This window comes from Myodes glareolus, chromosome 15 (assembly GCF_982192425.1).
Source record: "Myodes glareolus chromosome 15, mMyoGla1.1, whole genome shotgun sequence".
NCBI classification, from domain to species: domain Eukaryota; kingdom Metazoa; phylum Chordata; class Mammalia; order Rodentia; family Cricetidae; genus Myodes; species Myodes glareolus.
The window spans coordinates 40,482,785-40,554,710 of record NC_142040.1 but is presented as its reverse complement, the minus strand read 5'-3'; the positions used below and the strand labels follow the sequence as shown (position 1 = coordinate 40,554,710).

General features: G+C 43.2%; 1 protein-coding gene, 2 long non-coding RNA genes and 1 pseudogene across 4 annotated transcripts; 2 read left to right on the top strand and 2 right to left on the bottom strand.

The window, feature by feature from the left end:
- Positions 1-38,989: 38,989 nt before the first annotated feature.
- LOC125406087 (small ribosomal subunit protein uS17m pseudogene) lies at positions 38,990-39,460 on the top strand (annotated as a pseudogene).
- Positions 39,461-45,869: 6,409 nt separating this feature from the next.
- Positions 45,870-48,006, bottom strand: LOC148119679 (uncharacterized). Its single transcript, XR_015735000.1, has 2 exons — positions 47,136-48,006; positions 45,870-46,897 (listed from the first exon to the last, which is right to left on the bottom strand). It is a non-coding gene; the product is annotated as an uncharacterized LOC148119679 (long non-coding RNA).
- A 4,120-nt stretch (positions 48,007-52,126) lies between these two features.
- On the bottom strand, positions 52,127-58,066 carry LOC125406066 (uncharacterized). Of its 2 annotated transcripts, none has more exons than XR_015734998.1 (3): positions 57,153-58,066; positions 53,436-53,566; positions 52,127-53,206 (listed from the first exon to the last, which is right to left on the bottom strand). It is a non-coding gene; the product is annotated as an uncharacterized LOC125406066 (long non-coding RNA). The 2 variants fall into 2 exon arrangements; XR_015734999.1 differs by lacking the exon at positions 57,153-58,066 and adding an exon at positions 56,819-56,907.
- A 4,501-nt stretch (positions 58,067-62,567) lies between these two features.
- Positions 62,568-63,565, top strand: Hspb3 (heat shock protein family B (small) member 3). The gene has a single exon (XM_048442851.3). It carries the CDS (start codon positions 62,990-62,992, stop codon positions 63,446-63,448), a length of 459 nt encoding a protein of 152 aa, XP_048298808.3. The 5' UTR covers positions 62,568-62,989; the 3' UTR covers positions 63,449-63,565.
- The last annotated feature ends 8,361 nt before the right edge of the window (positions 63,566-71,926 follow it).

Below are 71,926 nucleotides of genomic sequence, written 5' to 3'. Positions count from 1 at the left end.
TGTGTGTGTGTGTGTGTGTGATGTGTGTGTGTGCTGAGATTCAAGTATGTCAACAGCCATCTTGGAAGCTCCTTATGGTAAGGAGCCAGGTTTCTTTACTGTTTCACAGTGCAGGCCAGAACCCTCTAGGACAATGAATCCTTTGTAGTGTATCAAGTGTGTTTAAACCCCCAACTAAAGAAGCCGGATGCTTATTGTTTGAATGAAAGTTTCACCCCCACTCCTGGCATTGCCTCAGTCCAGACTCCTCCCCCCGAGAAAGCCCACCATCAGTGGCTCCACATCCAAGGGCATTGAAAGCCCCCACCTTATGGTTTCCCCTCCTGGTTCTCTCATCTTTACCTGGGACCACCCAGGAATGCTTTTCCCAGAGTAAACCTGGATTTCTTAATTCGGTTTGATTGGCTTACTACATTAGTGGCAGCAGATTCCCATTAACCAGGAGTGAAACTTCACTCTTACCTCAGACCAGGCTGGGAGGGAGGGGAGTCCAGTGAACGAAGACTGCCTTAGAGGCCGCCACACGTTTCTCAGGACACCTAACCTGCTTCACTGTCAACTGTCCACTGCCACTGGGTCACTTTGATGTTACCACACTAGGCCTCCTACTATCCTCTGCTGTGGCAAAGGAAAAGCCACATAAAATCTGTTTTGTCTTCAGTTTTTCCTCTTGTTAGCAAAGGGTACTAGGAGCAGATCTGATTTCAGGGTATGATTGTTGGGACTGCTGGATCCACACAGAGCACCTATACACATGTCCTTCTCTGTCTTCCCATCAAACTTCCTTGCCAGGGTATACCATCTACTTGGGTGGTAGCCACCCTGATGATTTCAAAGTAGAATAGATGTTCAGGAAGCTTGCTGCTTTAGGAAATCCAGTTACTCTCTTAGTTCTAAAATAAAACTGGCGGATGTTTGTTAGGGACTTGGTACTTAACTCTTCAAAGGAAGGAAGAAAGCTTAAATGTTATTTACATACCTGTAGCTGGCACAGGCAGAAATTTAGGCTTTTGGGATAAGCAGTGGTCTGGGGAATTCTGAGGAAGAGACAATCAAGGAAATTGCAACCCTTTGGGCTCCAACAGAAGCATCAATTAGAGGAGGTTGAGAGGAGGAGAATGCCAGTTGTACATGCGAGGCTGGGGTGCTTCCAAAGTAATCTAGATGAGAGCAAGTTTGCATTGGAGAATGTGCAGAACTCTTCCCAACAATACTTAAGATATGGTAGGTGCTGTCGAATATGTAGTTATTAAGGATATTTCAAGTTTTCATCTATTCAAAACATTATGTTAGAATCTAAAACTGCAGTGAATTATATAGAGAGTCTCTGAAAAAAAAAAGATCACTGAATTTTTTCTCTCAATGATGACCTAAACCAATTTTTGTGTTTAAAATAGAATTGGCTGGAACCTCAAGACTGTGAATTCTGCTTGCATTGAAGTATTTGTGCCTGATAGCAGTAGAGGTGTGTGTGTGTGTGTGTGTGTGTGTGTGTGTGTGTGTGTGTGAAGGTCTCCTTTTCAGCTCCTACTATGAGGTTTAAATCTGTATTTCCAAACCAGAAGGAGGAAATCCAGCCTTGAGGGTCTCATATTTATGCTGCAGGCAGATTGAGAGCGTAAAATAGACTTTTCACAAATGAAGAGACATCGTGCTTTTCAGCCCATGACGGGAAACTTCAGCTGTTGCCAAGGCAACTGTGGATTTCTGGCTCTTAGGCTGTCTGCCTGAGGAGTGTCTCAGAGCCCCAACCTTGTCTGCTGTCACTCACTGTCAGAGCGAGCACAAAGGCACTGGTAGTGAATTCACAGTCAATTAGCTTCCCAGAAACAATGAGACAATCCATGAACTATCTAGCAAAAACAAGCAGGGACTCTCAGGACTGAGGATACACACTGTACCTGCGGTGGTTTGGATGTATTTGTCTCCTCCAAAATCCATGTGCTGGCAACTTAATCCACAGTGCAACCGCTTCTTCAGCAGGTGTGGTGTTTGGGAAGGTGTTTAGGTTCTGAGCGTTCTGCCTGCATGAATGGATTTAAGGGACCACACGGGATCTTTGTTCTTCTCTACTCCCATGTAAAAACAGTTCTCTTCTCTGCTGGAGGAGGCAGCTACAAGGTGCCATGTTGGAACCAGAGATGGATCAGTTCAGCAGTGATTTCATCTCAGATGTCCCAGCCTCTACAAACTGTGAAATAACCCTGTCCTTTATGAACTGCTCATACTTTCATATTCTGTGATAGAAAACACACACCATGCTAAGTCATAATCGGCCACAAGTTTGGATGTATACAATAGTATTTCATCAAAAAAAAAGTAAGTGGTAAATATACCTAGCTTAAATAGATCTAAAAACTATGGGCAAATTGTCCAACAACCAAACTCTTTGTATGTAACACCCAAACATGATGATAATTTAAGCGCACATAAAGCTTTTCACACAAGAGTTTGCAATAGCTGTTACTAACATGCTGTTCAGTAGGTGAGTGAATAAATAAACTGTAATGCATCCAGACAATATGGTGTTACTCAAGGGTCGCAGAAAATGAGATGGCTGGAGGTGTAGCTCAGTTGAAAGAGTGCTTGCCTAGCATGTATGAAGTCCTGGCTTCAATCCCCAGAAGAACATAAAACCTATGGTGCCTGAAATCTTAGTACTTTGAAGGTGGAGGCAAGAGGATACGAAATTCAATGACATCCTTGGCAACATATCAAATTTAAGCAAACCTGGAATCCATGAGACACTGTCTCTGGAAAACAAAAAGAGCTCTGAAGCATAAATTGGAACTTAAATCTTAAATGCGTATTACTATACAATAGAAGTCCATCTGGAAAGTTATGTACTATATGGTATGCACTATATGTACTATATGATCTCAACTTTCTGACATTCTAGAGAAAGCAAGGCTGTGGAGATCTTGAAGTATTCCGTGGCTACTGATTGCCAGAACAAGAGGAAGAGATAAACGGATGGAGCACAAAAAATTTTAGGGCAACAAAATGATTCTGAATAATACTATAATGGTGGAACCATGCCATTAAACATCTGTCCGAAGTCCATAGACTATACACCATGAAGACCGAGCTCTGTTGTAAACTGTGGACTTTGGATTACAATGATTGGTCAGTAAGGGGTCATTGATTGTAACCCATGTATTCTGTTGCAGGATACTGATGATAAGAGAGACTGAGTATATGTGAAGGAAGGGTATGTGTGGTGACTCTCTAGTTTCTGCTCAGTTTTGGTTTGAATATTTGAATCTAAAACTTCTCCGAAAAATAAAGTATATTTTAAAATCATGAGTAGAAAATGCAATACTATTTAAAGATAAATAATTGAATGATGTCATAATGGTAGCTTCCTGTCATTCATTGTACATTTGTCTAATTCCATGGAATGTACAGCACAAGTTGTGCATGTTTTATTGATACTAGTTGGACTACGTTGATACTAGTTTGGTTGATACTAGCTATAGGAAGAGGATGCTTGTTCATTCCAGCCACCCAGAACCAAAATAAACACACAGAAACTATATTAATTAAAACACTGCTTGGCCCATTAGCTTCTTATTGGCTAACTCTTACATCTTAATTTAACCCATTTCTATTCATCTGAATATCATCACGAGGTTGTGGCCTACCAGCAAAGTTTCAGTGCATCTCTCTCCGGCAGTGGCTCCATGGTGTCTCTCTGACTCTGCCTTCTTCCTCCCAGCATTCAGTTCCATCTTACCCCCCACCTAAGCTCTGCCCTGCTAGAGATCCAAAGCAGTTTCTTTATTCATTAATGGTAATCACAGCACACAGAGGGGACTCCCACATCAACTAGTACTTGCAATAAATGGACTGCTCTGTACGAGATATTGACAGGGCAGGAGGTGTGGAGAGAACATGCAGGCATGTATTGAAACTCAATTCTGAGGTGACCTTCAAGCTCCTCTTAAAGGCCGTTTCTTAAAGTTTCTTTTCTTGTTATTATTATTGTCTGTATGAATGTCTATTTGTATGTACGTGTATGTGTGTGGGTACCTGTAGAGGTCAGGAGTCACATCCCCTTGAGCTGGAGTTACAGCAAGTTGTGAGCCACCAAATGTAGATGCTGAGAACTTAGTTCTGGTCCTTGGCATAGGCAGCAAGCACTTTAAGCAGCCGGAGTCACCTTTTCAGCCCTCTCTGAGTCTAACTTTGAAAAAACAAACTCCCTGAAGCTTTGCAGAAGAAGACAGGCAAGTTCAAAGGGCTTTACACAAGACTACTGGGAAGGTTGCATTAGTCTATGAGTGAGCAAAGAAAGGGTGGCTATCAATGACCCAAAGAACATTCTGAAGCCGATAGGAACCTCCAGCTGCTGCCTGGGTGAGAAGATAATGTGGTTTGCTCCAGCTGGGATGCTAGCAACGCTGGAGCTGACTGCATTTCTTGTTTGCATTTGTCAATGAGATGTGGGAACACGCTGAGATTTGTAAAGGCTGCCAAAGAGAGAGTATGGCCCGAAGAAAGGTGATGTTTTATATAACGATCTAATTAATGCAGCGATTTCTCCATCTCAGGCCCCCTGCCTTGGGGCAGGAAACCTTACCTCCCCAGCGTCTTCCCAGAGCCCAGACACTGGGGAATATTGCATAACACTGGAAGGGCACCCACAGCTCCTGCATTTCATTTTAGGTTCTCCCCTTCTTCTCTTCCTTAGTCTTTGGTTTTTGCAACTACTATTGTTGCCAGAGAACGGAAAATATCAGACAGAGTCTGGTTGGCTATGAGGCCACTCGTTTTCTGATAAAGCAATCTTGGAAATCTTGGAATCCCAACTGCCTAAGCTCACCCCCACACCTTGTTACCAGGTAGAGATCTTTCCCCTGCCCAGATGGCCAGTCCGTTCCTGTGTCTCTGATCTTGACCTTGAAAAAGCAAGTATGGCCTTTTTATGACATCCATGTTGAAAACAGTATAACACTACATTTAAACGCTTGACTTCCTGGGTTTAAAGTTCAATCTTACCATAGCTGTGTGACTTCAACTAAATCATTTAGAATCTGTAAGAGAATAATATTAGTACTTAGCACATTGGGAGTTCTGGGAAGTACATGATGCAATCTCTGTAAAATGCTTGGGGACACTGTAATCTCCAAGATTGGCTTCTTATGCTATTGGCTAGCTGGCTTCCTCTAGTTTAATCTTAGGCATGTTTAACTCATGACTTGATGTAATACACTTGGGAGCCTCATGACAAGGAATAATGTATTCACAGGGAACAGTAGTATTAAATTTCAATTTCATAACACAACTGAAAACACAAAGCTAGCAATTTTTTTTAAAAGACAGTTGCTCTGACAAAAATACTACCAACTCATCAAAAATCCCACCAGCATCAGCACTTGCTCTTCTGTTGTCCTGGGCATGTTTCCTCTAAGAGGCCAAGGTATTTTAAGGGATAAAAACCTGTTCTATAATTAAAAACCATGATAACGGTCTGATGAATCCTATTATACTAAGAATGAGACAACTTAGTTCTTCTGGGCTCCTCGGCTGTGCCTTGTTTCTGGATCCATAAGAAGGAGGTATTGTCCTCTACTAGCTTCCTGTACGCACTCTTGGGGTCAAGGCTGTGAAGTGACTTTGGGTCTAAGGGCCCACTCCGTGAGAACAATAGCCTTCCATTTCTTCAAATGTGCCTTGCTCACCAGTCAAAGAAACAGGTTGTTCCTTTGGATTATCATCCGTGGGGTTAGGGGTGGAGGTGGGGTGAGTGACATCTATGCTGGCCTAGGAAGCTATTATCTTTATTATGGTATTAGGTGCTTTATTGAGCTCCATGCTACTGGTGAGAGACTCCTGCTTTAAAAATATTTTGTTATGCTAACCATTGTGGAATAATGGCTTGTAATTTAAAGTTGATTAACGCTTACATAGAATCTTTAAGTAGGCGTAAGACCATCCTTTGCCATGCTTTAAAGAAAGATGTTTATGCACACATATAAAATTACCCCTCTAATAGCAATACCTAAGAGAATGTACTGTTTTGACAGCTCTCTTTCTATCTTTTCTGTTTAATACGGTTGCCACTAGGTACCTGTGGAATATCGAGTACTTGTAAAATGTGGGTAAGAAATGCAAACTTAAATTTATCTGCTTTGAATATATTTAATTTAAACAGTTCCATAATGGCTACCGTATAGAATAGGGTAGTTTAAAAGCATAATGAAAAGTTGCTTAAACTATCCAAATCTCATTTTTCTTGATTTGCTAAATGTTTGAATTAGGCCACTGAGTTTCTCTTGTATAGTGAAATCACTCTACAGTGATTTCTGCACTCTGGCTTGCAGCTTTGGCACTGATATTTTTATTGCCTTATTGATTTATTTATTTTGTATGTGTGGAGGCAGGCGCATACATGCTGCAGAATGTGTGGGGGAGATAGGGGACAACTTTTGGGAATTGAGTCACTCCTTGTACCATGTGGCTCCTGAAGACCAAACTCAAGCTTCAGGTCTAATGGCAGGGTCCTTCCTGCTGAGCCTTCTTGCCACTCTGAAGTAGATATAGATATATTTTTAATGCTACAGATAGTAGTACAGTCAAGGTTGGGGTTTCACTGAACTAAGTTCTCTCTATGCTTCTCCTAGTTCTATATGAACTTGTGAATTATGTGAAATGTAAGTTAAATAGGATAGTTGCTAGTTAATCTTGCTGTAATAGAAAATTACATGTGGGTGAAAACATTTTTATAGATAGTCCCTGAGACATACTTGAAACAACTATTGGGAAGCATTAATCCAGGTTGAATTGATGTATTCCTCTTTGGAAGTTTTCCAGGTTGTTATAAACCACGAGTTTAAGCTAGACACAAGGAAAAGGCTGTGTGTGTGAGTGAGTGAGTGTGTGTGTGTGTGTGTGTGTGTGTGTATGTGCTTGTTTTAGAATTTGATTACGGCCTTGTATCAAAGTTTGGCCATCTGCCCACCGACCTGCATGGGGTGACCTCACTGCGTAACCCAAGCTGTAAGTTTATGCAGCTCTCAGTGGGAGGTCCTTGGGCAGCCCATTTGGAGCAACACACTATTGCTGAGTTTGTATCTTCCCTGGGATTAGAAAAATAAAGCTTTCGGCCAAAGCGTTCTGTCTCAGAGCTACCACGGAAATGGTTCCAGGGGGTATTAGAACATTTGTTCCTCGGGCTGGCAGGGTCTCGAGCAAATGTGCATTTGATTTAGGCATGAACAACACCGTGGGGAATGAAAGCATTTTGTAAAAAATATGTTTGATTTTTAGACGTTGGCTTGATGAACACCAGGGTAGATATTTGGTTTTGTTCTGTTGTTGTTTGTGGACGTCTACTAATTGCACTGTTTCCGTGGGAGGACAAAGAACCATGCATCCAAAATGCTGGAGAGCGTGAAGAAGGCTTCGTGGGCTATCACTTCACGTGTTGCTTTAATTGCCATTCCACGGAGAGTCTGCTTCCCGAGTCCCGAGTGCTGAGACAGAAGGTGTGCACCACCACTCCCAGCTTGAGACTAGAGTCTTAAAATTCATGCTCAGAGAGGGATCTTTGAAGACAAGTCCCTGGAGTCAGGGTAACTGAAATGTGTTCCTAGTCAGCCAATGTTTCAGCAGCTATTGTCTCCAGACCATCAGTTCTTGGGAAATTGGTGACATTAGAATTGTTCGGGTCTACCTCAAACCTCCTAAACTAGAAACTCTCGAGGGCAGGCTCTGAGTGCTAGAAGTTAAGAACCTCTACACCAAACAGGGCAGGCAAATAAGTGACATAGAATTGCATAAACACCAGGTCCAAACTCACTGGAGGTCAAGTTGATCAAGTTGAGACGGTTTAGGGCTCAAGGAGAAGGCAGACGAAGCATGGAAACTTCCATCAAATGATGCTCATTGTGGACCAGGCAGACTCTGTGTGGTTAATTGTAGCATGAGGACCGGCTTGTTGGGGTTTCCGTCCCGCCCGGTACCCCACAACCAGCAAGCCAAAAGAAAAATCACACACAGGACTCCATAAGGTTATAAACTGATTGGCCCATTAGGTCAGGCTTCTTATTAGTCCTTGTAACTTATATTAATCCATTATCATTATCTATGTTAGCCATAATGGCTCAGTACCTTTCTCAGTGTGACAGCTTACATTTTGTCCCTTCAGTGGTCTGCGCAGGAGTGCCGAAGGGACCTTCCTCCTCCATAGCCTTATTCTATTCTCATTGCCCCACCTCTACTTCCTGTCTGGTTGACCCACCTATACTTCCTGTCTGGCCAATCAGCGTTTTATTAAAATACATGATTGACAGAATACAGATAATTCTCCCGCACCAGTTAATTGTAAGAAAGCTGACATGGATGCCAGGAACCCAAGTCTGGTCCTCTGGAAGACCAGTACACACTCTTTACCACTGCACTGTCTCTCCAGACCCCACAAGTACCTCTTCAAAGTCCTTTTTGGTCCCTCCTTTTAATATGTCATGATGGGGGTTATATTTCAATCTGAGTTTCAGAGGTGGAAAACCATATTCAAACCTCCTCTCCTTCTTTTCTTGCTCCTCGATCTTCTCTTCCCAGATTTCTCCTCCTATTTATTCTCTCTGTCTACCAGCCCCGGCTACCCTTTCTCCTGCCTTGCTATTGGCTGTTCAGCTCTTTATTAGACCAACCAGGTGTTTTAGACAGGCAAAGTAGCACAGCTTCAGAGAATTAAACAAATGCAACATAAAAGAATGCAACACATCTTTGCACCACTAAACAAATGTTCCCCAGTATTAACAAACGTAACACATCTTAGAATAATATCCTATGTGGGTGCACATAGATGTGGAAAGTTGTGAGAGGTGTGGAGGCTGGAAGCTGATGTCAATCATCTTCCTTAGTCTCCACTTTTTGTCCCTCGCTTATCTGCAAAACCTCACTCTCCGGTACAGGGCGCGCTTCCCATACCAAACCGCGAGTCCGGATCAATATCCTAGGAGTTGAAAACAGACACACGACACACAGAGAGACCGGATCATTTGCCCAAAGGGTAAATGCCAACTTTATTCAGCACACGTAGGCTTATATACTTGGAGGCAAGAGGACGAGAGCCCCCTCCTACCTGGGAGGGAGAAGAGGGGTGTTGGCTGCATGGCGCCAGAGGCCGGAGCCTCCATGTAGGGGGTATCGATCTGGGAACCCTGACAGACAGATAGGAGGAGATTTAGGGTACCTGTGAGGACCTTCCTTAGCAGGTGAAATTATCATAGCAATGACAGAAACAAGGCTTTGAACTAATTCCCTCTGGCTGGCAGAATGAGCAGGGGAAGCTAAGCTGGTTAGCATAAACAATTCTTGCATCCTGTGCTTTGGCCTCGAGGAACAGGGCCCTACAACTTTTCTTTTCTTTCTTTTCCTTCTTTGAGACAGGGCCCTTCACTAAACCGGCATCTCACTGATTGACTAAACTGGCTAGTTCGGGAACTTCAGGGATTCTCCTGACTCTCCCTTCCCAGTGCTAGGATTATAGGTTTGGACTACTGTTCCCAGATTCTTACATGGGTCCTGGATTTCCAAACTCAGGCCCTTATACTTGTATGGCAATCACTTTAGCAAATGAACCATCTTTCCAGGCTCTGAAAAGAAATATTTCTAATGTCTTACTTGCATATACATATATAAGTATGTGTGGGTATACATATATATATTTACTGCTGTGTTGTTGGTTTTTAATATTATATGTAGAAATATTTTCTTTATAGCTTTCACTATGTACAGTGAATGTACTGTGAATGCAATTTCACAGGTTAACTGTGATGGTACGTGCCTGTAATCTCAGCACTTGGAGTGGAGATATGAGTTTAAGGCCAGCCTCTGCTAGAGAGTGAGTTGGAGGCCATCCTAGGCTACATGAGACACTGTTGTAAAAGCCACCACCACCATCACAAGAGACTACAACACCTTGGGACTGACATATAATACAGTTGACTGTCAGGCACTCAAAACTATTATAAAATTGCCTTAAATGCTACAGCCACTCATGCACACCGAGAACAGTGTTTCCACAAATCAGTAAAATTGAAACAAAGCAACAGGGCACATGCTACATTTGCAGTAATTTATGTGGCAATTGAATTTCATGGGGATTTCAGTGAACGTTAGCGTTCTACATACACACAAGCTCACCACTCCCTTGCCTGCCTCCCCTCTGCCTAGATAATTATAAACAGGTTTCTCAGCAACATAAATATTCTTGAAACATTTATGTTCCTGCGGGGCTGTTCTCTGTTGTTTGGACCATCTCTTTCATCGCAGGCTGCCAAGCATCCCATGACCCTGATCTATAGTTCAAGATCCACCTCCCTTCCCACAGTTTCCAAGATGCCTTTCAGAAGACAGAACCATCCTCTCCACACACCTTGAGCACCATTGTTTGTGAATCTAGGTAGATGTCTCTTTTCCTTTTATCAAACCTGGCTTGTAGCTGGCTGCCAAAATAGGAAACAGCTGAAACTCATTCAGCATGAAACACTTGACTGACAATTTTATCTCTGTTTTCCTTTCAGGGATGGTTTACCTGTCGCTAGAATAAATGGCTGGTGTCAGAGAGAAAATTGTGGGGTTCTAAAACACAGCAGGAATTTTGAAGACAGGAATTCTGCCAGCAGAGCCTTCCAAGTTCTCCTGCCATGCGGTGGACCCACAAAATAAACATTTGGGGCCAGAAGGGGGTGTTTTGCACCTTTAAACCAAGAGTGCTAGTGGAGGGCTGGCTGTCTGGACAGCAGCAGGAAGGCCATGTACTTAACCTGGTTCCAGAAAGAAGGCAGGAACCTTAAACTAAGTCACTGGGGTGGCTTGGAGAAAGAGAAACTCTTAACTGTACTCAGAGAGAAGCTCACGGGCCAGAGGTTGGGGAGGTTCTTGAGGGATGTTCACAGGCTAGGAGAAGGGTGGGGGGTGTCTTGAGGAAATAGCAATTCCAATGAGCTATTGGAAGGGAGCAATGAGCAGGAGGGGAGCATTATTCACAGAAGTGTGAGCGAGGAGTGGGAAACCACATGAATCGTGCAGAACTCTGAGGGCAGGTGCTATGTCTGAAGGGACAGAGACAGGAGCTGCAGAGGACTGAAAGGAAATGCTCCTTTAGGGCAGTACCCCTGGAGGACTCCCCTTGTGGAGGAGTGAGGTCAGTCTGAGCTGACTTTCTGGAAGGGAACTGCAGAGTCTTCTGGTCTCTGCTCACTACTGGGGAGGGTATACACAATAGTGTAAGACGGCAAAGCAGGCTGTTGGTGTAGCAAAGAGTGAGAAGCAACACAGAGGGAATAGGCAGATACTTGGTGTGTTGGGCATTTCTAGCTCCTTTTTCAATCAAATGATTAGGGTCCTTCCTCACTTTACATCTTCATCTTTCTCATGAAAGATAAACACATTCATCTACCTCGGACATATACGGGTGTGAGATCCATATATGTATGTGCAGAATATACTGTGTGTGAGGGAGAGAGCATGTGTATGTATATGTATGTGTGCACGTGCGTGTGCTCATACTTGTAGAGGCCAGAGATCATCCTCAGGTATCATTCCTTAGGGTGAAATTTTGAGACAGCATCTCTCTTTGGGGTCTTGGGCTCCCCAGTTCGACTAGGCTGGCTGGCCAGCAAGCTCTAGAGCTGTCTCTGCTTATCTCTGTTTCTGTGGGATTTCAAGCATCTGCCATCGTGATCAGCTTTGTTTGTGGGTACTGGAGATCAAACTTGGGTCTTCAGGCTTACACTGCAGCACCTTCACTAGCTGAACTGCTTCCCTGCTTCCCCAACCCTACAATTTGCTTTGTAAAGTGAAGTGGAACAGGTGGTGCTGGTGACCACAGGGTAAGAAGATCAGAAGTGGAGGAAATACAGTTCTAGGAAATTACTGTTTAGTCTCAGGCTCTTACTAATACTCCCTTCTTAGTGACGGATGACAACCTGCTTCAGAGGAAAGAGCTCAGACTTTGAAGCCAGACCTGGTTGGAAAATTGGTTGTGCGTGGCAAGGAGGGTGGAAACTTGGCCTAATTGCAGCAAAGGGGTCGATGAAGCTGCCCTTGCATTGTTACAAAGACTAATGGGATTGTAAGTAAGTCGTGGCAGACATTTAAGACACCCATGCACTGTAGGTGTCTGGCTAATATCAAACTAGTGTTCTCAGACCAACTACATCAGCATTTCCTCGGAGCCTGTAAAGGAATGCAAACCCCTGAGGGATGGGGCCTAGCAATGACCATATTCAACTTTGAGAACCAAGTTACACCTCCTGTGATCTGCTGGAAAACAGAATTATAGTAGGATTTTTCTCCTGTCTGTGTGGAGGAGGGAGAGAGGCACACCAGCGTCCTTTCTCAGCGCTCACTCTGACTTGCCTCTACTCCTGTAGATTCCTCCTAATCACACCAAAGGTACTTTATGCTTTGCTGTCTGTGTTATAAACTCTGGAGGAGGCAAAAAAATGATTGCCTTGTACTTTCTTATTTAGCTAGCTAATTCTAATTCTGGGGTCCAGTATTGATGTTCTTTGTGTGCATCTAAGCCTCCTCTAATTAGCTTTTCCTATAACAAAAAGTTAAGATTTTTACTTTTTTGCTTCATCTTTTCACAGCTACTTTTCAATGGGCTCTGGGAAAAGAAAGAATTTATGCTGTGATATCCTCCGAAATTACCCCCCCAATAATCTCCACGTTGGGTATTCATACCCTCCCCATTTTTGTGAGTTCATCTGTATGACTGACACAATATTGTCGATGTAACACTATGCAACTTCTGAGATCAGATTGTAAAGATGCTGTTTTCTCTCTCTCTCTCTCTCTCTCTCTCTCTCTCTCTCTCTCTCTCATTGCTGTGCATCATGCACTCCTATAGGGCAATCATTTTGCCAATAGCCCTATGAGTAAGACTGGTAATGGAACCTTCAGACCCACTCAGCCCAGGCTTACCGTTGACTGAAGCTTCATAAGAGACCCTGAGCCCCAAAATCTCAACTAAGCTCTTCCTGGATTCCTGGTTCTTTGGAATTAAGTGAGATAATAAGTATTTATTATTTTACTATACCAGTTTTTGGGGTGATTTATAGTATTGCAATAGACAACCCTAATGAATAGCTAAAATATAGGCATGGATTTGGAACTAGGCAAAGGAGGAGGCAACTGGAAAGAATTTCAGAACCACAGTCGTGTTCTGGTTGAGGTTTAAAATAAAGTGAGAAAAACTGTGTTGAAAACAGGTCTTTGGATCCTATGAGGTAGAGCCAGAAATCTTCACAACAGAGCTGTGTGTAATGATGTGCAAAGTCGAGCATGTAAATAAAGAACTGGAAGATCCAGCTAAGGAAATTTCAAGACAGCTTGTTGAAGGAACCATCTGGCTCCTCTTAGCCCTTTATAAGATGGAAGAGGAGAGATAGAAGCTGAGAGAAGAACTGTTCAGTAGAGAGGAGGTAGGAGTTGAGTATCCACCTCTAGAGCTAGTGAACAATTTTAAAAATTGAGAAATTTCTTAAAAGCAAGGGTCAATTCCAGGGCACTGTCATGGCAATATGGCCCAAAGTTGAAGCTGAGGGAACAACTATAAATTCTTTGCTATGATCTCAAACCCATCAAAAGCCATGCCTAAGGAGTACCATGTTAGTCACACAAAAGACTATTGTACCAATCAGCTTTGTGCCACTACTGAGAAATAGTCAAGGCAGCTAAATTACAAGAAGGAAATTATATATTTAGCTTACAGTTTTGAAGGCTCCAATTCCCAATAGGGCAGGGAGGGCAGGCTCAGCAAAGCTCATTGACTGCCTCGTTTGATGGTAGATGGCTATGGGAGGAGTGTGTGAGGAGCAGACAGTGGATTGGACTCCAGAGAATGAGCTAAAGATCTCTCACTAGTCCCCACCTCATAAAGTTTCTACTCCTTCCTAATAGCGCCACCCCCCCCCGGGGGGGACTAAGCCTTTAATATATGAACCTTTGTGGGAGAATCACCCTTCAAACTAAAGAGTCCTTTGAAGTTTTTGAGGCTATGCTTCATAAATTCTCTCAAAATAGGGTGTCTAAGAAGCTTAAGAACATTGGCCTACACAGAATGAGAAATGAAAATTGGATTAAATATTTTGTAGATACCTTTGTGTGACTTTTGTCTAATGGAAGAAACCTGATAAAACTCACAGGCAATTCATGAGAGATTTTAAAAAATGTTTTAAATTAAAAAACATTTAAAATCAGCAAATATCTTTCTAATAAGAACTCAAAGAGATAGAGAAAGTCAAGGGGCTTTTGATCCCATCCCGTCCCTATTGTACCAAAAGCTGAGAAAAAAATATTCATGTCTGTAGACGGAAACTACTCATTCATTCCCAGCTGCCCAGACCTGAAATAATCACACAGAAACTATATTAATTACAATACTGTTTGGCCAATAGCTTGAGTGTATCTCTAGCTAGCTCTTATATCTTAAATTAACCCATTTCTATTATTTTATATTTTACTATGAGGTTCATGGTTTACCAGTAACGTTCCTGGGCAGCTGTCTCCTTCCATGATTATGTGTTAGCTCCCTGACTCCTCCTTCTCTTCTCCTCTGTCTCAGCTTGAAATTCCCACTTTGCTCTATCTTGCACTGCGAAGGCCCAAAGCAGGTTCTTTATTAACCAAATTGTAATAAAACATATTCACCGTATACAGAAGGGATATATAAAATTTATATACACAAGTCCATATATGAAATTTCAAGAACAAGGAAGGGTAGCTCAGAAGGTATAGTCAAGAGGTATGGGTTAGTCCCAGACCAGGACTTAACCTCAAGGTCATTCAGCATATTTTGGTTGGATCTAAGAGCTGCTTGACAAACCTCTGTGTGTCTCCCATTTATCTCCTTTAGAATACTAATACATGGAATGTTTATCCTGTTCCTGATCTGATATTGTATGGTAGGTGTGTGTTTGTTTCTTTTTCCAGTTTTGTTGTTGCTTTTTTTTTTCAATTGTTGGCAACTATTTCTGTGATGGTTCACTTGGCTTGTCCGTGTAACGGCACCTAGAGTTCCCCAGTGGCAAACCTGTGGGCACATCTGTGAAGGGGTTTCTAGGAGGCTGAAGGAAGAAGGAATACATCGCCTACACCTGGGAGGTACCACCCCAGAGCTAGGGATCTAGACTAAATAGAAAGACTGACTCTTGCAGTGTGACTAGCTGCCTCACGCCCTGCCTGCCACCAACCTCCCACCAAGACGAATCAAAGTAAGTCATTTCTTTCTTAGGTTGATTCTACCAGCGATGAGAAAAATGACAGTTACAGGACTGAAGGAACTGTGTCTGAGGAATCAGGTGTGTAACGGGACATCATTTAAATGGCAAGGCTGCTCTGATTCTTGACCCTAAAGACTCTGTAAGATAATGGTTGTTTTAAGCTGTTAAATTCGGGAGTAAATTTTTATACAACCACAGACAACTGATAGACACTTCAAATACATTTAGAAAACTTATACCGTACACCATGTAAACTCACTTGGATAATAATAGCTGATGCCATGTTTTTGGAACACATTCTCGAGGGAGCCTTCCATTTCCCTTTAGGATTCCCTTTCTGCTAGAAGTAAAACTTCAGAAACTTTCCAAATAGTAAAGTCATAATGACTTCCTCTATTTTAGGTCACTTTATGTAGGCACATAAACTTGAAAACTTTCTTGCTAAGTTAGAAACAATCCCAGCTAAGCATCATATAAAACTTTTAAGTTGGGTTGGCTTTGGGAATGTGAATGTTCTTAAACTTTACCCAAATTTTGAGCCAAAAGTTGTTACTCTGTTTATTATTAATTTATTTAGAACCTAGAAAGTTGATGGTAATTCTTTTAAGGTTTGTTTTGTGTGTGTGTGTGTGTGTGTGTGTGTGTGTGTGTGTGTGAAATTATTTTGAAGACACCCAGGATAGCTTCAGAACTTCAGAATAGCAAGTGTCATGTGTAACTACTATTTATCTGTTCTTTTTCTCAAATCTCTTGTGTTGTTCTTGACATTGTTTTGCCTCTTACTCTTGTTTTGAATGGTGGTGAAAGTCAATGAGTTCTAAACAGTGTCTCCATTCTCTCCTAACAGTACATGCTCACAGTGGTCATAACTGATCATTCTCTCTGTTACTGGATGAAGGAGCGGCCTCTCACCTTCAATTGGTTACATGTTCCACAATCTGATTCTATCAAGAATTAAATTTCAAACCAACATCTGCTTTTTCTCTCTTTCTCTCTCTTTCTTTCTTTCTTTCTTTCTTTCTTTCTTTCTTTTTTTCTTTCTTTCTTCTTCTCTTTTTTTTTGAAAACAGACTGCCCATAAGCTTCCAGAGCTTTCCTTTCTAGAACATGTAAGAGCTTGTTCTCTAGCTTGTGAGCAAGACACTGAGAACTCAGGTCTGGAAGCACGTTGTAGGGAACAATTGGAGATCTGTCTTTTGGTTAGAACATTCCATGGGCATGCTACACTGTCTGGGAAGAAAGTTCTGCAGGCTGTAGGTGTTCTGTTTGCACAGCACGCACACAGCTGCTGCCCCCATCCCTTAGCGGTACATGGCTACCTCTGCCTGAAAAACATATCAACAGACTAAAGCAAGTCGACTAAAATCTAGATAAATCAAAAGACTGGTCAAGTTGATGCTTTTGTGGGAAACAAATTTCCCAGAGGGCCCCAACTTCTCCAAAACAGAATCCTTTCAAGATCTTTTGAAAGAACCTCTACATCTTTGCAAAGTTTGGAAACGTGTGGCAGTCATATCAGCATGTAACGCTGCAGGTGTGGGCCGCAGTTCCTTCCTACTCGAGTGTCTCACTTCCCTTTATTTCTTTCTCTGACTTGCAGAAGCCACTGTTCATTTCTCCTTTTCTTCTCCTCAAATCATGTCACTGCCCTGAGTGAAACCTTCAGTGGAATGTGGTACCCAGTCTGATCTGGGATGCAGTCTGAGGATATCTTGAGTCAGGAGAGAAAGTGTGCACTTGGCTAAATCAGATCCTTAGCCAAGGGGAGATGTGAGACACATGTCCCTGGACATCATGGAGAAATCCCAGGCCTCCTTCCCTGTGAAAATGGAAGATACCAAAGTGCCATAGTCTTGTGTAGGGACTCAGACAAACCTGGAGTCAGTGTTGGATTGGCAATAAAGACCCATTAAGGAAAAAGGACTTCTGGTCAAGAATCTCTGGCCTGAATGGAGACCTAATATTCCAGTCGGGCCATACCAATAAAGGATCATCTCTGGGATTACAGTTTCACCTTAAGCCATGTTAAGGAAATAGGTGAAATAACATTTCCTGTAAAGAAATACTATACTTTTATTTCCCAGAATTCACATCAAATAGCCCAATCTTTACAAGTCAAGCCACCGTGAGTTGGGTTGGTTCTGTCTACCTCTCTGTATCAGGACTGGCTTTATCTTTTTCTTTCCCCCCATCTCTTTCATTTAGTTGAGAACCAGAACTTATGTATGTTTTTCCCTTGGGCTTCCTTACTTTTCTCTAAACCCACTTCCATACTAGGTGGCTACCTGCTGCCATGTTGTATCTATGCTGGTAACACAATAGAATAGCCCTTTCCTCCCCTCTCTTCCTTTCCCCTCTACTTCCCTCCTCTTCTCCCCACTCCTCCTCTCCTCCCTGCCCCTCCTCTCCCTCTCCTTGCCCCTCCCCCTCCTCTCCTCCCCTGCTTTTCTCCTTTTCTCTCCCCCTCCTCTTGTCTCCCCTCCCCTCCTCTCCTTCCATCCCCTCTTCTTCCTCCCCTCCCCTCCTCTCCTGCTCCGCGGAAATCCCACTTTCCGATATGGGGCGCGCTTCCCGAGCCGAACCGCGAGACTGGATCAATATCCTAGGAGTTGAACAGACACACACAGAGAGACCAGGATCATTCGCCCAAAGGGTAAATGTCGCTTTATTTAGCACATGTCGGGCTTAAATACTTGGAGGCAAAAGGACGAGAGTCCCCTCCCACCTGGGAGTGAGAAGAGGGGTGTTGGCCGCCTGGCGCCAATGGCCGAAGCTTCCATGTAGGGGGTATCGATCTGGGAACCCTGACAGACAGATAGGAGGAGATTTAGGGCACCTGTGAGGACCTTCCTTAGCAGGTGAAATTATCATAGCAAAGACAGAAACAAGGCTTTGAACTAATTCCCTCTGGCTGGCAGAATGAGCAGGGGAAGCTAAGCTGGTTAGCATAAACAATTCTTGCATCCTGTGCTTTGGCCTTGAGGAACAGGGAAGACAGGGCCCTACACTCTCCCACTCCCCACTTCTTCCCCTTTCTTCCTCTTCTTTCCTCCCCTCCCCTCCTCTCCTCCTACCCCCAAGTCCTCCCTCTCCTGCCTCTTCCTCTCCCCCTCTCCCCCACCCCCATGAGGGTAGCCATCTCACAACTTTCCTACCCTGGAGTGTTCTTCCTTTAAATTCAAATAAAATTGTCACCAACCTTCTGTTTGAACCTATTTTTAAATTCTTTTATTAGTGAAACTAACAACCTCAAGAAGGAACCCTAATTTCTCCAGGATCATCTGGCAAATACAAAGGGAGTCCCCCAAATTCTAGGAAAATCTGGAAAATTTTCAGGTCTGTCTGAGATAATGACTTTCTTCAGGGCCTTCTCAAGGACCAACAGAAATTTCTCCCTCTATACACACCCTGTGTTTTGAAAGCTTTGGTACACCCAGCTATAGGTAACGTTAATGTTAAAGTGTCTCTTTAAGGTTGCAACAATTCAGAAAGGTGTGCTGCATTGAACATTTGCCCAGCTAGCAATAACACCTTCAGCCATGAGCTGAGGAAAACTCTTGCTGGGGCCTCCATGGTTGGAGAACTTTGTATCTATGCAAATTTCCCCTTTTATGATTTTAAAAATCCTTCTTCTGGCCTCAACCTCCTGAACACAGCCAGCTTATGTACATTCCTATTAAAGAAAACGTGTAGTCTTTTACAGACTGTCTGTCTTTCTCATGAGGCTTGAGCTCTGCTTTCTGCTCGATGCTCTGCTTTCCAACTCCCATCGAGTTCTACTAAAAATGTACATGGCACAGCCATGTCGAACACAGGCCGACTGACTGGTTCTTATGATCTTGCTCAACTTCCTTTTCAGCTGTATTTCCCCAAATAAAGACTCTGCTGTGGATGGAATTCTTTGCAAGACTTCCTTTGACCAAACTTTTGAATCCAGAATTGATGTGGGATTCCCCTCTGTATGCTGTGAATATGTTTTATTACTATTGGTTAATAAAGAAGCAGGGCAGAATAAAGAAAGGCGGGAAATCCAAGCGGAGATAGAGACAGAAAGAAGGCAGAGTCAGGCAGACTCCATGTAGCTGCCCAAGAAGCAAGAGGTAGCAAACCACGAGTCTCTTGGTAAAATATAAAATAATAGAAATGGTTTCATTTAAGATGTAAGAGCTAGCTATAAGTATGCCTTAGCCATTGGTTAAATAATGCTGTAATTAATGTAGTTTCTGTGTGATTATTCAGGTTTGAGCGGCCAGGAACAAAAATGCAGTCTCTGGTTACACAGAATCAATGAGGGGGTACTGGGGTGATGTGGGTGATAAGGGAGGCCTTAAATGAGGCTCTAAAGTTATAAGTTCCTCTGAGAAGAGCTGTCAGGCCACAGTTTCTCACCAATCAGCAGTACGGTGCCTGGAAAAGCCACAGCATGTCTCACAGGACCTGGTTGGGGTTTACTAGACCACAACTGACTTTGTTGCTGTAAGGGAGTCATCTGTAACAATCATGGCTTGGGGTGTAGCTGCTCACTTTGGCTTCAGCCTAGGGAACAAAGAGAGAGCTGTGTCTCTGAGGCTTGGCAGTCCAGAAAGGAGGGTAGGAGCGTCACTGAGTATTAGTGTCAAAATACCTGCAGACTGGTTGGCCTGGTTTCTCTGTGATTGTATGGCTCAACAGCAGCAGGCAGACAACAGAAGCTTGTCTATGTATAATAATAGCTACTGTTTTCAGCCCCTCCCACCTGTTAGATAGCATATTGAGCGTTTTACGTACACAGATTTAGAAATCCTTGAGACAGGTGGTGATCCTGTTTGTCAAAATTTAAAAAGAAGACATTGCAGAGAAATTAATTTATTAATTTATTATTTATTTGTTTATAATGTGTGCTGTGTTTGTGTGTATGTGGTATATGAACTCGTGTGTGTGTGTGTGTGTGTGTGTGTGTGTGTTTGTGTATGTCTGCTTGTGGAGGTCATAGGTGAATATCAAATGTCTTTCCTCAATTGTTCTTCACCTTTATTCTTGAAAGGCAGGGTCTCTCACTGATCTTGAAGCTCATTGGTTCAGCTAGACTGACTGGCCAATGAGTTTCAGGGATCACCAAACTCCATTAGCATCACCCCCACTGCTGGGGTTATAGGTGCAGTTTTTTTAATGTGTGGATTCTGGTGAATCCAAACTCAGATTTTCATGCTAGTATTGCAGACAGTCTACCAACTGAGATATTTCCCCAGCCCAACTGGAATTTTAGTAGTTAGTTCTAAAATCAAGTTTCTAGTAAGTGATAACCAACTTGACTTTCACACACAGGTAATTTTACTATGACATACACATTTCTAAAAACTTAAACTAGGGCTGGAGAGATGGCTCAGAGGTTAAGAGCATTGCCTGCTCTTCCAAAGGTCCTGAGTTCAATTCCCAGCAACCACATGGTGGCTCACAACCATCTGTAATGAGGTCTGGTGCCCTCTTCTGGCATGCAGCATACACACAGACAGAATATTGTATACATAAAAAATAAATAAATAAATATTTTTTTAAAAAAAACTTAAACTAACTAACAGCAACAAATCTTGGAATTGACAATATAGTGAACTTCATAGGATTTATGGAAGAAGTAGAGCTGGTGTTCTAAAACTTGCAATTGCAAAATAGAGCACCCAAAAACAAAAGAAAAGATTAGCACAGCTGAATTTCCCATAGCATGACAGCTGGCGTTTTGCAGCCTTACATGAGGGGAGTGGTGGTGTGGAATACTTTAACTGTGTAAAGATGGGTTACATTTGTTTATGCTGCATTTGTTTAATGATGTAAGGATGTGTGTTGATTATGTAAAGATGTGTTACATCTATTTCACCTTGCCTGCCTAAGACACCTGATTGGTTTAATAAAGAATTAAATGGCCAGTCGGTAGGCAGGAGAAAGGAAAGAATAGGTGGGACTGGTAGGCAGAGAGGATAAATAGGAGGAGAAATATAGACTCAAAAGAAAAAAGAAAAAAGAAGAAACAAGAGAAGGAGGAGAAAATGAGGGACATGCCTGGGGCCAGAAGTTGGGCAATTTAGACTGAGCCTTCAAAATTAATAACAAGTCTCTGTGTCATGATTTGGGAGCTGCATTGCGACCCCAAAGAAAAAGCCTGGTAGAGAGGGGCTCTAGCTTCTTGCAGGTTCTTAGACACTCGCTGTCAATAGAGAATATGTGCATGGATGAGACAGACCTGACCCAGAGACTGAACACACAATCCACACCCCTGAAGCGTTTCCATCTGCACTCGCGGTTTCCCCAGATAGTTTAATACAGTGGAAAATTCGGTGAGTGTCTTCATGGCTTCAGCAATTGCTTCTTCATTGCATAGATGTGATTTTGTGCTGAATTACGAATGTACTTGTAAGCACTTCCATAAGTGCAAGAGAGCCTATCCAGCTATCACCTCAACCGAGGATGATACAATACCACAGGGATGGTAATTCCCGTCAGAACCCATTCTGGCCAGTAAAATTGATGGGCTTGGAGCTTTGGAGTGCTCACACTGTTTTATAAGAAACGTTGGGAATAGAAGAGCTAAAAACATCATATAAAAAGCAAGCAGCCAAACTGAATGTGGAATCCTCTGGGATAGAAAGTATTATTTTGTATTCGAAGAATGGATATTTGTGTATTGACAACACAATTTGCGATTCAGTCTTTATTGTCCAGTTTACCTGTCACTTGTGTGGGTCACCCCATCCAGGGGCACAACAGCTAGTTTAGATTAGGCCAACCTGTTTTGAAACCCACGTGTCTTCTAAAGAGGACCAGGGGAAATTAAGGAGAGCATTTATATCGGGTAAGGACTATTACACACACACACCACCACCACCACCACCACCACCACAATGTCATGACTGTACCCAACAGAATTAACAGAGGATTCCTGGTTTCCTATAATACCTACTATATGTTAAAATTTAGCTTAAATTTTAGACTAAAATTTAATTAAAGATTAGATTAAAATCACCCCAAATGCTTCTTATGCCTACATTTGTCTTTCAAATCAAGACCCACATAAGGACTGAACACAGCATTTGGCTGTTATAGCTGCTGCAGCTTTTAGTTTGTACCCACTCCTGTTTTAAAATACAATTATTTATCCTTACTGTTCCCAGAAAATCCCACATTCAGAGTTTGGCTGCTGTCTTCATGTGTGGCATTTTAAGGAGTTTTCTATTCTCAACATTTCTTATAAACTAGTTGTAAGTGCCCAAAGCTTGTCTAAGTGCACCAATTTTATTTGTAAGAATGCTTTACAACTGGAACTTTACCATCCCTGTAGCATTGTATCATGAAGTACAATGATGAGGTTTATCGGTTTTAGTGATGTTGGGACTGATGTATGTATCAGGAAGTAATTCCTTGTAACAATGGTAGATATTATGATTTAGCAACTATTTGCTGTTTGCTCGGTCTATTACCTCATTGAGAAGGGCAAATGGTGACTTTCCTAAATTTCTAAGATGTCATTTTGCATGTGTTGGATGGGAACTTTTGACGATGTCTAGAGTCTGAGTAAGTTTAAGTTGAAACATAGATTTTTTTTTTATTTTTAGAAAAGTTAAAGCCTTTGTGGTTGTTTGAAAGAAAATGACTCCCAAAGGGAGTAGCACTATTCCTAGATGTGGCCTTGTTAGAGTAGGTGTGGTCTTGTCGGAGGAAGTGTGGGGACAGACTTTGAGATCTCTTTTCTCAAGCTTCACTCAGTGACAGTCAGTTGACTTCCTGTTGCCTGTAAGACATAGCACTCTCAGCTCTAGCACCACATCTGCCTGTATGCCAGCACACTCCCCGCCATGATGATAATGACTTGAACCTCTGAAACTGTAAGCGAGCCCTCCCAATTAAATGTTTCTTTATAAGAGTTGCCATGGTCATGTTGTCTCTTCACAGCATAAAAACCCCTAAATAAGACAGCCTCGATCCTTTTATCTATTTTGGTAGTAAAACAGTGGCATAGTGGGTGGCTCAGGTGGGGACTCTGAATGTCCCAGTATGGTTATGGACTCTTGGTGTCCTGTGTGTCTCTCTGTGTTAAGTACTGATTTCTTTTCCCACAGATATTCTTCACTTTGCCAATAGGAACCTTCTCAATTTAGGGTCAGTGTGCTTTCGACGGGAGCTCTTTAGGTTCTGATAGTGTTCTTGCTTTTGGGCACTAAAACTTTCAGCTCATTTTGTCAAAGTCCTGGTGAAGAAGACAGAGACGCCAAGGAGCATCTCTTAGAGGAGGGTGGGAGTATAGAGGATGCTGATTAGATCATTAGAGAGAGTGTCTTAGTTAATTCTTACTGCTGTACTATGACACCATGGCCAAGGCAACTTCTAGAAGAAAGAGTTTATTTGGGATTTATGGTTTCAGAGGCTTGGTTAGAATCCATAACCATGGTGGCAGGGAGCATGGCATCGGGCAGGCAGGCTGGCACCAACGCAGCGGCTGAGAGTGTTCATCTCCATCCACAAGCACAAGACAGAGAGGGCTACCTGGGCATGCCAGAGGCTTTTGAAACCTCAAAGCCCACCTGCAGTGACACACCTCCTCCATCAAGGACCACACCTTCTACTCCTTCCCGGATAGAAGGACCAACTGGGGACCAAGTATTCAAACACGTGAGCCTCTAGGGGCCATTCGCATTCAAACCACCGCAGAGGGTTTCGTTCTTGACTGAGGGTAAAATATCTATATTGAAGTTTTAAAGCTTAGTTTTATAAACTTCATTTTCCCTTTGTAAAAATTTGTCCTTATTTGTGTCTTCCTGAGGATACAACTGTGCAGTCCGGACAAGCCAGCCGTGAGTCAACTGGTACTACGCACTGGGAACTCTCACATTTATAAGAATGCCCAGTCATGAAGTCTCTAACTCAGAAGTGATGCCTCAAGTGTGTCTTGATTTGGATATTAATAATTAATTTAAAAGTAAACATTTGTTCATTTTTTTGGTTGAGACTTTTAATATACTTTCCATTTTGTAGATAACTAGTTTTACAGATATTAACTATTTTTGCTTCTTCCTGTTTCAGAAATCTGTTCATTTTATTTGTAACACTCATTTGCAATTCTTCAAATTAACATATGAAAAGAAACCCAACTTTATTAGTAACCAAATGATATGCAAATTAAAACAAGAGGCTTTTTTATTATTATAAGTTATACAAAGACTTAAAAACTATATTATGCTTCAGGGACTTTTGAATGCCAATTCTACCTTTTAGGACAGCCCTGTTATCAAGTTTCCCAGCTTGTTTTTGCTCTGTTGGGTGTCTCCTCTCTCTTCCCTGCTTCACCATCAAGTGGCCCCTCCAGCCCTCCCTTCTAATCCTTTCTTCTGACTGAGCTGACACAAACTTGCTCTGCATCAAGTTCAGAGTTTCCCTGTTTTTTCTTGGAGAGAGCCAGGTAGTACATATTTTAGCTTGTGCTACCTAAGCGTCAAAACATGATATAGAAAAGGCACATGTATGTTGTTTAAATGTGGCCATTAGAAAACTTGAAGCCTGGGGCTAAAGAGCTGTCTCAGTAGTTAAGAAATTATATTACATTTTCCCCCCTCTGATGCATAATTTCTCTCTGTAACAGCCCTGGCTGTACTGGAACCAGCTCTATAGGCCAGGCTGGTCTTGGACTCACAGAGCTCCACCAGCCTCTGCCTACCGAGTGCTGGGATTAAAGGTGTGTGCCACCATTGCTGGGCTAAGAGAATATTCCTCTTGCAGGTTCCTGGCAGGCACAGCACGGAGTTCTCAGTCACCTTCTCTCTTACCTCCCGGGGACAGAACATCTCTAGCCTCCAATGGTACTCATACATACGCAGACTCATACTCACATGCAAGTAAGTAATTAAAATAATAAAAATAAATCTTAAAACAGAGAAATGCAAAAACCTTTTAGCCTATATCAGACTGTTCCAAAATCCTGCCACTCTTGGTTCGCAGGCTGCAGTTTTTTATTCTGTGACTTAGATTCTGTCACAATGAAGAGCTCATGCCACAGGGCTGGCAGATTACATGTTTAGTGTGGTTGACATTCTGGGTTCAGTGTCCAGTACAAGAAAAGGAAGGACTGGCCGTCCAACCATGGAGTTACCCTGTGAGCCTAAAGTACTTAGCTTCTCCTACGATGCCTCTCCTCCACTCAAGCTGGGATGTGCTTTCCTTGCAGGAATTGCTCCTGTCAGCTACTGAGTCTCCCACGGATGGCCAGCAAGGGAAGGGACCTGAGTCTTCTAACCATTAGGAAGTCACTTTTGCCATTGATTTGAATGAATTAGGAAGTGGATTCTCACCTGGTACCTTCTGAACAAGATGCCAGCTGAAGCTTGGCATGGGCTTTATGAGGTCCTGGGCAGAGACTCAGCACACTGAACTCTGACTTCTGAACTACAAAACTATGAGATCACAAATGAGGATTATTTTAAGCCACTAAGTCTGTAGTAATTTGCCGTGCCTCAACAGAAAATGAACACACTGGGAACTGTGGTTAGCAGGGGGCAGATCCTGCAAACGTGGAGGAGCAGACACAGGAAAACAAGGAACAGCTCTGAGAACAAATACTCCAATAACCAGACGGACCATAGTGTAATTGTTTATACATCCTATAGCCTAGAGGCTTCTATGAATCATTGTATGTGTTCTCAATGGCTATAAATGTTTCATCACCTGTAGAGGGAGGCTTTATTTGTAATGATGAGGGGATGTTCGGAATTTCAGGTAATTATGGGCGATCCTGTTGGAGAATGATTTAGTTAATTGCTGCATGGCTGTACTCGCTGCCTTTCTTCCCAGTTGCTTCTCTCTGGGGTAGTGTTTGCAATTGAGGAAGAGCTACTGAAAAGTAACTGGAGAGAAGAGCCAGGGCAATACAGATGAGATTTGGCACCTTGACTCGCAGGGCATAGTCTCAACGCGGCTAATGGCAGTAGCTACCTATAGTAGACACCTGTGATGGGAAATATCAAGCGACCAAGACAGCCAAAAGGGCACTTAAGGCTAACAAATGGCTCTCCCCAAAATGATTGCATATAAAAACCCAAACAGAATCCAGAAGTCTAACAACTTAGCTTTTAAAAATCCATTATTTCTTCCAGACAGAAGCACTTAAGGGATCAGAATGGCTTGTTTCAGGATACATATTGAGAAAGCAGCAGAACAGTGGAGCTTAGCACCCAGAATCTCATGATCAAAGATTGGTGAAATTAACAGCTACCACACAGAGGAGACGTAGCCTTCGAATGCATTTGGAGCACTCCTAGGAGATGCACAATCTAATTGTGGTTTAATTACCTGCTGCTGATAATGTTTTTTCCTCCTAGAGTTTGTGCTACCCAGGGTCCATTTCTATTAGCGTTGGAACTCTACAGACGACTGGGATCGTCTAGGACACTGCTGCTGTAATGATTAAAAGTAGAAGAGGCAGGCCGTGCTGAATCCATTGCAGCTCAGAAGGTGTAGCCCTCATTTCCCCGATAGCCAATTAAGCTTAATTGCATAAAATATCAGACCTCATTAATGAAATTCGGCATAGATAGCTTTAGCATTGTAATGATTACCTGATCTCAGAGCAAGAAATTGGATGTGTGGGGGAGAGCTAAGGTTTTATCCTGCTTTTCTAATCAGGACAAACACACAGCTTCTGTCTCTAGAGTAAATCACTTACAGACAAGAGGATGCTACCTAATCTGAGAAGATGCAATAATAGACACAGAAAACAGATGTAGCGAACCCGACAGTGTAGACCAGGGTGGATGACGGATGCTACAACAGCCAGGCAGAGCGCAGAGAACCAGAGATTTGTCTCCCATCAACGCACCACCTCTAGTGATTGCTTGTAAACAGCACAGGGGGGCTTCGTTTCCAGTCACAATTGGAAAACATGGCTATTCTCTTTTGCTAATTTGAAATTACTATCCAGTGATTCCATTATTATTAGCACGATGTGACTCCTGTAATAATACTTTATGAAGGATATGAAATGGCCCATATTCTGGTTATTAGGGTTAAAATGGAAGTTGTATCTAAAGGTTTGACTAGATCTGAGTTAGAGTTGACACAAAGAGAAGAACAAACTAAGTGACACTCTGAAGGAAAGCCTGGTCACATTCAGCACGTGGGATTCTGTTAGACAATTGGATCGGGCATAAAAAGAGGCTATTGGTCAGAGAGAAAGGGAGAGTTTTGTTTAAGACACTAAAGAAGCAGAAACAAATCCAACACAAGGTCCTTGATTGGGTGTTGGTTAAAAAAGGAAGTTAAAAGCCACACATTGGTGATCGTGACTGTTTAGGTATAAACTGTTCACATAAGAGGCAGGGTCTTTGCAAGAAACATATGTCAAACTTCAATGAACGCAGCCCTGCATCATTTCATGAAGAGGCTGTTGAGAGGTATGGGCAGGAGGAAAAGAAGCGGTGGATTGCTGATACATCCATGGCTTGGCAGAGAAGCCACTGCCAGCCCCTCTGAGAATTGAAGGAACAAGCTAGAAAGAGTGATGAGCCGGCAGCAGTTACTGAGCAGGTGCTGCCTAACAAGAGATAGAGAGGTAGATGCAGTCAATACCATATCACTATTTGGGGTGGGGAGGAAGAGGAGAATCCCCCCAATTCCTCCCAAACCCCCTGATTCTTGCTAGTGTGCCTTATTACCTCCTGGTGTCTATGGGCACCTCTCATTGGTTGACCTTGATTGGAATCCTGATTGAGGCAGTCTGTAGAGGACAGTCTCTCAGGGATCAGAGCCCAAACAAAGAGGGGTGGATGAGGCATCTGAGGATGGGGAGCCAGGGGAAACTAAAAGCACAACTGGGTATTTAGAGTGGATTACAGAATTATCACTAATTGTTAGGTGCAATAATGGTGCTGTAATTATCAGAGAATGAATGGCTTTAGGTGTTTTTTAAAATGTATGCTAAAGTATTAAAGGATAAAGTGTCATGATGTCTCACATTTGTTTTGAAATGGTTCAGCAGGTTAGGCTAGTTAAATAAAATGCATACACAAAATAAATGTAGAAACAGGCATTTGGGGCCTTTTTGCTTTACCAGTGCGAGCTTAGCACAGTCAGGCTCCAATTACACTGCACACATAAGAGTAAGTTTTGTCCCTTTTTCCTAAGCCCAGCACCTGGCACATGGTAGAGGCCACAACACTACATTTGTATGTATCTCATCTACATACTCCTTTCTCATTGAGGATCATATTTCTTGGTGTTTGAAATAATCTTCTATCATAGAGAAATTAAGTACATTTTTAAAAGAATAAAAAAAGCTGTAAGGGACAAAAAGGGTTATCAACAAGTTGTTCAGGAGTCAGTTCAGGAAAACTAAAAGAGCATTTAACTAATTTAACTTTTAATTTAAAGCACCTCATGCTGTATTTCATATATTGAAGTTTTAAAAGTCAGCTAAGGATAGTATAACAGTGGTGAGATTGGGAGGGGTGCAGGGAACTGGAGGATGTAAAATGAGGTTGGTACAGACTATAGGGATGTGTAGAAGCATCAGTTTGAGCCTCACCAATATGAATAATTAATACCCATTCATAAAAATGAAGAAATCAAACCCCAAGTGATAAAAAGAAGTAACTTTTGAAAGAGCAGAAATAAAATATTAATGGGAAACAGGCAGTCAGTAGAGGAAATTAGCAAAGTCAAGGCTGTTTCTCTTAAAATATAAATACAATTGATAGACCTCAAGACAGACTAAATAAAAAAAAACAACAGAAATGAGTGAAAGAAGAGATGTGTACTCAGATCCTGTGGACATTAAAAATAAAGGAGTATTATGGATGCTGTTGTATCTTGTCTCCTGTGTGTTATAAAATCTTTGATGGCTGTGGTGGTTTGAAAGGAAGTAGACCCCCAAGGGGAGTGGCACTATTAGGAGGTGTGGCCTTGCTGGAGTAGGTGTGGGGGTGTTGGAGGAAATGTGTTATTTTGGGGGCGGGATTTGAGGGCTCATATATGCTCAAGACACTATCCAGTGTCTTAGTCTACTTCTTGTTGCTTGAATATCAACATGTAACAGCTCCTTCTCCAGTACCATGTCTACCTGCACACTGCCATGCTCCCCACCATAATGATAATGGACTAAATCTCTGAAACTGTAAGCTGCCTCTTCAATTAAATGTTACCTTTATAGGAGTTACTGTTGTAAAAGGAGCGGCAGGCTGCGTTCCCACCTGGAACCCAACTAGCTTACCTCCAAAATAATTACACTGAAACTGTATTCATTTAAACACTGCCTGGCCCATTATCTGTAGCCTCTTATTGGCTAATTCTCACATCTTGCTTTAACCTATATTTAATAATCTGTGTAGCACCATGAGGTGGTGGCTTACTGGGAAAGATCCTAACCTGTGTCTGTCTCGGAGAGGACAGTCATGACGATTGCCTCGCTGCCTTTTTCCTCCCAGAATCCTGTTCTGTCTACTCTGCCTACCTAATTTTCAGTCCTATCAAAAGCCAAGGCAGTTTCTTTATTAACCAATGAAAGTAACACATAGACAGATGACCCTCCTCCATTATACTGTGGTATTATGTCTCTTCACAGCAATAGAAATGTTAATTAAGATAATGGCAAAGTTTTTGTCTTATTCCCGAGCACCTATGTGCCTTATAATTACTCATGTAATTTCTTTTTGTTACCAGACATATCTACTCATTACTTAGAAGTCAATACCTGGGAAATGAATACATGGAATTGAGAGTTAATGGGAAAGATCTGAGATTTTTTTCAAATGCTGGCACCCTAGAAAGATGGTGCTGTCCTCAACTGCTTCTCTCAGAAAACAACCACTTTTGGGAATTCAGGCATGCTAATGTTTTTATACTGACCAAGAAAGAGGCGCATGGAGCAATTGTAACCAATTTCTAATTGGTCTTAATAATAATAATAATAAAACTAGAGTCAGATATTAGGGGATAAAAGTTGAAAGATCTGAGAAGCAGAACAGCCAGCCACTAGTTCTTACCTCTACGAAATCCTCAGATACAAGGGGGCAAGGTCCTATCTCTATGAATCCTCAGATTGAATGTCATGCGCTCCTGTCTCCTCCCATCTGATATTCCTTCCTCTGCCCAGCCATATCCTTCCTGTCTCCATCTTCCAAGTACTGGGATTAAAAGTGTGAGCCACCACCATCTGGCTCTGTTTCTCTTTTAGACTGGATCAAACTTGTGTAGCCAGGGTGGCCTTGAACTCACAGAGATCCTTCTGTCTCTGTCTCTCAAGTGCTGGGATCAAAGGTGTGTGCTACCACTGCCTGGCCTCTATGGCTAACTAGTGGCTTAGCTCCCCACTCTGATCTTCAGGTAAGTTTTATGTGTTATATCACAAACAAAGTAGCACTGTAAGCAATGGCAGAAGACATTGGCTGGTTGTGTCAAGTGGACACAACCTGGAATCACCCAGGAAGACAAATCTTCATGAAGAATTTTGTAGATCGAGTTGGATGGTGAGTAGATCTGTGTGCGGCATTGTCTTGATTCTTAAGCCACTGTTATAATATTGATACTCAGAACTAGATTCTGGAAGAGATAAAAGATGGAAAGACTAGAGGGAGTAAGAAAAGAAGTTATATTAGGTGGTTGAGGGGATGGGCCTCCTGGGTGGGAAGTGTGAGGCCCTGGGTGGTTGTCCTAGGAGCCAGAGCCTTTGGAAGAAGCTGCTAGAATCAAGAATCACACACACACACACACACACACACACACGCACACACTCACTCACACATCACACACGTGTGCACAGACACACGCACATGCATGGACACGTGTGCTTAAAGGGCTGCTACATAAGAAGACTCACTCTAAGGTTAGCAAGAAGTCTTATGACGGGGAGAGCTAAAGTCTCCCAGAGATCTGGGATGCCTATAAGTGAATATAGTCACCAAGTGGTCTTTGCCATTCTGACAAAGCAGCAAGACCCCAGAGAATTCAAGCACTGGGGTCCAGGGATTAGAACAAGCCTACATTAGGGGGGAAATGCAGTGTAGAAGCCAGACAGGGAGGCTAATAAAAAGATATGGGCTGGAGAGATGGCTCAGAGGTTAAGAGCACTGTCTGTTCTTCTAGAAGTCCTGAGCTCAATTCCCAGCCACCACATGGTGGTTCACAGCCATCTATAATAAGACGTGGTGCCAACACTGTATATACAATAACTAAGTAAATCTTAAAAAAAAAAAAGTAAGAGGCAGGGAGAGAACTTTTGAAACCTGAAAGCCCGACCCCAGTGACACAGTTCTTCTAACAATGCAACACCTCCTAATCCTTCTCAAAGATTTCTATCAACTGGAGACCAAGTATTCAAATATGAATATGGAGATCATTCTCACTCAAATCGCCACACACACAAAAAGAAGATATGCAATACAAGATTCAAAATATCTGTATTGGAAGATTTGGGTATACCAATGTGGGTGGATAAAGATGTACATTTTTAGAAATTCTGGTTACCTGGGTTCCATGTAGGATGGTATCACTTAAAATGTGCTTGTGTTAAAATCATATTCTCGCATACAAGAGATTGATATTGAGCGTTTCACATGCACTGGTCTCTCTTTCATGCATATTCTATATAAACAATTAAAATTCACTTCACCCAAACAAGGGCAGGGACTATTATCATCCCTGTCACGGATGAAGAAAGAGAGTGTTAATTGGTCTAAAAATGATTCCGTATATGTTGACCTCCCAGAAAAGAAGGCCTGGCAACCTGTCAAGTTTCGTAGCAAACAACCTGAAAGTCAGGCTTGCCTTGCTAACAGGTGGCCGAGCTGAGATTCAAACCCAGATAGCCTGAGTACCCTCCTTACAGGAGCTGGAGTTTTCCCAGGCTTGAAAGTTGAGCTGATGGTCCCACAGCTGGCTTCTACTTCAGCCTCCTGATCTTGCAAAGAGACCAGCAGGCACTAACCCCAGCCACCTGCACTAATCTGAATCCTGCTGTGGCAAAATGCCACCCCATCCTACCGCTATTGAGTTCCAGGTCCTGATCGTGCCAAGGTGGAGCCAGGGCTGTTCCAATCTTCCAACTTAGAAGCCCTGTAACCAACTGTGTGTCTCCCTTCTGAAATATGATATCCATGTCAGCAGACTGCCATATGCTGTCTCGAGTGGAGTAACTGGAGACCCACACCTCGACTTATTTTCTCCTCTCCAATGAAAGGTCTCAGAGAAAGCTGCTCCATTGCCATTAAATAGAGCAGCATAGTTTGCTTAGTAAATAGCAAACTAAGGCTTGGAGAAGAACTTGCCAAGATCACAGAGCCACATGGCTAGTAAGTGCTTGAATTGAGCTACACACTCAGATAGCTGTGTCCAGGTTGTACTATACCCGATGTGTGAGTGTGAGAGGGTATGGTGGCTTCTGTGCCCTGTGTCCTTGCATTGTATTTCTCCACGATGGATGGCATATGGAGACTTGCACATTTACTGTCATTGGTTGTGTGAAAGACTATAAAGTAACAGGAAGCCATAGGAGAGAGAAATCTGGAAGTCACTCATGAAGCCAGCCCAGAAAAAATTTCTACAAATACTACAGGTGCTTTGTATCTAACTCTTAGAGTGTTTGGATTTTGAACTCAGCTTTAAAATGTATTACATCCATCAGTTAAATAAAGGAGCTAACAAATGACAGATTTTGTCTTTCAATACAGGGGTTGTGAGTACTTCAAGGCAAGCCTTAAGAGTTTACATAATCAGTGTTCAACTGTGTAACAGACTTCAAGAGCTTCGAGCGATAAGGATGGATGTGGAGTAGTTGGCACGAGGTTCTCACAAGTTGATTCTCGAATAGAATTAGGAAGAACAGTGTTAGGTAGAGGAAAAGAAGAGGGGGAGTTGTCCATAGATATAAATCACAATGAATCACAGAAATCACAATGAATAAATAAACAGAGGTTTTGATGGGCAAGTGGTGAGGAAGCTTGCTCTATAATAGAGGATTCAAGGTTAGAAAGAAGTAGGATGGGACATAGTCTTGGCTACATGTCTATTGCTGTGATAAGACGCTATGTTATGACCAAGGCATTCAAATACATGAGTCCATATGGGCCATTCTTATTCCAGTCATCACAGGTGTATTGTTTGTTTCCATTGCAGTGAAGGTGGAATGGAGCGCAGTGTTCACAGGAGGTAGAAAGACATAATGAAAATACAAAACACTAAACATGCCTTTCAAAAATGAAAGGGATAATGATATTCAGATGGATTGAAAGAAAGACCAGGAGGTTATTTATGGATTTCCAGCAACATAAAGAAGGGGGAATTCTTTATGGAAGAGAAATGCTCCTCCCACTACCAATAGTAGAAAACATGGAATGAAAAACTTATGAGTGTTGGGCAATAATACTGTTAAAAGGAAAAGGGGTGAGAGCAATGCATTAGATTGCTTTGAAATGCATAAAAATGGGGACGGGGAGGTCATATTAAAAGATTCTGAGAAATTTAAGTGCAATATAGATGCTGACCTGAAAATAAAGCACTGGAAGAATAGGAAGACAACACAACTTTCAATCCTGTGGGATGGATAAGGTAAACAATGCAAAGAGAAAGAAAGCGAGTGCCTCTGGGACCATAACAGTAGACTGCACATTTATCTGGGTATCCACAAGGACTTGGTTCTAGGACCCCTTGTAGCTTCCCCTTGTGGATGCTCTAATCTCTTCTTATAAAATATATTTGCATATAGCTTACATAGATGATTTGTGTATAACCCGCAGACGCCCTCCCACATATTTTAGACTATCTCTAGGCTACTTAAAATACCTCATACTTTTTCAATATTAAGTAAATAGCTTTTATGACATATTGTTTAGAGGGTAACAAGAAAAAAGCCTGCACCTCCTTAGTACGGCTGCACTTTTCCTTAACTAATGTCCGTCTCTGATTAGTTGACACCATGATGCTAACTCCACAGACACAGAGAGGTGACCTTGATATGAATGGAGACCCTTCTCTGTGAGGGTGAGAAGGATACATATCAGCTTTCCGTAGTGGTTCCTTCTGAGCTTGTGAAAAATAGGAAGAAGGGAACTGGGTGGACCTAGGCGATAATAGGTTTTCATCTGCTCTACAATGTGATTGATTGATCGATTGATTGATTGATTGTGTGTGTGTGTGTGTGCATGCTTGTAGAGACCAGAGGACACTTATCACTCGTCACCCAGTTCCTTTAAGACAGGGCCTCACACTGAATTTAAGTTTGATGTTTCAGCTGGGCTGCTGGCCAGAAAACTTCTGAGATCTGCGTTTCTGCCCCTTACACCCAGTGATGTGTAAAAAAACCTTGCGTATCCATGCCATTTTTGTTCATTTTTGTTTTGTTTTTTGAGACAGGGTTGCACTGTGTAGCCCTGGCTGTCCTGGAACTCACTTTGTAGACCGTGCTGGCCTCAGACTCACTGAGATTTTCCTGCCTTTGCCTTTTGCTGGGATTAAAGACGTACACCACCACCGCCTTGTGTCAGGTTTGTTTGTTTGCTTGTTTTTTTAATGTAGGTGTTGGGGATTCAAATCCAAGTTCTCATGCTTACACAACACTCACCCACTGAGCTATTTCCTCAGTCTCCAATAATGTGTTTCTTATAAAAACTAAAGTAAATATATGTATCTCCCTGTCAAATCTCAGGGTAAGCACGTAGATGGCGTCATTCTATAATTTGGTGTTGCATCATTAAGTATTTGGAAAGCTTCAGAGTCCACGAAACCTGAGGCGAAGTGTCTGGTTTGGTGTCGCTCAGGCGGAGCCTTCTAATGCTACTTTGCACGTTTTCAACCCTGGTGGGAATCCCCTAAGTCATAATGATGAAGATATTATGGGAACTAGATATGGTGGAAGAACTCAATCAGGACTCAAAGATAAGTATCTTCTTTTGTCGTTAACTGTTTAAAACTCAGGCAAAAGCTGTAGGTGAGAACCGTACCAGGAAGTCAAGGTCTAGGGGGTTTCGTTCTGTAGTCTGTGTACAGTGCCCTCTAGTGGCGGCTCGGCGGAGCTCTAACGTGGCCCTCGGGAGGGCCGCTAATTTGCTCTTTATTTAAAAGCAAAGATGAGTTCGGCTTCATTTTCATAGTTAAGGACTATGAATAGTGCTCGGATATTTAAGTTTTATATTCATCTTCTGCAAGAAAGGTATTGTCTGTCCTTTTAAATGCATTACAGTTGTGTAGGTAAATTCGACTAAAACGTAGTAGATTGAATTGGCTAAATCCATACAAGTAAAATGTTATCAATATACTACTCCAGAAGTGTTGTACTTCATGAGAATCCCTTGGAAAGTTTTCCGTGCCCTCACATGATTAAGCCTCAAGGGAACACTGAGATAATAGGAATTGGTTCTGGTTCCATGTTAATCTGAATGGCGCTAATTCTTTGATGCTGGTAGTCAATAACCCTGTAGTCAGATTATTGCTCATTGTGTCCTTTATTTAAAACTTAATCCCAATCTCCTTGGAGATTAACCCCTTCTTGGCCAGTGGTTCTGAACTGGGGGGTACATGCTAAACCTACTGAGGTAAAGAATTCTAGGGCTGGAGAGATGGCTCAGAGGTTAAGAGCATTGTCTGCTCCTCCAAAGGTCCTGAGTTCAATTCCCAGCAACCACATGGTGGCTCACAACCATCTGTAATGAGGTCTGGTGCCCTCTTCTGGCCTTCAGGCATACATGCAGACAGAATATTGTATACATAATAAATAAATATTTTTTTTTAAAAAAAGAATTCTAACACAGAGATATTTAGGACTCACCCAAGCTTGCTTTAATAGGTGCATGTGTGTGTAGGTCAGAGGTCGGCATCAGGGGCCCTCCTGCATCTCCAGAGTTTCACACTGAATCAGGAACTCACTGATTAGAGAAGCCCTGCCCCCCAGGGCCTGTCTTTCTTCAGGCTCAAGTACTATGGTTGCACACACATCACCGTATCGAGCTTTTACATGGGTTCTGGATATCTAAAGTGGAGCTCTCATGTTCTAAGCAGGTGCTTTACTGACTGAACCATCTCCCTAAGCCCTCTTGTTGCTATTCATCATATAGTATCGGTTCGGCCTTAATATACGTTCAGAACATTCTTGGTATAGCGTATACACCAAACCTCAAGATTGTGCTATGTAAAGCACTATTGTGTGTGTGTGTGTGTATTAGTTATAACATGTACTGACTTTGAAAATTAATCATCATTGTCCTTACAGACCTTTTGTCTAAAAGTTTTTTGGGGTAGCCTTGTCCTCATCTTACATGCCATAGAAATCTCAAAATTCCTGATTTTAGTGGAATGGCTTTGAGTTTCTCTCCATTTAATTTGATATTAGCTGTTGGCTTGCTATATATTGGCTTTTATTATATTTAGGTATGATCCTTGTATCCCTAACCTCTCCAAAACCTTTATTATGAAGGGGTGTTGAATTTTGTCAAATGCTTTTTCTGCATCTAATGATCATATGGTTTTTTTTTCTTTCAGTTTATTTATATGATGGATTACATTGATAGATTTTCGTATGTTGAACCAGCCGTGCATCTCAGGGATGAAGCCTACTTGATCGTAATGGATAATTTTTTTTAATGTGTTCTTGGATTCTGTTTGCCAGAATTTTATTGAGAATTTTTGCATCGATGTTCATGAGTGAGACTGGTCTGTAATTCTCTTTCTTGGTTGGGTCTTTGTGTGGTTTTGGAATCAGGGTGACTGTAGCCTCATAAAAAGAGCTTGGCAATGACTCTTCTGTTTCTATTATGTGAAACACATTAAGGAGTATAGGTATCAGCTCTTCTTGGAAGGTCTGATAAAATTCTGCATTAAAACCATCAGGTCCTGGACTTTTTTTTTGGTTGGGAGGTTTTTTATGACAGCTTCTATTTCCGCATGACTTATAGGTCTATTTAAATTGTTCACATGGTCTTTATTTAATTTTGGTAAATGGTACTTATCTAAAAACAAGTCCATTTCTTTTACATTTTCCAACTTTGTGGCATATAAGCTTTTGCAAGATTCTCTGAATTTCCTCTGTGTCTGTTGTTATGTCCCCCTTGTCATTTCTGATCTTGTTAATTTGCATGTTCTCTTTCTGCCTTTTGATTAGTTTGGATAAAGGTTTGTCAAAATTCCCTTCTCAGTTGCATAATTCTTGTTAGGAGCCCTCCTTAGACCTGGAACTTCTACAGTCACCAGTGATCAACGTAGCAGTTGTAGATCCGTGGTGTTTGCTCCTCATTCTGTCGGTCAGGCTTTGCCGTTAAGGTCAGGCCGATCTGTTCTGCAAGTAATCGCTGCGTCTGAACGCTGTGATCACTTCAGGGACCTCCAGAACCGGAATATTGTGTTTTAGGAACTGCTGTGAGATCTGGTGCCGCGAAGCGCCTCTGTTGGGCTAACAGGCTAAGTCTCTGGTTAGGAATTCCTTTCAGAGCCTACCAGTCTCCTGATCAGCTTCCTGGAGCGCAAAGCTAAGACTCCCTCATTGCTCCCAGGTAAGCAAGCGGGCACACTTCTGTGGCTTCGCCGAGGTCACCAGATACCATCTGTTCTTGTTCTGTGTCGAGACTCTGATCAAGAGTTCTTGTTTAAACGCTATCCATGGAATCTCTTGCTCTTTAGTAATGATTTCTTGTGAAAGGGATGGAATGATGCAGACTTTAACATGTCCCCAGTTCGTTTTGACCCCCTCGAGGCAGGGAGAGTGGTGCAGGCAGAGGGAAGTTAGAGGATGAGGTGGGGCGGGGAGCAGGTTAGAATTCTCCCTATCAGAGTGTCCGGGAGAAGTTAGGTTGGATTTCTGAAATATCAAACAGGACAGGACACTCCACAGCAATGTCTTTTTCCTCTTCCCTCACAACTTGTGTCTCTAAGTTTGCATTTAATTCTGAAAAATCAATATTATTGCTAGGAAGTGCTTACTCATAATAATAATTGAAGTTTCATTACATTTTAACTTATATGAAGATTCTATTATTTATTTTGTAGTCGTTGTAATATCTTTTTTTTTTTTTTGGTAAGTCAAAAGCCAATAGGACAAAGGAGAACTTGTTTAGCGTTGTCCCCTGCACATCAGAGCACACTTCCTTCCACACCATATCCTTAAATAGTGTCATGTTTATGTGACCTCCCTGAGTGGTGCTACCCACTCACAGTCCATACTGTCTGCGAAACTAGCCAATACATACATTTTGTTCAAAACAAAACCCAGTGGAATGACCTTCCACTGTATTTGCATTGGGAAGAACAAGCCATAGCTGGCGTTTGCCCTGCGGGCTCTTTGCTTCCTGGTATGCTGTTGCTGTTTGACCTCTACACCACTACTCAACTCATGAAAGATTATGCCCAGAAGTGTCATGATCATAGAGGAAAATATGTTTCATGGAAATCTGTAGAAATAAAATATTGGAGAGTATCAGTTTCAAATGCAGTTTGATTATGGTGAAAGCTGGTTTGAAACGATGAAGGCTCTTCTGTAAAGATTCCACCCCAGCCACCAGCCCTTACCATAAACAAACTGATTTGTTCATTTTATTTTATTTTATTTATTTTATTAATTTTATTTCCAAAAGTTTCCACGGGCTACATATGCACAACACCTGGCTTTTCCCTCCATTGTAAGGCTTTGGCGCATAGTTCTCTAATCTATGTGGAGGCAAACTATTGGGGAATATTATTTTCAGATGTGTGGCTTTTGCTTACGCTGCATTCGTTTAACACTGTGACCTGTGATTCTTGCCTGTCTAAAACACCCGATGTTTGATGTGACGTCATCATGCTGCGCCCCATGCTTTGCCTGCCTGGGTCTGAGTAGTAGAATCCAGAAGGTGCCCAGAGACACAATAATCCGTACATCCGTCCTTGCCAGATGGGTCGTGGGGAAGGTGATTGGCACAGCCATGGTAAAAACTGCTAACGTAAGAGCGACCAGACTTGTTTTGGATCCCTACTTGCTAAAGTACTTCAACAAGCAGAGAACCCACTTTGCTCGCGATGCCCATCAGCAATGCTGCATCGGGGACATCGTGTGCCTCAGAGCTTTGCCTGTCAAGGGATCAAAGCACGTGACACATGAACTGGCTGAGATCTTTTTCAAAGTTGGCCAAGTTATTGACCCAGTCACAGGAAAGCCCTGTGTGGGGTTCGCCTACCTAGAAAGTCCACTCAGTTCAGAAACTGCTAACCCAAGTAAAACTCCCGAAGAACTCAAGGTCCCTTCCACCTAGGGAAGAAGGAGCCGAAGGGATTTCTGTCTTTATGTCTCCTCTCTGACTTCCATCACTAGCCGTCCAGTTTCTCTTCTGATATGAATGAAATAGTAAAAGTAAATGAAACAAAGAAAAAAAAAACACCTGATGTCTAATAAAGAGCTGACCGCCCCATTGCAAGGCAAGATCAAGGCAGAGAGTACAAACAGAAAGAAAACAGAGGAAGAAGAGGAGCAAGAGAACAAGCAGGGAAGGGCATCAGGGATCAGCCACCCAGCTACACAGTAAGCCATGGAGAAAGAAGTAAAGACATACAGAAGTAAGAAAGATAAAAGCCCAGAGGCAAAAGGTAGATGGATTAATTTAAGAAAAGCTGGCAAGAAACAAGCCAAGCTAAAGCTGGGTATTCCTAACAAAGAATAGCCTCCGGGTGTGATTTATTTGGGAGCTGGGTAGTGGGCCTCCCAGAAAGCCAAAAGAGTAAAACATCACATGATAGCAAACAGCTACCTCTGCACTGAACTCCACGGTTCAAGGCTTGGACTCTAGGACCCCATGCTTTGTATCCTAACTCCCCACCTACAAGCAGCAACTTAAACTCTCTGATCCTCAGCTGTCTAAGCTGGAAAATGGGCCCGAGTGTGGTCCTTAGTGTCACTGTGAGGACTAGACCACAACACAGAGCTTCCTAGTTTGCTAGAACATACCAAGTGCTAGCCGCAGCTGTTACTGCCCTGCTATTTTTAGGCCCCGGGAAGACATCCCTCCTTCACAGAGATCCAACAGAAGTGTGATGGAAACAAAAAACCATGCATAATATGGGATATAATTAGAACATGACAAGGTGGCAGCCAACTTCTGGTAGAAGGCTCAGCCATCTTGTTAGGAACTGATGGTGAAGTGTGTCGAGAAACAACCTTTTGGGCCTGGCAATTATAAGACAGCAAGCGATGGGGACATTCATTTCCACCCCTCCTGTGCTCGCAGAAGCTCACGGCCTGGAAGCGAGAGCTTGTGGCATGCGAAGGTTTTGATGATGATCTTCTAATGAGAACCTAGGAAGCCTGGCGCCTTCTGAGCAGCGCATTAGGGGCCTTTCCTTTCCATTTTGTGTTGGCTTTGACCTCCGTCACTGTAGCCTTTTGATACAACTGAAAGGGATTGAAATTAACAATTTAGGAGTGTATCTTTCCCATCATGCCTTTCTTTCCAATCATTTTCTATCCTTGCCCATGTTTTGAATAAGATAAAGCAAAACTACCCCTTCCTTCCTTTTCCATCATGCCAATGTTCTATGGGAACGGTTTTTATTAGTATTTCTGCTTGTTATTTGTTGGTTCATAACTCTTACCTACTTACTGGAGGGAGAGGACTGTATGTTCTAAGAAGGTCATCTATCCACATCTTCCCTGGAAGCCTTGGGTGGTGTCTTATTTGCTTAGTAGGACCTCTGGGATATTTTGCCCGTTGGTCATATGTCACCCCCTAGATATCATTGCCCTGCCCAGGCTCTGGGTCTCAGATAGAGAGAGCTTCCAAATGTAGACAGAAAATGGCTGCTTTCAGTCTTCTTTGGAGCAGTGATGCTGTCTCCATGGAGTCCAAACCTGGTCTGTCTGTGAGCCTAGGCTGGGCACCTGGTGCTGGGAAGACCTGGTGTCAGGAAGGCCTGCTACTGTCCTTGTTTCTCCTCTGTAGAGCCCTCAATTATAAAATGTCTCTTTCTTGGAGTCTCCTTCTACTCTCTGCACATCTATGCTTTCGAATATACCGTGGGAACACTGCGTGAAGATGCGTTGCTGTGATTGGTGTAATAAAGAGCTGAATGGCCAATAGCTAGGCGGGAGGTATTAGGAGGGACTTCTCGGGGCAGGGAGGACTCTGGGAAGAAGAAAGGAGGAGAGACACCAGGAGCCATGGAAGAAGCAGGATGGGAGGTATGTGACAGAATACAGATGAATAAAAACGGGGTACTTTAAGTTATAAGTACTAGTAATAAACAAACCTAAGCTATGGGCTGAGCTTTCATGATTAATAAGAAGTCTCTGTCATTATTTGGGAGCTGGTTGGTGGGTCAGAGAAAGACAAATTACATAGACACCTTTCCGTCAGCCCCAGTCCAGCCTTCGCTCCCGGCTATGCCATCTCACTACAAGGTTTTAATATACTTAGCGTGTGTTCTTCTCGAACTGTGAGTCTTCACTTGGGCAGCAAATGAATGGTGGGTCTTTAAGTGGGCAGATTTTCCTCCAAGCTGGACCTGTAGCCTCACTCACTCTGTGACTGTCTAACTGGACTCCCAAGGTTCCTGACTTTGTGGCTCCCAGACGCCCTAAAAACCACATGAGTGAGAGTGGCTTCTAAGGGAATTTCTCAGTCTCTCTGTGGAAAACTGATCTCCTACTGAAGCTGACCTTTGATTTCCACACTAGGTGCCCTCTGAGGCTAGGAAATTTCTGGGGAGCATGAGGTAGGACAGTAACGTTTTTTTTTGTTGTTGTTGGCTCCCAAAGAGCAGCAGATTCATTGCCGACTATTGGCTTTGTGGATGGACCCAACCTTCTCTCTCATTGCCAGCCAGCTTTGAGTATCCTCAGGTTTGGACCTTAGCCTTGGCTTTCTGGTACCTCTCTGGTCAGGTGGAAAAGGATTTCTAGAGAAACACCTTTGGGCCCTGTCTAGGTCTTTGTTTTGAGCCCTTGGACTAGACATGGTATCGAGTGCCAGCTCTTCCTTAGGTCTACAAGGAGCCCAGGTCCGAATCATATGGAGCTACGCTCCTCCCGCTCCTCCCACTGTGCCCAGATGCCTGGCTCAGCCTTCTTCAATCACTACCAGTTCACCAAATGGGTCAGAACAGGAAAGAGATGGCCTATTCGATGGGTTATTCAAAGAGGACTATACACAAAGACCAAATGTAAATGAAGGGTTGGTCTTAGGGAACTACAAGGCTAGAGGAAAAACCTGTCTGGCAGAAAAAGCTGTTATTCAAGGGCTACTAGACAAAGGGACAAGAAGGTAATGCAGAGTTCTTCCAGCCTCCTCTAGGCCTCTTTGAGGGAAGTGATGGTCCTTGGTGTGTCTGAAATGGCCTTTTAGGAGGAACGGAGGGAAAATAGTTACCCTCCCGCCCATCTCTCTTTCACTGACCTCCTTGGAGCCACACCTTGGCTGGATCCACATGGAAGCGAGAGCTCCTACAATGCTGTTGATGCAGCAAAGGGAAGGCATGGGTCCCACTCGGGGGTCCCTGTAGTGTGTAGAAAGACAAAACAGCGGGTTTCTATTTGGGAAACTAATCTAAAATTTATCAGGTTGCTTGTGTGTTGGCCTCCCCCCAGGTATTCTGTACCTACTAGATCTTAACATTTCGGTTATGTAGGCAGCAGCACTTATTTCCCTTCTAATGGTATTTCTCTCAGCAATCATTAAGATATAACAATGGCTGCATCTACTGGACCAAATCCTGGTGATTACCTCTTTCAAGTTAGGATGCTGTTCTTTCTGGATGATAAGGCTCCAGAACCATGGAGCAGCAACCTCTTAGTCACTGTAAGTGGGGCTGTAATCCTGCCTGCTGGAAGTCCTGGCTTCTTTTCTAGATCTTGCTCTGATTCCTTGAAGCCAGATGGTGGTTAACAGAGGCCAAAGCTTGCTTTCTCATGCCTGTCTACACTGTTCTGGTAGTGGAATACTCAACCCTGGGACCGTTTTTTTTGTCCCCTTCTTCCTTAGCTTTCTGGTCCATTTGGGAGCTCAGTCAGTTATGTGCATTTTCAGCTTCCTGGGCCTTATCTGTGTCAGTTCCTTCCACGGATAGTTTTAGTCTCTAGACTGAAAATAGCGAACAGCTTTCCTGTGAGCCTCCAATGCGGCCTTCCTATCTTGGTTCCCTGAATTAGTTTTAGCAGTGAGAGTCCACAGCCTGGTCTCTCAGACAGGGTGATGCTCCACAGTGACGGAAAGTGGTTTCTTCAAGTTGGGTTCAGCCTGGCCTGATTTCTCAGACCTTTTCTGTATCTTCCTGTTCTGCTTCCTGCAGCAGGTTTACAAAAATCTTGCCTTCCTTTTCGCTTTCCCATGCTTCTGCTCTTCCTCTGTGTCCCACTGATCTTAAGCAATTGTTATAAACATGTGTCAGTCAGATTGAAGTTGCCAATAAGGACATCGAAATCCCACCTCCTTGCCCTCCCCAGGCTCCCAGAGAGTTCCACTGCCTTGCCCAGGTGTACTTAACAGCTTCCCTCCTTTCAGCAATATTTTCTAAGCCTTACCACATTTTTTCCAGGGCTCTACTGTAGTCCACTCTCGGCCAGGCAAGCTACCAGTTTCTCCTGGTCTATGCAGGTCCTGAAGCAATGGCCTAGGAATTTTCCAGTCAGAAAGTTCAGTCATTGCTGACTCTTAGCCCTTCAGAGGTCACCCTCACAGGAGACTCCCCGAGACCACACGTACAACTTCTGAAATGCAGCCTCAGATTATGATTTGTCTCTCCCCCAAGCGAACTCCAAATAAAGACGTGGATGCAGGCTATTTATTTGTGAGATAATGCCAGGAAATACGGTTATGGGACTGATAAGTGAGACAGGAAAGGGGAAAAACCAGCAGATTTTGTTAGTGGGAAGGTTACCACTGTGGATAACTAAAATCAAATCCTGAAAACCATTGAAGACATATCTCAGAATTGTCCCCCTGGATGGGGAGGAGGTTGAGGTATGTCTGTCCCCTTTTGTCCTTCTCTAGTGGCAGATGGGTCCTGGTGTGCCAGTCTATAGCATTTCTCGGAGCCATACAGTCCCTCTGGAAGGAAGCAGAGAGGTTCAAAACCTAAGGCCATTGTGTAAAGCTGACTTCTGAGCTGGATTTCTGTCCCAGGACCATAAACAGATATGTTTTCTAACACTGTACATGGGGAAAGTATATAACATGCTAATCTTTTCATTAAGACTTCAAAAAAGTAAATGCTTTCCACATCAAGCCACTTCTTGTGGTCTCTAAGGTAGGAAGAGAAGTGAGTTTCTGTTGACACATAAGAGTTTATAACCTCCGCAGAAAACACCTGGCTTAGCACTTCAGTGTTAGGATTCAGAGCTGGTACCAGGATGGCGTTAACTGGAATCTCAGGATTCCACTTCCGCAAAAGAGATGCCCATCCATCAGTGTCACTGGAAATGCCACGGAGTTTTTGGAAAGAAAAGAATTATTTATTTGCATTTTCTGTGGAAAGAAATGCTGGCTGAATCACATGAGTAGGTGTACCAGTTGTTACCCATATTTCTGGTTGTGGTATATATGGTACAGAAGCCCCAGATCCCACAAATGATTTGCCTGAAGAAAAGAAGGAAAAGAAGTTTCTAGATGAGTCAAGAAGGGGTGGGCGTGAGAGGCAGGAGAGATAACCATTAAGAGAACCTATTCTTGAAGAGGACTGAGGCTCAACTCCCATCATCCCCATGTCCCACAATTCCCTTCAACTTCAGGGAATCTGATGTCTTCTGGCCTCTGTGGGCACTGCTCACATGTGCTCAGACGTACACACAGGCAACATATCCATACACATAAAGATAAAAATATGGTTTTCTGTTGCATGTATTTAAAGGATTAAAATCCATATATTTAAAGGATTTACTTATTTATTATGAATACAGTGTTCTGCATGTGTGTAGGCCAAAGAGGGTACCAGATCTATTGCAGATGGTTGTGAGCCACCATGTGGTTGCTGGGAATTAAATTCAGGACCATGCTATATGTTCATAGCAGCATTATTTGTTATAGCCAGAATCTAGAAACAACCTAATGCCCTTTGACCAAAGAATGGATAAGGAAAATGTGGCACATTTACACAATGGAGCACTACACAGCAGAAAAAAAGTAATGACATCTTAAAATTTGCAGGCAAATGGATGGAGCTAGAAAACATCATTTTGAGTGAGGTAACCCAGACCCAGAAAGACATATATCACGTGTACTCACTCATAAGTGGTTTTTAAACTTAAAGCAAAGAAAACCAGTCCACAAATCACAACCCCAGAGAACCTAGACAACAATGAGGACCCTAAGAGAGACAGACATGGATCTAATCTACATGGGTAGTAGAAAAAGACAAGATCTCCTGAGTAAATTGGGAGCATGGGACCTTGGGAGAAGGTTGAAGGGGAGGGGGGAGTAGCAAAGTAGGGAGGGTAGCAAAGAAAAATGTAGAACTCAACAAAAATCAATTTAAAAAAAGGAAAACACCACCAAATATTCATAGAATTAGGATTATATGCCACTATTTTATTTTTTTGTCCTGAGAAACTGTATCTTTCCCAGGCTGGACTTAAGTTGCCTATGTATCTGAGAATAACTTTGAACTTCTGGTCTTCCTGCCTCTACTTCATCACTTTGAGGGTCATTTATGACATCAAAGTACTAAAGAGAAATGGTATAGATGTGACTATTTGATGATTTTATTATGATTATTATATGATTTTATTACAAAAACTTTAAGTCATATTTTAAATCATAGTCTACATTTATTTTGTTTTACTGTGTGTCCTGCAGTATGCTTGAATCAGTCTATTTAACCAAGTCTTCAAGGGGATTAATGTTGATGCTCTATCCTTTGTTGGGTCTGTGTTGTAAAAGGAGCAGCGGGCTGCTTCCCACCACCTGGCTCCGGCTCCTGGCTAGCTTTACCTGAAATAATTACATGGAAACTGTATTCATTTAAACACTGCCTGCCCATTATATCTAGCCTCTTATTGGTTAACTCTCACATATTGATTCAACCCATTTCTAATAATCTGTATCGCTACTTGACTGTGCCTTACCAGCATGAGTCTAACCAGCATCCGTCTCCGAGAGGAGAGCCATGGCGCCTGCCTGACTCTGCTTTCTTTCTCCCAGCATTCTATTCAGTCTACTCCACCTATCTAAGCTGCTGTCCTATCAAAAGACCAAGGCAGTTTCTTTATTTGACCAATGAAAGTAACACATAGACAGAAGGCCCTCCTACTCCAGGTCTAGACTTTCCTCCACTGATAGGCTGTCAGTAGGCTAGAAAGGAAGAAAATTTACCAGGAGATATGTAGTTCATAGGTATATAAACTGAATTACAAAGAATCCAAGACCTTGGTAGGTCACACATTAGTGCTGGAAGAGTAGGTGGCAGACTCCTCCTTCTAAGGACAGTGTAGCCTGGACCTCTGGCACTGCTGTCCCTTTGCTACCATATCCTCCTGAACTTGGCAATGCTCAGATGAAAGCTGAGTTTTGAGGGCTGTTCTTTCTGGGAAATGTAGTCCAGAAGCTTATTTTCAGGAACAGAGTTTTATTTTGCCTGTGATTGGCACTTATTGAGATACCTTGGTTGTTGGGGTGTTCTGTGTAAGTAGGGCGGGTCCCATGAGTGATCAGATGGGTATCCTTAACGGATTCCTTAGAAGCTCCTCTGTGGCTTCCCCTTGTGTGTCTCTTTAAGGCAAAGAGAACAGAAAATACATAGTGGAATTACAAGAGAGAAGGAATCATTTATTCCATCATTTCATGAGAGATAAGCATTCTATTAAACATTAAAATATTCTATTGTAACATCTTTAGTGGACAGAGAAGAAAAGTGATAAGGATAAAACTAAAACTTTTCGGACCCACCAACTTCTATGAAACAAGCCATTTTACCACCTAGTAGTTAAAAACAATTAGTATTTATTACCTCGGTATCTGGGGTGGCTTTTCTGGGTGGTTCTCTTGTAAGTTCGTATAAGAGGGCAGTTAAGATGCTGCCAGGGCTTTGGGCCTCTGAAGTCTGGATATCCCTTTCCAAAGTCGTTTATTTACATGCTGTTGTTGTGGGAAGGGGGGCGGGGCTCAGTTCCTCCATAGGCATTTCTCCACAGGATGATAGGTGTCTCTCCATACTGCTTATCTTCCTCTATGAGGGATTAAGAGAGGGAGACCTAGGAAGAGTTCACAGTACATCTTATGTTACCTTGGAAGCATGACACCTGAATTTCTATGGTATCCTATGGGCTTTAGAGGTAGCCTTGTCCAGTAGGAAAGAGAAGAACACAGGGCATAGGTGGCAGGAGATGAAATAATTGTGTTTCCACTATGTTCTTTAGTCCTCAGAGTCTACCTCTTTAACCATAACAGAATGTTTGCACCTTCCCCAGTTGGTAGAGAAGAGGGATAGAGACACTTTTGAATTCTGCATTAAAAAGGAATCTGCTCTTACAAGTTGCTAATGGCTTAGCAAGTATAAGCTGTTAATGGGTTGTTTGTTTTGAGTTAGCTTGCTCCAGGTGCTACCCTGGAGGAGCTCAGGGTTGATGCCAGAAGATACAAACAGACTCTCAGCATCTCAAGATGTGCCTGATTCCGGACATCAGTGAATGGGGAAGATAACAGAGGGAAGATATCACCATTCTCAGAATGTGGCCAACCTTTTCCAGCTAACCAGAGGGACCAAACCTATCTCCACTGACGCCTTTGTCCCCTCCCATGAGCCTCCTGGGGAAAGGAGATGGAAGTTTCTCTAGGGTGTTAACCAAATTCTTTCTTAAGTTCTAACTTGAAGACTCAGTTTTTACCTCTGCTCATTGGTGTTTGTGGTGGTGCCTCACTGGTGGTCTCCAACTGTGCTCGTGTTTCCAGACTCTGGACAACTTATGCCAAGACCTGAAGAACCAAACTCAACGTGGTAAAGTAACACCAGATTGAATACATGAGCAAAGCAAAGGTTCAGAATAATTACATTCCAAGAAAGCAGTGGGCTCTCCGTGAGATTTACTCAGGAGCCTCACGTTACTTTATGGGTTCAGGAAGAGGAGAGAGAGTCTGGTTGCTAGTGGAGTGTGGGTGGCTTTCTGTTTTTGGGATAAGTCTGAGTTACATTAAGCCTTTGCTCACTGTCCACACCCTTCCCCGTGCCTCTGATTTTAATCCTATCCATGGCTACTCACGCATAAACATAAGATGTAAATAAGACAATTTCCCCTAAAACTTCACTTATAGAACACAGTTTGCTTTACTGAGCACATATCTCAAACCAGTCCAGACTAGATTGGCCCACTGCCACAAATTCCAGTTTTATCATAATTATCATAAAAAAGAAATCGCTAAGGTTTCTCAGGAGCTGTTAGGATAGAGCAGCCGCTTGCTTTGTTTAGAGAGGAGTGTGTGTAGCCTGATGGGGGTGGGGCTCCCAGTTGCTGGCTAAGCTGTGTGTGTATGGCTCAAGTTAAGCAGAGTCACGGGTTTGTAAGTTACACCTAGAGTTGCCTGCCTCGGTGTTTGGAAACACGATCTCTGGTGTCCTGGTTACGCCAAGGCCCTGAAGTTTTATCCCATCGCAGCACCAGCTGCCCAGCATCTTGCTGTCTGCATCAAGCCAAGGAGGATGAGAGTCTTTATGCACCATTCCTGAAGCATAGCTCCTTCATACAGTCCTGCCTCATCTGAAGAACAGCTCCTTAGCCTCACACGCAATGTGCAGTGATAGGAAAACTCGGGGATGTCTATTTAAAGGCCCCGTTGTCTAAAATAACATTCAGGGCATTAAGAACATTTTTAGTTTCCTCGCTCTTGAAGGAGTCAGCCTTGCTAGATTTTCTGCTGCTACACAGCGTCCTCTTTCCCTGGGTTCTCAAGTAGAGAGTGTCTCACTTTTCTCTACGTCCCTCACCAGAAGTGTTCCCAAAGGTTCTCAGCCTCCTGCTAGCCTACCGGGGGTTCAAAGTCTACTAGTTAAGGCTTTTAGAAGCGTGCATCTCGAAATCTTCTCAGCTTCTAGTTTTTTCCTTATTCCAACGTCACTTCCACATTGCAGAGACCCAGTGTCTGTGTTCTTTATCTTTTCTTTGTAGTAAATCATGCCAAAACTTAACTGCTTAAAACATTGTCTTTCGTTACCGTCTCTATTCGCTGTGGCAGACTATTACAAGGATGCAAATACTAACAGCCACTGACCCTTGGGGGACTCCGGGTAGCTAGGACCATGTGAGTCAGAGCAAACCGAGATGAAATTCTAACAGAATCCTGATAGCTGGATGATGGTGGCTGAACTGTGAACTCCAGCTGTAAGGCTGGAGAGACTCCACACAAAGTGATCGATCGGTGGGGAGCTCAGATTCTAAGCAACACCTCATGACTGTGCAGCCCGCATAATCTTTTCAGGGGGCGTTTGGATGGACCACACTCATAGACTTTTAAGATGTCTTAGTCAATTTTCTATTGCTGCTAAAAGACACTATGAGCACAACAACTGTGCCCCCCACCCAGAGAATAAACGTGGTTTTCTGGTCTTCCTTTCCCGTCTCCTCCCTGTGGGGCTGGAAAGCCATCAGGGAAGCGTTTGTATCCAACAAACCTGGGCTTTTAATAATTTGGTTTGATTTGGTCTGATTTGGATTATTGTGTCAGTGGAGAGGCTTATGGGATGCAGAAACTTTTCCGGGCTGGTGTATAGTTTCAGAGGTTTAGTTCATTATCAGGTTGGGAAGTATCACAACATGCAGGGAAATGTGGTGCTAGAGAAGGGGCTGAAAGTTCTACTTCCGAATCTGCAGACAGCAGGAAGAGAGAGTCATTGGGCCTGGCTTGGGCTTTTGAAACCTCAAGACCTGCCCCCCAGTGACATACTTCCTCCAACAAGGCCACATCTTCAAATAGTGCCACACCCTAAGCATTTGCTCATACGAACCTATGGGTGCCCTTCTTCAAACCACCACAGATGTGGAGCCTTCATAATTATGGCTTCGGGTATTTTCCTGTTGATGGTGATGCTGGATTCTGTCCCCCCTCCCCTAACTTTTGAGACAGCTTTTACTCTGTAGCCTAGGTTGTTCTAGTCCTTCCTGTGCAGCCCCCAGTCCTCTCAACCCACATTAGTCTTGCTGTGTTAGTCTCCAGTGCTGGGATTACAGGAATGAGCTGTCAAGTCTGGCTGTAGTTGTCCTGATAGACGGTGGGTATTACAGGTACTGTGATGTTCCTTTCTGTTTCCAACTGAGCCTCATTTTCAAAGAACTCTGTTCTTTTTTAAAATTTTTATTTTTGTAGGTGTGTGTGTGTGTGTGTGCTTGTGTGTGTGTGTGTGTGTGTGTGTGTGTGTGTGTGTGTGTGTGACTATGAGAATTTGTATGCATGGACCCACAGAAGCCAAAAAAGAGTATTGAGCTGGAGTTAGGAGAGGCTGAGAACCACCTGATTGATATGGGTACTGGAAAATGGAACTATGCTTTTTATTTTTAATAAGTGGTTTATGCTGGAGTCAAATTTGAGTGACTGTGGTCTATGCACACAGATTTAGGTTGCCCACATTCCATGTTCAATGTGAAAGCAGTTTCATGAAGCATTACAGTTTTGCAGAGCCAAGTCCTAAGTCAAGGCGAGTTTAAAAGACATTCCTGGCCACACCAGAGAGGCACACCCAGCAAGACGGGAGATTCTTTTCTTAAGTGTCAGGGCATTAGCTGGTGATTCTTAGATTTTGGGTTGTTGGACTCTAGTGGTCCAGCAAAAGTTCTTAATGGTTGAGCTGTGACTCCAGATCCATCTGTTCTTTTAAACCCATTTTTAAAAATGATCTGTTTTCCCTTTGCTCCAATGCTAAGTGTGTGAAAATTTCTCTTATAGCTAGCTAATAACTTTTTTTGACTAAAAATATACCGCTCAAGTCAAAAATTTTATCCCGAGTGTCAATTTCTAACCTCTTCATCATTCATTTGTCTCTTGTAGTAATCTAAGCTTATTGATTTATTTGTCTGCTTGCGTATGTATGTATGTATGAATGAATGTATTAGGCTTTGCAGAGCATTCCACGCTGCCCTGGGATTAACAATCCTTCTATCTCAGCACCTCAAATTCCTGGGATTACAGGCTCATGCAACCATATCTAGCTTAATCTGAGCTTTTTAAAGATAGGAATCTTTCAGATTTCTGTTACAATGTTTCTTCCTGATAGAGAACTGCAGATAGGTGTTTAACAACCCCATTCTAGCTCTTCCGTTTCTATCACACACAGAACTAGAGAAGCACATTTCTTAAGCAGCTTATTTTTAATAGCTCCAGAGCTACACTGCTACATACTTTGGTGTCCTTTCTTTTTAATGTTATCAGCAGAAATGCCTTTCTTTTCCACACTCTAAGGAGATTATCTCAATTAGTGTGGACTCTCTTCCCTCAGGTCCCTTCCTCCACTTGCCTTGGGGGATTTTTCTTGGCGTTTTCCCAGCTCTTTTAGTCCTGGTGGTATAGATGCTGTTGTGCTGGGGTTGCATATTGGTGGCGCTATATACAGAGAACAACTTGGATGATGACTGTGTAGTCCCAATTCACCCCCACACTTTCTGAAGAGGCTGTCAAATATAGATTACATAACCTTGTGACAAAAAAAAGTAAAAGAAAAGGAAATCTGCTAATAACATTCTGTGGAGGACATGGATAAAGAAGCAACTGTCTCTGTGAGCGTGTGTCTCTGTGACTCTCTCTCTCATACACACACACACACACACACACACACACACACACACACGCACTTCCCTCTCTTTGCAGATTTTACACTTCTCCTTTCCAGTTCTCACACATGACCACAGAAGGTCACTGAGTTAGCCAGGATCTCTGTGATGCAGATATTGAGATGGAGTTAGGACCACGGAGAAGTGATGGGTAATGCCTACGGCAGAAAAGAGAAAGGAAACTAGATTGGATAAAGAATACTTCATATTATAATGTAAATTAAAAACCTCAAGTAAAATGGGCAGGATGATGGATCAGCAGGTTAACCACGTCAGAGCATGATGCATACATAGCAAAATTCAAGACAATCCAACGGAGAGACCTCCAGATCAAATATGACATGGTAGGGATATTTATTCTGCGCTGTGGGGAAAGCCTGAGGGTCTAGTATCTCTATGATGCTTAGCTGTCAGAGTGGAGTATCCACCGCTTCAGTTCCGAGTGGAAGAGATTCTGAAGACAATGACAGCAGGCTGGAGGTTAGGTCTTTTGATCCTCTTAAATCCACTCTCTTCCTGAAAGGAACACTAAACGTTGCATGCTGTGGACATCAAGGCCACCAGGAATACCTAGGTCCTCTTGAGGTAAAGACTTTGCCTGTGGAGGAATCTATGCATACCCGACTCCAAGCAACTGAGGATGAGCTCTGACCCCAGAGAGTAAAGTCGTGTTTTACAGAATGGTTTCTAGGACACCTGATACGCTTTGGACGAGGGGTTGGCCACTTGTTCAGAACCCGATTGCCCTTATAATGATGCATACAATTTGAGGGTTGGAAGTCACCAAGTAGAATAATATAGATACCATTTTATCTACTCTGGTACCTAGAGCTATGATGAAATGAGAGAAAGAGAAAAGAGAGAGGATGGAGGGAGGAGACAGACAGAAAAACAGACAGACACCCTCAGGGGTGTCCAATCCTCTGGAGCTATAGTTACAGGCAGTTGCAAGTTGCCTGATGCAGGTGCTGGGAACAAAACTCAGAACCTTTGTAAGAACAATACGTGCTCTAAGTAACTGCCACCTCTCCAACCCCCAAAAAGTCACATTTGTAGTCTGTTTCCATGGGTCAGGATCTGGGTACACATCAACTGAATCTCAGTGCTGCTGAAGTCATGGTTCTCATTGCAGCTCAGGGTCTTCTTCCAAGTCCAGTTACCTTGTTCAATGACAGAATTCGGTTCCTGGGCATCACAGGACTGAGCCTCGGTGCCTCAGGCCTCTTCTCTATCGACAGTCAGTCCACTGTGGATAGCTGCTTCCTTTCTGAATCGACAGGAGAAAAACCCAATTTCTTAGAGAACTTTTCAACTGATTATGTCATCTCCCGCAGTATGAACTCCTTTTAAGCTTAGAATCGACTGATTTAGGGGCTGAGGTTCACTTGTGCAGTATCATTTGCCTCCTATTACAATAAATCAAGACATTGGCTCTCAGTGGATGAAATGCCTGCTATACAATCATGAGGACCTGAGTGTAGTTTCTCAATACTCACATCAGAGCCCGGGCCTGGGAGGTCCATGTGCCTCTAATTGTGAGGCTGGTGTCTTGGAGACCGTTGCATTCTCAGAGCTCTCTAGTCAGCCAGTGGACTGAGCCAGCAAACACCCGGTTCATTCGGAGAGCCTGCGGTGAAAGGCAAGGTGGAGAGTAGCAGAAAGGGACCTGATCATTGCTTGATATTTTGAACACATTCTGATAATAAAGCTTGCTTTGAGAAAGAGGGCGGAGCTAGCCACTAGCTGACCAAAATTAACCATAGAAGTTTTGGAGGACAGAGGACAGATAGGAGCCAGGAAGTGGTAAGGTGGATCTGAGGGAGGATCTCGAGCTTTTGGATTGAGGGACGGAAGATATAGGAGGTCACAGGGGGGCTTCTCTGCTTATTCAGATTCTTACCCCGATATCTAACTCCCGTTTTTTTATTGATAAAGAATAATTAGATAAATGCTTCAACCGATGTTGACCTCTGATCTCTATATGCACCTGTGTACCTGCATATACATACACATTCTTTTTTAAATAAAAATAAACTGTGAATGATATTTCATATTTTCAGATTCTTCCCTCTCAAACAGAAGGGATCATATGGATGTGTAGGATGGGTGTCAGGAGGGGAGTCTTGGGATCTATTTTAGAATTCTATTAGTCACAAATGGACTCAGTCCAAGTGCTGTGAAACTTACACAGAGAAACACACAAGCGCGCGCACACACACACACACACACACACTTTTTTAGGTTGCTTATTTTCTCTGATAGTCATGTTCAGAATCTTCAAATTACCAAGAAAGGCTCTGGTCTGGCTTGCATGGGCTACCCCATCCAGATCCTATCAGCTGAGGCATGATTCTATGCTGTGTGGGATGGCCCCAAAGAGTTGACTTCTGTGTTCAGTGACATGGTCCCAGCTGTGTGGAATGGCCCTGAGGGGTCACTGCTGTGCTTTTAAGAAGTAGCTGTGGTCAGAATGAGGGAGATCAGGTGGGCAGGGAAGAAGCCAGAGATACTGGCCACAAGCTGATTCCCACAGAGCAAGGTGCACATTCTTCATAGGAAAGGCAGTGGAGGAGTAAGCAGACGTGGCTGCGGCCATCAAAGAATAATAAATGTGGTCAAGTGACCTTTTAGTGTCACCCTCAATCTTCCACAAAATAAACTCATCATACAACCAGGTTATATTCATAAACATTACACTAAAAAAATCAAAACAACACCAAGCAAATACAAATTTAAGTGGGAGGCTAGTGAGGTGGCTCTGTGGGTAGGAGAGCTTGCCACACAAACCTGATGACCTCAGTTCTACTGATGGAAGCCACAACAGAAGGAGAAAGGTGTCCTCTGACCTCTACAACCACATGGTAGCATGCATACACTCCTCCCCACCACAAGAGCATACCACACATACACACACACACATACATATACACAAACACACACACACACATATACACACACACAGCAAAATTAAGGTTTTAGAAAATCTGAGTGGTGTGCAGGGGGCAGTGAGGAATGCTGGCTAATATGTGCTGTTTTATTGAGGAAGAGGAGGAAACGTTGTAAAGTTGTATATTCGTCTTCCAGCGATTACTGTGGAAATGGCCTAGGAACCATGAGACTCCTGATCTATAAGTACAAATCTCTTCATACCCCTTCAAAAAGATGCTGGGTTCACTGGAGGAAGTAGATGATTCCAGGTTTGGAACGTTGAAGATCTCAGGCCACCTAGCAAATCTTGCTATGTCTAAAAGCAAGAGTTGAGGCAGAGCAGGGACAAGTGAAAGGTGTCAACACTCTCAGCCCCTTCGTATCAGAAACAGAGCTGTGTGTTACAGCCAGGGCTTGCTTTCATGGGCTCCTGTACCAGACGTTGAAACACAGAAGAGGTCTGACATTTGGGTACCTGAGAGGACCTGTGGATGCTGCTGGAGGTGGGGGTAGAAGCATTGCTTGTGCCTGCCAGGCACTGGAAATGACTCAACAGCTTTTTGTGCCCTCTTTAAGTGGCACTGAGTGTGTCTCACACTTTTTTGTTGCTGTTGTATTTTTGTAATCTTGACCTCCTCACTCCAGAGCTCCTGAGATTTCATAATCACAGACACACTGCTCACTCATTCCCAGGCAGGTTTAGTATCTTGTCTTCGAAATGCTTATGACTAAAAATGATTTGCATCCCAGATTTGGAATATTTGCATACATATAATGAGATATCAATGGGGCTCAAGTGCAATCTTGAGATTGGTTTCATTTTATTTATACCTTATACACATAGCCATGGAGTTTCCCACAGTGTCTTAGCTAAGTTTTCATTAAATAGAGATTGGTAGAATGAAATTTTCTCCTATCCTCATGTCAGAGCAAAAAAGTTCAGAGTTCTGTAGTATTTCACATTTCAGACTTTCAGGATAGACACGATCTACCTCTATGATGGCCCTTAAAGGACCACAAACCATGGCGATCCCTAAGATTCACTTTCCCCTGTGTAGAGCGATTGCTGCCTTCAGTGTCACCCTCGCTGAGAATGAGGACACATAAATTCCCACCTACTTGGGATAGGAAGTGTGGAAAACATGGTCATTCTTGAGTTGCTCAGCCCAGGTACTCAAGTATCTGCTTATCCTTAGACCACAAAGGGAGCCATGGTGATTCCATTTCATTCTTGGGATGCAAAGCCAGAATCCTCTGTGGCAGATACTTCATTCCTTTCTCATAGGACCGGACCCAACTGTGTCTCCAGCATGTAAAGCCCTGCTCAGACCCGCTCCCTCGGGAACTCGCCTGGCTGATTATTTAAACATCCCTAAGGTGTGACTTTATGTCTTAGTTGGGGTTTTCATGGCTGTGAAAAGACATTATGGAAACTTTTATAAAGAAAATAATTAATTGGGATGGCTTGCTTAGAGTTTCAGAGGTTCGGTCCATTATCATCATGATGGGGAGCAGGGGCACATGCAGGCAGATGTGGTGCTGGAGCTGAGAGGGCAACATCTTGCAGGCAACAGGAAGTGGATTGGCAGTCACACAAGGGGTGGGGGGAGGAGAAGCTTGAGCGAAAGAGACCTCAATGCCTGCCCCCATAGTGACACACTTCCTCCAACAAGACCCCATCTCCTAACGGTACCACTCCCTTTAGGAACCATTTTCATTCAAAACTACATTCCACTCCCTGGTCCCCAAAGACTTATAACCATATTATAATGTAAAAGGAGCGGTGGGCTGCATTTCTGCCCGGCTAGCTTTACCCGAACTAATTACACGGAAACTGTATTCTTTTAAACACTGCCTGGCCCATTATCTGTAGTCTCTTATTGGCTAACTCTTACATATTGTTCTAACCCATTTCTAATAATCTGTGTAGCACCACGAGGTGGTGGCTTACCAGGAGGATTCTAACCTGCGGCTGTCTCGGAGAGGAGAGTCATGGCGACTGCCTGCTTCTGCTTTCTTTCTCCCACAATTCTGTTCTGTCTACTCCACCCACCTAAGGGCTGGTTTATCAAAAAGGCCAAGGCAGTCTCTTATAGACAGATAACCCTCCTCCATCATCATAATACAAAAATAATGCATTCAGACCTACTTCAAAAATCCCCATAGTCTAGAACAATCTCAAATTTGTTTCAAAGTCCAAAATCTCTCCTGAGTTGCATGGCACTCTCTTAACTATAACCCCCCCCCCCCCCGTAAAAATCAAAATCAAAAAACAGATCACATACCTCCAACATATAATGGCACAAGATGTGCAAGGAAGGGAGCACACCTATCAAGGAAATACTGGACAAAAGAAAGACTGAAAACCAGCTGAACAACTCTAAATTCTACATCTCCACGTCTGATGTCAACATGCGCTCCACAACTCCAACTCATCCAGCTTCCTGACTGTATCACACTTCTTTCTCTTGGGCTGGTTCCAATCACTGTTAGTAGCTCCCCTCAGCAGGCATCCCATGACTCTGGCATTGCCAACATCTTGAGTTCTCCAAGGCAATTCAGGCTTCAACTTCACAGTTTCACGCAATGTCACCCCTGACACGAGCCTGGCCTCAGCGACTTAATTCCATAATGCCTTTCTTCTATCCTTAAGTCTTAACCCAGAGTCTCGTGGCCAAAGCTGCCAAGTTCTGCTGCTTACTAGGGCTGGAACATGGTCCCCTTGTTCACTTACATCTTCACCAGCTTTCTGTCTTTCCCTGCCTAAGCTTGGCAGTCCTAAAACTTGCTCTGTAGACCAGGCTGACCTCAGACTCATGATGTTGCTTATCACGAGAGCAGGAAAACGTACGGTCTCTCCTGAATGTGTGTACCTTTGCACCATCATCAAGTCAGACCATCACGTGTCAGGGACCGCCTGTGTTTGCTTTTCCTAGGCTAACAGAAGTCTCCTCAGACTAGCTTTGGAAATAAAGTTGTATCCAAATGATGTACGTTATTTTCCAAGATGCACTGGCAAGCCCGTAATAGCTTGGGAATTCAGTCTTAGCAATTTTCCTGTTCATAGGGAGTTCCCAGTTCTAAGGCAGTTCTTTTCCACGAGTCTGTATCATCTCTCCTGAGTCCTCTAGTGGAGAAAGAGCCAGGCAGACACAAGGACACCTAGTTTGCCTTGACCTTCTCATGGCATGCCGTGAGGTATTCGATGACTGTCTCAAATGAAGCGTTAAAAAAAGGACCTAACCACTTGGGATTTCAGTTCTTAATCACCTAGGCAAGCAAGTTAGTTAATAAACAAACAATAAGTAAATAATTTATTTGGGATCATAGCTTCCGAGGGCTCAAGTCCATGACCACTTGGATCCCTGTTTCTGAGCTCATTATGATGTACAATTTTCCTGTGGCGGGAATGGGGGGCGCGGGGAGGAGGAGCTGTTCATCTCTTGGTGGGCAGGGACCAGAAAGACAGCAAAGGGCCAAGGAGAAGATATCCATGGACCTGTCCCTAATGGCCTACCTCTTCCAGCTCTGACCCATCTTCTAAAGTTCTTGGAAACTCTCAAAATTGCACCATGAGCCTGTGACCAATGTCCCAGCATCTGAATCCTGCTGGGCCATGTCCAAATCTTAATAGGAAGCAAACAAGGAAGGTCTTCCTGGTGGGGAAAAGAGAGATGATGGGAAATCTCCCCTCCAGCATCCTGAGGACAAATTTCCTCCTTCCTGTTAAGAAGCTTCTTGTCAGGATCTGTCCCCAGAATCCTGAGATTAAAATGTGCTTCGGAAGCAGCTCTTTGCAAGTCTGGTGCCAGAGATCAGTGCTGGGGAGGGTCACCAGCTGTGGAAAGGAGTGTCTGGGTAACAGGCCCACAGCGAAGAAACTTAGCGGGCTTCAGGAATCAATGACGTCGAGATGGTCCTTCCTCTTCCTCCTCCTTCTCTTCTTCTCCTTCTCCTCCTCCTCCTCCTCCTCCTCCTCCTCCTCCTCCTCCTCCTTCTTCCTCTTACTACCTCAAGAGAGTCTCATAAACCCAGCCCATTCCTTTGCGGTATTATATGTGCCAACTGAGATCCCAGGCTGCAGGTTTCTCTGTCTCCTCTGGTCACCGACTCCTCTCTCTACCTCATTCTCTCAACACCACACTGTCTTTAACCTCACTGTCCTTGTTTGACCTCTGAGCTGAACTGTGGAATTCAGCTGTGTTGTGGAAGACGGAACTCATAAAGCCCTGGGAACTGCTGTGAGCAAGCTGTAATGAGTATTTCTTTGGAATTTCCCTCAGGCTTGAAAAAGTAGGTTTGAGCTCCTCAAGAGCAGTGGCTGGGACACTCAAGAACCACATTACCAATACCGAAGGGCTTCTGAGCAAATGGAAGGAATTTAGAAAACGATTTGATCCTGGCTGATAAAGACAGCACCGCTGTGATAAGGAAGTGTTAGTACCTTCCTTTCTCCGGCCTGGCCTGGCCTAGCCCGGCTCAAGAAATTATGGTTTGTAAAGTTATCCAGTAACATCTAGCATTTTCCGAGGCCTCAATTAATGTTTAAAGAAACACGGCAGTGGAACCACCAACTTGAAATGGGTCTTATGACCCATTTCTCCAAAGGATCATGGTCTTTTCCACTAATATGTCCTGAATACCAAGTGTCTAGCTCTTCTTGCACATTTTCCATGCATAGGGTTCATTTTATTCTATTTTGCCATTTTACAAGCAAAAAAGAAGGTGAGCCTCAGAGGGACTGTAACTTGATGTTGGATCAAATAGGTAAAGGGTGCATTTATGTGGAACACACATATATTAAGCTTAGTAGTTTTCAATCAGAAAGCCAAAGTTCAAAATCGATCCTTGAAATTTTTTCCATTCCATCTTTTCTCCTCCTATTATATAAGTTATAAAAAGTCATTACGTGCAAACATTTATTTGGAAAATGTAGTCAGAAGGAAGGCAAAAGGAAAAATTCTTTGTTTGGAATTCCAGTTTTTTTCTCAAGGATGACTTCTGTTCATGAAATTCCAATCTCGGCCACCAGAGGGCAGTCAAAACATTAAAAATGAGCCCCTCCGTGCTCGGCGTAAAACCACGTTTCGATCACGCTAAATCTGGATTTTGTTTCATAGTTCAGTTCACATCCTGAAAATATCTGTTTCTCTCAAGTCTGAAATTAACATGCCATGCCAATTTTAAAAAAATACATAAACGCTCAGAGGAGCGTACGACAGAAGCTCTTTTTTCATATAGTGATGTTAAAATGGACCAGAGACATATGCTTCATACTGGTCTATTGGCAGGGTGTAGACGTGCCACATTGAATATTCAGTGGCATAGTCAAAAAGCACTCTCCTGTGTCCAGAAATCCAGCATCTACTCAGTTACATACCATCTGGGTTTCTCACTAAACTGTCCAGAAAATTAGCCCCATCCCCACCAGAATCATAAATAAGAGCTCTTTGCTCAGAACTATAGATCATAACTCCCATAAGGCTTAGTTGACACTGGATTTCACTGTGGAATGGATCCTTACTGAAGTTGAGGCTGGTAGGCTGAAACTATTGGGATTAAAGGAAATATTTGAAATAGATATTGCCCCGGTAGGGATCAGACAGCATCCTTGAGGGCCTAACAGGATTTCTTGCTATTCCATCCTTTCAAACAGAGCAATAGTCTGTTGTCTTAAAGATGCCTTATTAAAACTAAACAAAGCAGATGTTAGCCCCTGGCCGATTCTGTCTGTCTGTCTCCTCATCTGATTTATCTGAGGCCACGACCTGAAGGCAATGAGTATTTCTGGACAAATTATGGTTTAATTTATATCTACCTTACCACTGACCCCTGCTCCTGAGCCCGGTTCCTGTCTTATCCCCTCAGCTCTAAACCGTGCTTCCTTTTCTCCACCGCTACGCTGCTTCCTCTACAAGTTCAAAGTCATACACAGCTACAGACAGAAGACCAAATCAAACACTACATTATACAGAGGAGAAATTTACACCAAGACCGTAAATTTTTTGTCTCTACTTGCCTGATACTGTAGACATTTAAGTGGGTGTTTTTTTTAAACGATCACTTGTTAATCCGGGATCATGAAACCAATTAAGGGGGTTACAAGTGCATCCTCAGATGGTTTCTGTGCAGTAAAGCTAAATGATCTGGACCAGAAGCACTTATGTTCTCAGTGGGTCATGGTGGCAAGAGTCTTTCTTATAGATGTGGCCGGCAAAGTAACCAAGGCACAGATTTAACTCCTTTATTCCTTTTTTCTAGGTTAGAACATAAATTTCATTTGAAAAACTAATACTTCAACTGACATTTTGATTATCAAAATGTGAAGCTTTTTTTTTTTTTTAAAAAAAAAAGAACAAGAATTTTGGTTGACTCCTGAAATAACTAGCCAAGCCTCGGGCTTCCTGCTCTGACCCTGCCGGCCTCTCTACCCTAAACTCAGTCCTTCTCATTTTAAAGTCTGCACATGGTTGTGTAGATGCCCCTGTCTTCTGTAAACACGATGCTCTCTGTCAACTTAAGCACCCCAAATATGCCATGGCATGGCTCTTTCTAGAAAACTCCCTCAGACTCCAAGCCTAACTGCTATCGGCATCCCCCGTGGAAGCCTTGGTAAGCAATTAGTAAAAAGACCATTCAGTGTTTCTCATCTTTTAATTACTGGGCCATTGTCTCATCTCTAGGGATATCTTTGGTTATCTGCCACCCTAGTTCCCTGCCATCTCCTCTGTGAAAATGTAATGTCACAGACTCGCAGATGGCTCTTTGTGTCCTGTGGCAAACCACTGTATAATTATACAGTATCTGAGATCTTACATACTCTCTCTCTCTCCCTCCATCTATATCCCAGTTCTCCCCTCTCTCTCTTTCCATGAAACCTATAGTTTTTCCTGCCTGGGAATAATTTGGCTTCTGCTGAGAATTCAGGAAACAAAGTTTAGGAAGAAAGACTTTACTCTTAAGATAGTTACGAATAAACAAATCAACTTTGTTCCCACTGACAGGTTTATGTCAAATATTAGAGAGCTTAAGAAAAAACTGATGACATAAACAATAAATTTCAACTGCCTTTGACCTACTAAGGGTGGAGCCGTTGGTAGCCAACTGCAGGGGTATAAAACAGGAGCCTTGAAAGCAGCCTGCGAGCCAGAGTTGGGCTGTGAGGTAGCATGGATGTGTATTTCAGGGGTAGAGCACTTGACCAGCACCAAGACTCTCTTTTTATTTAACATACCTGAAGATCTTCCACAGTGGTTGCCTCCTTCTTTTTCAGTGGAAGGTGCTTTTGTTGAAACAGGACATGTGGTTTATTTTTGCCCATTTACTAGCAGGACATCAGCTAGATTAATCCTTGGTTTTATGAACTTTGATAAGAAAGAGTTGAAAGCGTTGACATTCTTCTCTCTGTTCTCACTATTTTGAGCACTAAGATTCTCCATCGATCCTGTGCTCCTCTGCCCTCCTCTGAGAAGCTCCACATTCTCCCTGTCAACCCCGTCTCGTTGTTGCTGAGTCAAATGTACAACAGAGTGATGTGGCTCAGAAATCCCTTAAGCACAAAAGACTAAAAAGAAAAATATATGACAAGGAAGTGGAGTTGATTGACTGTTTGAAATTGACTGACTGATTGTGTGTGTGTGTATTTGTTTCTCATAAACCGCAACTAGAATCTTCTCTCTCTGCTTGGAAATTGCAGGTAAGGGGGGAGAGGCCCGACTAGCTCTTGTGCGGAGAGAAGCGCACACTTCATGGCTCATAGGGACGTCGAACCTAGAGATCTTCAAGCTCTGCCTTCCTTTGTCTCTTGGGGCCAGCAAGGCAGAAAGGCCGACAGGACTGCCAAGGCTAACTGAGCATGTAAGAGCGATCCTTGCCTGGCTGGCTTGTGCAGCCTGTGAGCTAAATGTAACTCAGAGAGGCGGCTATAAATAGCCATTCATTGTCAGCGTGTGTGAGAAAAGACAAGAGTGAGTGTGTGCTGGTCTGATTCAGGCCCCTTTAAACGGCTGTGTGGACAGGACTGTAAACGAAGCGGCTGGGATTGGAACAAGGATCCGCAGGCACTGCCAGGGGCTTGACACTCACGGAAGGGAAGCTGCTCAACGCTGGACTTGCCTCTGCTATGGCAAAAATCATCTTGAGGCACCTCATAGAGACCCCAGTGCGTTATCAGGAGGAGTTTGAAGCTCGAGGCTTGGAAGACTGCAGACTGGATCATGCTCTGTATGCGCTGCCAGGGCCAACCATTGAGGATCTGAGGAAAACCAGAGGCACGCCCCAGGTTCTTGCGGAGGACTCAGCCTCCACTGAGATGCCACCCGGAGAAGGCAAATCCCGCTTCCAGATCTTGCTGGATGTGGTCCAGTTCCTGCCTGAGGACATCATCATCCAGACCTTCGAGGGCTGGCTACTGATCAAAGCGCAGCACGGAACCAGAATGGACGAGCACGGGTTTATATCCCGGAGTTTCACCCGACAGTACAAACTGCCAGATGGCGTCCAAACCAAAGATTTGTCTGCTATCCTCTGTCACGATGGGATCTTGGTGGTGGAAGTCAAGGATCCAGTCGGGACCAAGTAAAATTGGTTCTTGTTCATACTGCAGGATGAGATGAAAGACGGCGGCGCGCGCACGCATGTTTAACTTTTGAGATGCTTTGCTGTAACTTTTATGAGGATTAAAAACGTATCCACAGTTCTTGGTATGTGGAGGTTGTCTTTCTTATCGGTGGTCAGAAAGGAAGGCTTTTGAATGTGTCTGAAATGGTGCTACTTTTATAAGGAAATCACCAGAGAACCAGCAGACGCTAATTTGGTTCTAGAGAGGACCCAACATTGTTCCTTGGTGAGTCTAACTTTCCAGAGAAGCAACGTGTATGATCTGTGGCAAAGCAGCCATGTTCAGTAAAGAGATTCTATTCTTAAGGATTCCATGGAAGGTCTCTGAACTGCTGAAAAGAGTTGGGGGTCCCTTCAGGGAAGAGCTTTTACCTCTGTGAATTTTACTTAAAGAGGACCCTTGTTGTAACTATAGAGTCAGACAGCTAGAATGCGGTGCTTGAGAGCTGGGTCTGAACCTAGTTAGGAGTCGCTACAGTTCTTGCTCCTCCCCCAAGCATCAGAGGGAATTTTCAGTTAGCTTGGTTTTAAAAAGTTCCAATCCAGACCTCATTCAGTTCTTAAAAACTAAACTGACCCAGGACTTTTGATCATAGACAGCGTATATTACTTGTGTGTTTTATTTGTTGACTCACAGTGTATATTGTCTCATAAGGTAGGTGTAGGAGACTAAAACATTGAATTGCTGAATTTAGTTAGGTCTCAATCCTCGCTATGACAAAGCAGAGATAGCAAGCGTCACGCATCTGCTGTCTGCTGGTGTAAAGTTTTAAATAGCTTTGCGGCCGGCAAGGACTCCCGAGCTCACGCAGCCATCTGAGTTCACACAGCGCATGCTCGTCACGACTAGACTAGCGCCTCTGTTCTCCCACACGTCTGCTTTGGCTCAAGCATGAGCTCGTGGCGGTTAAGAATTCCAGCTTTGGGAAGCTCGCCTTCAACAGCTGCGCAAGGCATTTTGAGTATTTGCTATCTCATCCCGTACATTCGAAATACTCCTGTGGAGGAAGCGGCTGTTTTTATGTCACTGGGCACCGGCTGTGAGCTGACGCGGAGCCCCGGGACAGTGCTAAGTATAGCAGGAGAACGACACCCCTATCACGGTGGACAGCTCTGTCACTGTGCAATTCCATCCTGCCTCCCTGGGAGTCAAGTTAAAACAGGGAAGACAGGAAGTGAGTTGATCAGGGAGTGAGTCAGTCAAAAATCAGGAATCAAACTCTGAGAAAGCCATTGCTCCTTTTTAATAACACTGAAGGGATTTGGAAGTCATCTGTTTATTTGAAGTTCATGTCCACGGCTGACATTCGGGGTGTGAGGTCTAGGATGAGACATCACTGTTTGAGAAATTGAATCTCCCAGGTCAGCACTGTGGCACAATACTAACAGGTGGGAGTGGGTTGCCAGATATGGGGAAAGGATTAGAAGTGGGGCACAATCTGATCCCCACCAAACATTGTTGCCATCAGAAGTAATTACATAACCAATCGTGTTTTGAGAAACAACGAACCCCTTGAGGCCTTTCATCTGGTGTTGATTTTCCTCTAGATTACACCTTCTTTCTACCCCTGAGGATTTTTTTTCCTTCAAAAATTAAAATTCAACACATCATCCTGTTAGCCCCCCCTTTTTTTTTCTAAGATAAAATTTAAAAGTATACGTGGCTATTTTAGGTTTCCAAACACTATGAAAAGTAAAGTGATTTGTTGTCAACCACCATGAATATCTAGTTCATGTTCCTGTATCACTTTTGACAACATGAGAGTTATCTTTGCATGAAATCTGACACCCTGGCCACTTTGGTCACTGTCCCCACTGTCAGCAACTCAAACCCATTCTCTGTGCTTCTCAACCCCATTGGCTTCATCGGCTTCATCCTCTGATGACGGCCACACTGTTCTGACTTTCAGTTGGTTTCACCCAATGAGTGAGGAAGGCACCTGGTCAGTCGTTCTCATCAACTTAGACCATGTAACCCAATATATGGACAAGTTCAACAGAACAGAGCCACCATATACGGGCTGCCCCTCACCCAATGAGTGACACCCACTGTGGAACAGAGGAGATGTAGCTAGCTCACCGAAGGAACAAGCTTGGGGCTTGTTTTTCTGCTTACTTCCACAGGGCAGCAGACTGAGACTTCGCCATGGCCCAGTGCCCCCCAGCAGAGGGCCCCCCAGGGCTATTCCCAGTCTTATGGGGCTCTGGGGTTAAAACACTGGTCCCAGCAGCTGAAGGTGTGACTTTCTCACCTTCTTGTCCTGGGCACTACTCCATCCCTTGCTAATTCCCCGTCTCTGCTACTCTCTCATAGACGGTGCGCTCATTAAAGTTTCTTGAGAAATAGAAATCTGCACCTGGTCGGAGTCTGGAGTGCTTGGTATTTTATAAGATAAGAAGGAAAAGGAGGAGGAGGAGGAGTAGAAGTTTATATTTGCAGCCAGGAAGCTTCTCGAGAATGTACTTTTAGAAAAAAAAAAAAAGTAGGAATTCAAACAGAATTCCACAGATACCTTTTGAAATACCGTCCTGCTTAGCACAGTGCTGTTCCAGTCATACTTATCATTAGACCAAAAATAAAAAAATATAAAAAAAAGTGAAGTCTACTGTCTTGTTTAAAGGATGTTTTCAGCAAACAGTTACAAAACACTTCTTGGCCTGACCCTTCCTGGGAAGATTTTGGACGTGAGGACGGAAAGTGGCCTTGGTCAGGGACTTTGACTCTGCTTTCATCCTATCTGTTGGACTGAAGCATCTGGCACAGGCAGTCACAGTTTCTTGTTCCAGAAACCGAGGCACAGCCGCTGCTGTTGAAAATATTCCCTGGTGACGACAGGGCTGAGTGGCGAGGACCGGGGTGGGGAGCCTCATGGATGGAAGACCAATGTGTTGAAACACGTAGATAGCATCTGTGTGGATGATCTAAAAAGTAAACAGCCACCGAGAACAAATGATTTGAGCAGCTCCAGTGGGGCAGGATTCCTATTTGTTCTTGGTAAGGATCTGAAATATCCTTATTCGATATTCTTATTAATGATATGAAAACGCCTGTTAGTGGAATTTAGCGTGTCAAAACTTACTTTTGGAAACAAACGATTTACAACCTCGGGTTAAAAAAAAAAATCTTCAAGCTTGACAAAAATCTGTTTTTTACCAATAGCTGTTGTTCTCTTTAGCAGCTACTAAAAACTAAGGTGGAAAGAAGGTTAAAATATTGGTTCGCTGTATTAATTTTTAGTTTATACCCTTTTTTTCCTTCCTTCCTTCCTTCCTTCCTTCCTTCCTTCCTTTTATTTATTTATTTATTTTGGATAGGGACTTGTTATGCATTCAGAATAGTCCTCTCTCGGCCTCGGTGACTGAGCATACAGGCATGATACAGGCGTGCAGTACCAGGCTGGATTCTTACCTACTACATTTGGACAGAGAGTCTTTGTCTTAGTCAACTAGTTGGCTAGATGTTCCCACAAAATGACAGAAGAGTTTTAAATCTGAAAAAAAAAAAAAAAAGACGGCTCTATGTGACTGGTGGTTACTTTTCCTGTGTGTTTAATGGACCGTGTTTACACAAACACCATCCCGCTAAAGGCTGCTTTCCAGCCTGAAAGACAAAGACACCAGGCATCCAGTATGTGAAGCACTATAGTCCCCATGACGTCATTCTTTGTGACCTGTCACTCAGACGCTCTGTGTTCTTCATGTCTGTTTTTCTTGGTGGTCAATAGAAACATAGATTAGCATATTAAAGTCAATACGAAAAGGTCATTTTCAGGCTTTAAAAATAATGGGAGCCAACATTTTTTTTTCATATATTTCCAGGTTATGTTGTGTTCATACATTTTGGTGGCTTGTCGTTATAAATGTATATAATTGTAAGTTAAAAATTAATAATTTCTCTGTATTGGATTGTTCCTTAAATTATTATGGAAGCCTGCTTCCTTTTGGAAGCTTTAGCTTTAATCTATTTTAAGCGAAGTACCACTTGCTAGTACGTTAGCGCCACCGTGTCTTTCTGCTATACATTCAGTGCGATAGTGTGGTTTCTGGTGCTTTCAGTTTGTGTTTTTTTTTTCACTGCTGGGGAAATTGTACTTAACAAACAAAACAAAAAATAGATGATGAAAGCTTAGAAATATATTACTCATCTAGGACTCTTTTAACATATTTTAGTCCTATAGACTGGGGATGTGTTCTGTTATTCTATGTAGAAAACATAGCTGGGGGTGGGACTGGAGAGATGGCTCAGTGGTTAAGAGCATTGCCTGCTCTTCCAAAGGTCCTGAGTTCAATTCCCAGTAACCACATGGTGGCTCACAACCATCTGTAATGAGGTCTGGTGCCCTCCTCTGGCCTGCAGACATACACACAGACAGAATATTGTATGCATAATAAATAAATAATAAAAAAAGAAAGCATAGCTAGGTCTGGTGCCCTCTTCTGGCCTGCAGACATACACACAGACAGAATATTGTATGCATAATAAATAAATAATAAAAAAAGAAAGCATAGCTAGGAAAATATTCTCAAAAACATTTGAACTACATGCTGTGATAGGTCATATTTATTAAACTCCTGTGTGTTTTATGCCAAGGATTTGACTCCTTATATGGAGGCCAAATATCCTAGTTTGTGTGGGATGTCCCAACTTCTCTGTGAAGTCTCATGTCCTGAGAAATCCCTTAGGGTGAGCCTGATCCACTGGCTCCCCTCTCTCTGCACCTCATCTAATCTTCAGAACTATAATATAATGTGTGTTACGTGTGTATGTTGAGATATCACACGGTACCACATAAATAAAATAATTACACTTAACACAAATTTTAAATGTTTCAACGAGAATGTCAGGTAGTCTGATTTAACCATTACATGCTATGTATGTATCAATGATCACTGTGCCTCACAAATCCACACAATTAAAACGTAATAATGACCAAAACAATCCCCAAGGGCACAGCATGGGTACTGTAGCTGTCCCCATTCTGCAGATGGGAAATTTAGGTAAACAAACTGCCCCAAATTTTCCAGCCTAGAGAGAGACAAATTTGGATCTCAAATTCCTAATTGTTTAATTAATTTGTTTGCCTTCAAAGTGTACCTCCCTAGTTATTCTGGTCTTGGCCACGAAGCCATAGGTTTCCTTATTGTGTCTTTATCCCTGGGATCACGTTGTTCTATGGACTTCATACCAAAAAAGCTATTTCAAATCTGCTGTTGAATTAAAAAAAAAAAACAAAACAAAAAACAGTTACACAAGAAGCTGGTTATACCTCATTCAATAGCAACAGAAAATTGAAGGCACACTGAGTTTTCCGGAGCCTTGAAATGTTTATTTTGGGAAATGAGGGACACTGACCTTGGAGAGAAAATACAAGAATACAGAGAAACCCGACCCTGGAAGGATCAGCGACAGAGGGACAGGAGATGCCAGTCAGCAGCTCGAAGAGCAGAGCAGTCGATGCAGTGTGTCACGGGGTGCCACACTGGGCAGTCCGTCTATCCAAAGCCGTAGGCAGAAAAGGACAATTCCCATCCTAGAAGACAAGCAGAGAGCATCTGCTCTGGAGGGGAGGGCAGACGGCTACTTCTCTCTTGATGAGCTGGGGTCTAAGAACCTTCTGGCATCTTTAATCCACCTCTCCTCTGTCCTGCATTGGAAAGAATGGGAGTTAGAGTTACATCAGTATTTCCAAAGCCCTTTTACGTTCACCTTGCTACTGTGAATCTGCCAGACTTCCTTCAAATATGAGTACAATTTCAAAAGAAAGAAAACAAGAGCCATGAGCTATCTTGTTCCAGGGACCCGCTCTAGAAGTGAAATTAGTCTGGTAACTCTGCAGGAGGGGAAAGGGTCGAGTCTTAAATATCTTAAAGGCACTTCCGCACTCTATTTTAGGAGGTGGCAACTGAGAAGGGGAGAAAGGGAGAAAATAGCTACTTTCAGCTGTAGCTGCTGCAGCGGGGATAGAGCCTTTGTGAGGAGGGAGGACATCACAGATTGACTTGCCATGAACTTGCTTCCACCTTCATTCTGTGAGTTGCTACATCTCACAGTAAAATTCAGCCGTCAGGAAGATCTGGGCTGCTCTGAAACGTGGCAGGGATACACCAAACAGAAGAAGAGACGTAAACGACTCAGACAGTGGTCTCCCACAGCAACCGCTCTATAGGCCCAAACAGGACCAAAGCAGAGCACAGCGGGTGGGCCGTGTGCTGCAGTTTCTAGCTGGGACGTTCTGTTCGCAAAGACCCACCTGTTAAGGGCTTGGCTCCCAGGCTGGGATTCTCGGAAAGTGACAAAGAGCTTAAGAAATGGGGCCTCAAGGGAGGTTTTTGGTGACCAGGGGAATCCTGTGGAGAAGACAGTGAAACACTGTCCCTGCTCTTTCTGCCTTTGAAGGGAACAGTTTGCTTCACTGTGTGTTGGAGCCATGATGTAGGCCTCAGGCCCAAAACAATGGTGCCGACCAGCTACAGAGTGATACCTCCAAAACTCTGAGCAAAACGAATCTGTTCTCTTTCTAAACTGATCTGCTCAGGCCTTTTGTTCCACTAAAGGAAATCTTAACACACCCTGTGTACCTGCAGGCTTCCTTCCAAGTGGAAATGGCCAGTGTCTGAGGGAGTTTGGCTTTTGCGTAATAAAGAAACACAACCTTCTAGGGACAGGCGTTGTGGCTTACTGTGTGAGGCAGGAAGCAGAGGTGTTTGGAGCCCTTTCTGCTCAGGGAAGGAAACATCCCTCTAGGTTCAGTTGCTCTAATAGAATCCCTGAGACTGGGTAATTTACCACAGAAAGAAGCTGATTTCTGGCTTCCAGGTCTGGACTGGTAAGCCCAGGACCATCGTAGGGTTGCTTCCATTGAAAGCCGTTGATCTTGAAAGCCATTGATCCCTCCTCAGGAGCCAATCACCTTTCCAGGGCACCATAATGCTAATCAGATTTCAGCCTGAGTTATAAGGGAGGGAACCAACCTATTTAAACCTGTTTACCTTACAGCTGTGCTGACTGGCACTCAGCCTACCTATCCTTTGCAGAACAAAGAATAACGTATATCCTTCCTTGACGACATGTAGAGAGGAAGAAGAAGGAAGAAACCTAATAAGGCACAGGGACCAGTCACTGTGAAGTACTCGAGTGAGACTCTCTAAGTCACTGACACGCTTCATTAGCTATAGGTCAACTACACGGCATAGCCTCAGTTACGCCAAAGCACTAGACCGAATATCGGCTGGTCTGGCCATCTTCCGGAGATGACAGCCCTGTGGTTGAGGGCTAAGAGTACTTCGATACAAGCAATTATTTTTAACTGATTTACTTCTGTCTTTTCTCCAAACGTTATACAAGACTATATTATACATACTTCCGGAAAGAGAAGGGACCTCCTAAAAGAAAAGAGATAGCCTCACACAGAAGAAGATATTTCCAGTTGTCCCCGTTTCTTGTCAGTTCCATGCAAGTGATTTATTCTTCAGATTAGTCCAATAATATTCCAAGATGATTCTCAGATATTTTAAGCTAAGCCTCAAAGGCTTCATTTGTCCAGGGCTCTGTCTCTCTTACTTTGATTTTTCCAGTATTTTCTTCTTCTAGGATTGACTCCCTTTATCCCGTGTTCTTGTCAATCTGTTTCCCCTTTCTCCACTTTCTTTCTCACATTCACTCCTTGCTTTTCTGGTCCAAAGTTCCCTGCTATTCCAGACAGTGGCCATTAGTGACCGGCAATGCTTTGTTGGTCATCCTATAGAAAGTCCCTTGTCGCAGGCCAGTGAGGGTGACTGACCACTTGATCTAGCACATAACCTGGGGAGATAATCTACGGGTATGAACATGGAGAGAAGAGCACCTGGGGCCAGAAGCTGCTATTGCTTTTTTACTAGCAATGGGTGGAGGAGAATGAAAATTCAAGTAAAGCCAATGACTAGCAAGATCCTAACTACCTGAGCAACCAAAGGGACAATGAGAGTGAGTAAAAGGGATTTTAAAGTCAATGTTAAAAATCAAATAAATCCTAAGAGTTATATGCTCTTTTGTTTCTTTGTTAGTTTTATTTTGTGAGACAGGGTTCCTCTGTAGTTTTGTAGCCTGTCCTGGAACTAGCTCTTGTAGACCAGGCTGGCCTTGAACTCACAGCAAACCACCTGCCTCTGCCTCCCGAGTGCCAGGATTAAAGGTGTGCGCCACCACCACCGGCTGAGTCATATGTTCTTGAGGTTGTGTATAGACTCCACATTGTGTGGGGCTGGGGTGGGAAAGCTTTAGAATTGAAGGGTTTGACTTGGGGGAAAGTCATGGCAAGTGATGGCCTAAACTGCTGCAGACTAACTGACAGAATAGGAAGAGACCTAGAAGAAGTAACAGCAAGACTTCTGGGAAACATCCTGCCACTCTGAAGTGCAGGGTTGAGGGATTCTACTGCAGACGAGACCTAGCAGGGCTTCG

Excerpts from the sequence above, each read along its gene's own strand:
- Hspb3 (XM_048442851.3), top strand. The coding sequence starts at position 62,990 with ATGGCAAAAATCATCTTGAGGCACCTCATAGAGACCCCAGTGCGTTAT.